Raw genomic sequence first — 72,089 nt, 5'->3', positions numbered from 1 at the left:
AAGACTTCTCTATCGCCCATCATTAACTTCAAGAGGATCCTGTATCCTGATTTTCAAGAGGATACAGGATCCTCTTGAAGTTAATGATGATGAAAATCATCTTGAACCTAATAACAAGGGAAATATGAAAATTCCGGAAACTAAACAGAACACAGAGAAGCTTAAGGAACCCAATGCAAGGCGAACTAGAAGCAATACAAAACGACAATCTCAATCAAAAGAGGTAAGCAAGAATAACTGACTCACTTTTATCAGTATCCATGCTTTATATTTTTATGACACAAGTGGAAGCAAACAGAGAATGCCAGTGGAAATCGGGAGTGCCATTCAATATTCTGGAAAAATGGAATTGTGAAGAAACCATGACACAAAATTCCACGCTGTTTCAGGTTAGTGTCTACACCCGTAGCCCCACCACGATCCCTGCGATAAAATGTAAAAATATCACCAGAACTATGTGTACTAAAGCATTTTTATGATTTTCATTCTCAGTAATTTCATACTACTTCCGCACCGTCAACAGAAACTTCTGAAATTTTATACAAAGGCAGATAGATGGGAAGAAATTAATCCAAATTTCCCATAATAAATGGACAGCAACCAATCAAGTGCACTACTACGGATGGTTGGGAGTTAGATGCCAAGCAACAACAAATTTGGTATTAACAGAAGGAGAAATATTTCTGTATGATGGACATAGATTTGTGTCGGATTTTGAAATCGCAGAAAATTGCGCTACACAAGACGGGAAATGCATCACCAACACTAGCACCCGTCGAACAAATAACAAGAAAATGTCTTATAGTGAGGTAGGAATCTTTAAAGCTCAAATGTATGAAAATCATGTTATTATAGACGAACTACAAACATCATTCGTCTTCAGTAAGGAAAACAAAACATTTAGAAGTGAAAATTGCAATTTCACCAATCCCAGTCTAATGAATGAATGGTGATATTATCACTGACATTGTGACGAAGATTGCTAATGCTAGAAGCAGGAGAAACATGAACTTGGCACTCGCCTCACCAATAGGTAAACTAATGATCATAGAAACATATCAAGAAGACAACAGTGATCTCGAAAATACGAAATTTCAATACTTATTTGATAGTTTGCAATAAGAGCAACTAGCAACTGCTAAAATAAAATAATTTCAACGGCAACTAAAATAAATGGAACAACAGACTTGTGAAAACCGGAACAATCTGTTATTAGTAATCGAGTGATTGTCATTGGATAATCCTACTCTCGCTGTGAATCTATTGTTGCAGAGAAATGACGTAATAGCTAAAAGAATAGACGAAAAATTATTAATTGCACCGCGTGAGTTCGATTAACTGAATTCGAAAATTGCTGAATTTAAAGGCAGATTAATAAGTAAATTTGAAATCGATAAAGTCAATGCAGTACTGGAAATACTAGCACAGAATCAACGAATGAATTCGAATTTCAACCCATAAAAAACAACGAATTTTTGGGACGAACTCATCTAACACCTTTGATAGATGTCATTGTCCAAATAATTTCGCATTTGTAACTAATCATGTCTAGATCATTTAAGCCATTATGCTAATTCCTTTTTCTCACACAATAAAAAACCCTTTGTTAGCAATCTTTGTTTCACATCATTTAAATATCCTCTGCCGGATATCTGGTCAGTTCAGTTCTGCATATAAACCAACCATCCTCCATTACAGTTATTCATTCTACATTTTGGGGTGGTTTTTGATATCATTTTAATGTCTTATAATTATATTATATCTTTCGTAACGCATTGTTATAATATTGATTTGTCGGTTTAATTACCTAAGTTTGAGGCAAAATAAAATATCTGGCAGTCAATACATTCCACGACACAAGCCAAACTGGAGCAACTTCTTTTGCACTGGAAACTGATTATGATTGGATTGATTCTCTTGATAATATCAATTGTACTTATTGCCTTTAAGTCTAATTTCACATTAATTTATTCTGTATTTAATCTCTTATGCTGTAGATGGAAATTTTACGAGCTCCTCCCAAACACTTGGGAAAGGACATACCAAACAAGCAAACTCCAATTTATTGCCAACCTCACGTACTACCAAATAACAACCTTTTCTGGTTGGGAGTGTCATAAAAAACGGCACAAATTATATTCAAATCCTAATATCCTTCACCAGATGTTTGATCAATCAGTTACCAAATAATTTCGCATCTGCATTTAATTTAAGTCAAGATCGTTAAGCCATTAAGTTTATTACTTTTTATTAAGTTTATTCTCTTTCTCACTACAAAGGACCAACTGTTAATCTCTGTTTTTCATAAATCAAATTTCTCCTCTAGATCCTAACTGTCATTCGAGTTGGTATATAAGTTAACAAACATCCCACCAGAAAAAGTGCGTTGGGCATTCCTTCTTTGGATTCATCCTTTTCAGTCATTCTTTGGTCATCCATTCTTTCTACGTTTGGAGTTAACCTTTGATAATACCATATTGTTTATAATCAGATTGTATCTTTTACTGTGCATCGCTTTGTTGGTTTAACCCAAATTTGAAATCAAATAAAATATCTGGCAGTCGATACATTCCGCGAAAAAGGAATTTTTTGGTGCCTGAAGTGAAGTCCAGTTGTGTCATAACAAATTGCGCTGCTCGTGATCCGATGAGTACGGCCATCAGTTCTAGATGCGGTATTGTCATTCCTTTGATAGGAGCAATGCGGGATTTAGCGAAGATAAGCGATGATTTTTTCCTTGCAATTCCTGACTCACTAGGTACACTGCTGATGAGTATGCTACGCTTAAAGCATCGGTGAACACATTCATTCCAATTAAACTTGTAAAGGTTGTGACAAGTCGCGGTAAGTCTTTTACAACCGTTGACCATTCTGTGATAAGAGAATTCCATTGTCTATGTTCTTGCTCATCTAATATTTGATCCCAAGAGTTATTCTTTTTCTACAGGTGTTGTAAGAATAATTTAGATCTTACCATTATTGGAGCTAGAAATCCTAGTGTGTCGTATTGTAATGCAACGAACTGTAAAATCGTTCTTTTCGTTAGTTCTTGTTCAGACCATGGTCTTAACGTTACCTGGATGACGTCTTGGTAGGGATTCCATGGAATGCCAAGGATTTTCATGTTTTTTCTGATTGCTCGATCTTGTTGAGGCAGGTTTGCACAGAAATTTTCATCGTTAGATAAAAATTCCCCTCGATTCATTGAAGCTTCATTGAAGATGGATTTGATTTCCACATATTTTCTAATGCATCCTGTGTTCCGTTTGATGACACAATAACGTTGTCCACATAAAGGTTTTTCTTTATTTCTGCGGCTAATTCACTAACGTGGTTTTCCAAATGATAATTCAGGGTAGCAGATAGTAAAAAGGGGGATGATATTACTCCAAACGGAATTCTTCTAAAACTGTAACATTTTCTCAATTGGATACCATTCCTTCCACTTCCTTTAAAGGAATTGAGTGCAATTTCTCTTGATATAGTTCTATTTGGAAAAATGCTTTTTGAATATCAGCTGTAATTACTTCTTTCATCATTCAAAAACGTAATAATACACCTACAAGATCTGGGAAATACACCTCCATATAATACTACGTTCATACTTTTCATTCCCTTTATGTGTGCTGAAGCATCATAACAATTCTTAACTTGGTGGTTGTCGTGAAACCTCAAACTTGGGTAATTAAACCTTTTATTTAACATGAAGCAAATAATAGCGCTTTATACATATCGTACGGATGCTACACCGTTTAACAAACGCGTAAACTATATAAAATGCAATAATATAAAAATGGTGAAATAATACAAAATTATAAAGTATTAGACGCATCCCAAAACCACCCAAAACATAAAGCAAATGATGGTTATAGAAGGATTGGTTGGTTTATATATAAGACTGATTTAACGAATGGAGATTAGATGGAAGAATTTCTCATGGATGAAAAAACAAGATTAGTTTTAGTGTGTGAAAGGAGGAAATAGATTAGAATGAGACATAGCTGAATTACAATGTAAAAATATTCAGAAATTGAATCATCAAGTGTGAGAAGAATTTTGCAAATGTAAGTTAGATTTAGGTTTGGATATAATAATTTAAATATTTCGTCTTTCACGACACTCCCGACCAGAAAAGGTGGTTAATGCGTGGGGTTCATAAGGAAGTGGGGCTTGTAAAATTTCCATGGGGATAATTTTGACCCTTTGACGAGTTTGATCTTTATGACATAAGAAATTAAATATAGAATAAATTAATGTAAAGTCAGATTTAAAGACAATAAGTACAATTGATATTACCACAATGATTATCCCAATTATAATTATTGTCCAGTGCGAAAGGAGTTTCTTCAAATTTTCTTGTAAAAACACCTTCCATTCTTCAATTGTTCCTTCAAGTTGTTCTGTTAATTCTTCTCCACGTTGGCCAAGTTCATTCCAAATTTCGGATGTTTCTTGTTGTTCGAAGACTGGATTTATCATTTGTTGATTTTGTGCTAATATCTCTAATCCTGCATTGATTCTATCGATTTCAAATTTACTTATCAATCCGCTTCTAAATCCAATAATTTTTATATTAAGTGAATCGGACTTGCACGGACGATGATTCTTTTAGCGATCACATCATCCCTTTGCAATAATAGATTCGCAGCGAGGGTAGGATTATCCAGCGATAACCATTCGATTAATAATAACAGATTATTTCGATTTTCACAAGTTCGCTGTTCTACTAGCTTTAATTGTTGCTGAAACTCTTGTTGCAAACTATCGAATAAGTATTGAAATTTTGTATTTTCGGGATCACTATCGTCTCCTCTTTGTGTTTCCATCATCATTAGCTTACCTCTAGGTGAAGCGAGTGCTAAATTTGTATTCCTTCTGTTTCTATTGTTAGCAATCCTCGTTACAATGTCAATAACAGTGTCACCATCCATTAAGTTGGGATTAGAAAACTTGCAGTTTTCGCTTCTAAATGTTTTGTTATCTTAACTGAAGACGAATGATGTTTGTAGTTCGTCTATGATAACATGATTTTCGTATAATTGAGCATTAAAATTTCCCACCTTACGATATCGACACTTCTTCGTTATTTGTTGAATATCCCATAGAACGATACTATTGTTTGTGATACATTTTCCGTCTTGTGTAATACAATTTTCCGCAGTTTCGAAATCCGATACAGACCCATTTCCATCGTAAAGGAATATTTCTCCTTCTGTTAATACTAAATTTGTAGTGGATTGGCATCTAACACCCAGCCATCCATAGTAGTAATGTACTTGGTTGGTTGTTGTCCACTTATTATGGAAAATTTGGGCTAATTTACTTCCATTGATCTGTCTTTGATCGTGTAAATCTCTACAGGTTTCTGATGATGGTGCGGTGGTAGTTGTTTGGTCCGAAATTACTGATAATGAAAACCACAGAAATGCTTTAGTACACACAGTTCGGGTAATATTATTACATTTGATCGCAGGGAGTGTGATAGGACTGCGAGTATAAACATTAACCTGCAGTAGACTGGAGTTCTGTGCCGTGATTTCTTCACAGTTCCATTTCTCTGGGATATTGAACGGTATTCCTGTTTTCCATTGGCATTCTTTTTTTGCCTTCACTGGTATCATTAAGGTATAAAGCATAGATACTGATAAAAGTGAGACTATTAAGTTACTCTTACTGACCTCCTTTAATCGAGATTGTCGTTTTGTATTGCTCCTAGTTCGCATCGCAATAGGTTCTTGGAGTTCCTCAGTGTTCTGTTCGGTTTCCGGAATTTTCATATTTTCTTTCTTATTAGGTTCAAGATGAATTTCTTCATCATTAACTTCGAGAGGATACAAGACATTTATTGGACGATCGAGAAGTTTCCCAGTGGGAGTTTCCACCTGAACGTTCCTAACTTTACCGTCTTTATCGATTTTGATGTTCTTGGAGAACCGAATATTTAACTGGGAAATCTGGAGAACCGAATATTTAACTAGCCTCAGAGAACGCACGCAAAGGGAAATTACCTCATCCAAAGGAGCACAAAAAAGAACTCCAAGAAAGGGAGAGATTGTACTCTTAAATGAAGCGGGAATTCCAAGGGGAATGTGGAAATTATTACGGATCAAGAACATCAAAATCGATAAAGACGGTAAAGTTAGGAACGTTCAGGTGGAAACTCCCACTGGGAAACTTCTCGATCGTCCAATAAATGTCTTGTATCCTCTCGAAGTTAATGATGAAGAAATTCATCTTGAACCTAATAAGAAAGAAAATATGAAAATTCCGGAAACCGAACAGAACACTGAGGAGCTCCAGGAACCTATTGTGATGCGAACTAGGAGCAATACAAAACGACAATCTCGATTAAAGGAGAACCAAACAACTACCACCGCACCATCATCAGAAACCTGTAGAGATTTACACGATCAAGGACAGATCAATGGAAATAAACAAGCCCCACTTTCTTATGAACCCCACGCATTACCTACCTTTTCTGGGCGGGAGTGTCGTGAAAGACGAAATATTTAAATTATTATATCCAAAACTAACAAATTCCTCTTATCTAATTCCTTTTCCTCGCACAACAAAAACCCTTTGTTAGCAAACCCTTTGTTAGCAAACCCTTCGTTAGCAAAACCCTTTATTAGCAGTCTTTGTTTCATATCATTTAAATGTCCTCCTCTGCCGAATATCTGGTCAGTTCAGTTCTGTATATAATCTTGTTAACAATCTTCTTTGTTCATCCATGAGAAATCCTCCCATCTAATCTCCATTCGTTAAATCAGTCTTATATATAACCCAACCAATCCTTCCATAACCATCATTTGCTTTATGTTTTGGGTGGTATTGGGATGCGTCTAATACTTTATAATTTTGTGTTATTTCACCATTTTTATATTATTGCATTTTTTATAGTTTACGCGTTTGTTAAACGGTGTAGCATCCGTACAATATGTATAAAGCGCTATTATAGCTTCATGTTAAATAAAGGTTTAATTACCCAAGTTTGAGGTTTCACGACAGTGTGGAATAAATTCCACTTGTTTATTTCGTCGTCATTGATTCCTTCAGATTGTGCTTGTCTAATTAACAGCCATTCTGACACTTTGTAATCTTCAGCTGTAAATCGATTTCTTTCGATTGAAACAGACTGTAGCCATGATAATCTGCCTTTAGTTGTTAATCGAATGAATTTAAGGATCCACGCTGTTGTTCGTAACAGTCTTAGCCATTTGCTAAAACGTTTGCTATCAATAAATTGAAAGTTATGATCCTTGCATATTCGCGAGACTACTGATATAGTGATTTCTTCTGGTTCGTCATTGTTGGCAAATTCGTATTCCCATTGTGGCCAACTGATTTCTCCTTTTACTAGCCACGACGGTCCATGCCACCATGGTGTAAAACTTCTAAGTTGTTTTGGATTAAGACCTCTAGTTGCCACGTCTACAGGGTTATCTTCTGATGGAATATGACGAAAAATAAAATTCGCTTTACGTATTTCCTCGGCTCGATTTTGAACAAATCTTGGTAATAGATTAGAATGGTTTTTTATCCAATGTAAAGCACATTTAGAATCCAACCATAAAATTATCCTTGTATTGACGATATCCAGCTGTGTTATGACAAATTGCGCTGCTCGCGTTCCGATTAGTATGGCCATTAGCTCTAGACGCGGTATTGTCATACCTTTAATAGGAGCAATGCGAGATTTTGCAAAAATGAGCGATGACTTTGTTTCTTTCATATCCTGACTCACTAAATACACTGCTGCTGAATATGCTACGCTTGAAGCATCAGTAAATACATGTATTCCAATTAAATCTGTAGAAGTTGTTACAAATCGCGGTAAGTCTTTTACGACCGTTGCCCATTCAGCAATAAGAAATTTCCATTGCTTATGGTCTTGCTCATCTAATATCTGATCCCACGAATTATTCTTTTTCCATAAATTTAGCAAAAATATTTTAAATCTTACCATTATTGGAACTAAAAATCCTATTGGATCATATTGTGATGCAACAAGCTGTAAGATCGTTCTTTTTGTTAATTCTCGGTCATTCCATGGATTTAATTTTATCTGAATGACGTCTTGACAGGGATTCTATGAGATGCCGAGGATTTTCGTATTTTTTCTTATTGCTCGATCTTGCTGCGGCAGTTCTGCATAAAATTCTTCGTCGTTAGATAAGAACTCCCTTAGATTCATTGAGGCTTCATTGAAGATGGATTTCATTTCCGCATATTTTTCTAATGCGTCCTACGTTCCGTTTGATGACACAATAACGTTGTCCACATAAAGGTTTTTCTTTATTTCTGCTGCTAATTCACTAACGTGGTTTTCCAAATGATAATTCAGGGTAGCAGATAGTAAAAAGGGGGATGATATTACTCCAAACGGGATTCTTCTAAAACGGTAACATTTTATATTCTCATTGGATACACTTCCTTCTACTTCCTTTAGCCAAAGGAAGCGAGTACAATTTCTCTCTGAAGGGTGTAACTGTATTTGTAAGAATGCCTTTTCAATGTCAGCTGTGATTACCCCTTTCATCATTCTAAAGCGTAATAATACTCCCACAAGATCTGGGAGGTTAATTGATCCACGATATAATACTTCATTTAAACTTTTCATTCCTTTTATGTGCGCTGAAGCATCATAAACAATCCTTAACTTAGTGGTAGTTTTACCTGGATTACGAACATCATGATGTGGCAGGTAATGAATAATTCCATCTTGATTCATTTGTGATTGTACTTCTTCGATTATGCCAGATTGTAGTTGATCTTGTATTGCTTTATCATATTCTTGTAATTCCTCTTTATGGGACTGAAGTCGTGCTATTAGCATTCGCAAACGGCTGACGCATAATCCATAATTATCGCTCAATTTGCCTTTACATGGTTTCCATGGCCAACGTACTTCGTATCTTCCATTTTGTTTAGTGATACTCTTCTTAAATTGTTCCAGTGCCTGTTCATCATCTTGTGTATCAGATCGATCTTGGATGCCAATACAGTCCAACTTCCAAAATTGGTCTATATCTGGAGCACGATTTTCTTGGAATATCTTCATTGCGAAGGTGTTACGAAGACATAATCCGTCAGTACAACCGCTTCCCGCTATGATGGGACCAACTTTGCTATGCAGTAGAGTGAATGCTGAGCGTTTTTCATGTGAATGAAGTCGAAAAAATAGTCAGCTCCTGTGACTATGTCAGGTTGTTTTCTGTAACTTCTAAGATTAGAAATTTCGTTTTTGTCTGCTATTTTAACCACTTGAAGATCATTGTTTGATAATCCATCTCAATGGCTTAGACAGTCGTTTATTTGAAGCCTTCCGTCTTTATTCCAATATGTGTTTGAGTTATGTGACATACTCTGGAGATCCTATTGCCAAAGGAGGATATTTTGTATTCTCCTTCATCAGTTTCTAGGAGATTTAGTCGATGAGCTAGCCTTTGTGAGATAAAGGTCGCATCTGCGCCGACGTCAAACAGTACTAAAGCTTGTACTTGATGTTCAGGTTTATCAGGATTAAAGACACTGATTTCTCTACATAAAAGCAGTACTCGTTTCTTTTCAACTTTCTTCGTTGAATTAACAGATATGTTTGCATTTTTGGCAACAATCTTCCCAGAATCACGAGTTTTAGTGGTACAAAGGGCGCTATTGTGGGATTTTTTGCAATAAAAACAACTTGCTCTTTTTATGCAGTTGAGTTCGTTGTGTCCAGATTTAAAACAATTAGAGCAAACATTGATTTCCTTCAATCGATCAATTCGCTGCTCCACTGTAGAATATATGTGACACTTGCTATCCCAGTGATTGTTATTGCAGAAGATACAGGGTCTCCTTTTCTTATTTGTCGACCAATTTGGGTTCTCTTGATTTAGCTGGTTCCTTTCGGCTGAAGCCGTTCCTCTTGTTTGCTTTGATTGTTTTACTGCAATCAATGCTGAATTTTCTGGAATGCTTGCGTTAGGATGACGTTTAATTAAATTTTTACGACTGACGTTATCCAAGTGTTGCTATTCCATTACCTAGTCGTTTCTATTAATTGTCTTCCTGAGAAGCTGTCGAAGTTTTGTTACGGACCACTGGCTATCTTCTTCTTTTTGTTGATAAACCTGGTTTAATATCCAGTTTCGCAATTTGGATTCTATTATCGTTTCGATGGTAGGTTGCTCTACGTTTTCGCCAATTGCTTCTAACTGCCTTAGAACTCTCTCCATTTCTTCGATTATTGTTTTCCAGTCTCGGTTGTTTCGTTTTGTAGATATGAGCTCATTGTACAGTAATTTTCTTATGGTGTGAACACGACCAAATTTTTCCACTAATAATTCTCTTATAATGTCATAATTTTCAGGTGTCCTACCATAGCATTTTACTAGCTTTAGGGCGCTTTCTTTTAGACAAGAAACTAAATAATTTAACTTTTGTATGTCGGGTATATTTTGAGAGTGTACGGAGGCTTCGAAACTACTGCTGAACTTTCTCCATATCTTAGGATCACCGCTGAATGTTGACAATGACAGTTGAAGCAAATTTACTACTGGACGACATTCAGTTAGACTGTGTTCCTTCGTGTTAAGCGTTTAAGAGCTAACTCAGTATCGTCCTTATACATTGATAAGGTTATAATAGTATCCGTACTTATGTTGATTAAATTTAAAATACCTCTGTCATTAGTTGCCATTTCTTCATATTTCCCTTCTTTCTTTCTTTGCAACATTGGGACTAGTTGAATGTGTTCCAACCATTTGTCGTTGATCTTCTCAAGAGTGCCAACGTATTTTTCGAGGCGCATCAACTTTTCTTTGATGATCCTTGCCCTTGCTTCGTATTGCTGGCACAATACTTCTACTGTCGCTTTTTGGTCTAACGGAGTTAGATCCATTTGTTGTATTTCATCGAGGAGTCCCTCGAGATTCGCTTTTACTGGTGTAGCTTGAACAATTATACTGGCCGACATACCTTACCTCACCTCGGGCACCAAAATTATTCTTTGTCGTGAAACCTCAAACTTGGGTAATTAAACCTTTATTTAACATGAAGCTATAATAGCGCTTTATACATATTGTACGGATGCTACACCGTTTAACAAACGCGTAAACTATAAAAAATGCAATAATATAAAAATGGTGAAATAACACAAAATTATAAAGTATTAGACGCATCCCAATACCACCCAAAACATAAAGCAAATGATGGTTATAGAAGGATTGGTTGGGTTATATATAAGACTGATTTAACGAATGGAGATTAGATGGGAGGATTTCTCATGGATGAACAAAGAAGATTGTTAACAGGATTAGTTTATATACAGAACTGAACTGACCAGATATTCGGCAGAGGAGGACATTTAAATGATATGAAACAAAGACTGCTAATAAAGGGTTTTGCTAACGAAGGGTTTGCTAACAAAGGGTTTGCTAACAAAGGGTTTTTGTTGTGCGAGGAAAAGGAATTAGATAAGAGGAATTTGTTAGTTTTGGATATAATAATTTAAATATTTCGTCTTTCACGACACTCCCGCCCAGAAAAGGTAGGTAATGCGTGGGGTTCATAAGAAAGTGGGGCTTGTTTATTTCCATTGATCTGTCCTTGATCGTGTAAATCTCTACAGGTTTCTGATGATGGTGCGGTGGTAGTTGTTTGGTTCTCCTTTAATCGAGATTGTCGTTTTGTATTGCTCCTAGTTCGCATCACAATAGGTTCCTGGAGCTCCTCAGTGTTCTGTTCGGTTTCCGGAATTTTCATATTTTCTTTCTTATTAGGTTCAAGATGAATTTCTTCATCATTAACTTCGAGAGGATACAAGACATTTATTGGACGATCGAGAAGTTTCCCAGTGGGAGTTTCCACCTGAACGTTCCTAACTTTACCGTCTTTATCGATTTTGATGTTCTTGATCCGTAATAATTTCCACATTCCCCTTGGAATTCCCGCTTCATTTAAGAGTACAATCTCTCCCTTTCTTGGAGTTCTTTTTTGTGCTCCTTTGGATGAGGTAATTTCCCTTTGCGTGCGTTCTCTGAGGCTAGTTAAATATTCGGTTCTCCAGATTTCCCAAAAAACATTGAGAGTTTTAAGGGTACTTTCCCAGTGTCTCACGAGTTTTTCTCTGGTATCTAGTCTATAAGGGGTGAATTCTTCCTGCTTGCTATAAACTTCATTTATAGGTAGATGGAGCGAAGCGTTAGGCAAAATAAAATCAGTTGGACGTATAATGACACAATCGTCAAAATTGGCGTAAGTTAGTGGTCGGGTATTAAGTATACCTTCAACTTCTGCAATTAATGTTACCAATTCCCTTTCCGCTAGAAATTTTCTGCCAATAGCTCTTCTTAGCGCATTTTTCGTTAACCCAATTAATCTCTCGTAGATTCCTCCTTGCCACGGAGCCTTTGGTATAATATTTTTCCAAGTCATTCCTCCCTTTGCTAAGAAGTTGGAGACTTTGACTTGTGTCATAAGAGATCTGAAAGCCTGGAATTGAGTGGCATTGTCACTCAGAATTAGCTCAGGACACCCTCGTCTCGCAACAAATCTTCGGATAGCATGCAAAAAGGTTTCTGCGGATTGGTCATCTGCTAATTCGAGATGCATGGCTCTTGTTGTAAAGCATGTAAATAATATTATCCACCTTTTTGTTGACACGCTATTGCCCTTGATTGAAAGAGGGCCAAAATAATCCACGCCAACACGTGCGAAGGCTCTAGATCGATTGACACGAGTTTCCGGGAGACTTGTCATTGGTGGTAATTTAAACGATCTGGAGTTCCAACGTTTACAGATTCGACATCTGTTTATTATTCGCTTTACTTCAGTCCTGCCTTTGGGAATCCAAAATCTACTCCTTAATTCTGAAAGTGTATGGGCGATACCTGAATGACATAGATTTTCATGTTCGTGTAGTATAAGGAGTTCTGTTATTGGGTTGTGTCGAGGGAGATAGATAGGATATTTGCTAGTTTCAGGCAGTTCCGAGTTCACGAGTCGACTAGTAGATCTCCATAATTTATCATCTTCGGTGTGGAATAAATTCCACTTGTTTATTTCGTCGTCATTGATTCCTTCAGATTGTGCTTGTCTAATTAACAGCCATTCTGACACTTTGTAATCTTCAGCTGTAAATCGATTTCTTTCGATTGAAACAGACTGTAGCCATGATAATCTGCCTTTAGTTGTTAATCGAATGAATTTAAGGATCCACGCTGTTGTTCGTAACAGTCTTAGCCATTTGCTAAAACGTTTGCTATCAATAAATTGAAAGTTATGATCCTTGCATATTCGCGAGACTACTGATATAGTGATTTCTTCTGGTTCGTCATTGTTGGCAAATTCGTATTCCCATTGTGGCCAACTGATTTCTCCTTTTACTAGCCACGACGGTCCATGCCACCATGGTGTAAAACTTCTAAGTTGTTTTGGATTAAGACCTCTAGTTGCCACGTCTACAGGGTTATCTTCTGATGGAATATGACGAAAAATAAAATTCGCTTTACGTATTTCCTCGGCTCGATTTTGAACAAATCTTGGTAATAGATTAGAATGGTTTTTTATCCAATGTAAAGCACATTTAGAATCCAACCATAAAATTATCCTTGTATTGACGATATCCAGCTGTGTTATGACAAATTGCGCTGCTCGCGTTCCGATTAGTATGGCCATTAGCTCTAGACGCGGTATTGTCATACCTTTAATAGGAGCAATGCGAGATTTTGCAAAAATGAGCGATGACTTTGTTTCTTTCATATCCTGACTCACTAAATACACTGCTGCTGAATATGCTACGCTTGAAGCATCAGTAAATACATGTATTCCAATTAAATCTGTAGAAGTTGTTACAAATCGCGGTAAGTCTTTTACGACCGTTGCCCATTCAGCAATAAGAAATTTCCATTGCTTATGGTCTTGCTCATCTAATATCTGATCCCACGAATTATTCTTTTTCCATAAATTTAGCAAAAATATTTTAAATCTTACCATTATTGGAACTAAAAATCCTATTGGATCATATTGTGATGCAACAAGCTGTAAGATCGTTCTTTTTGTTAATTCTCGGTCATTCCATGGATTTAATTTTATCTGAATGACGTCTTGACAGGGATTCTATGAGATGCCGAGGATTTTCGTATTTTTTCTTATTGCTCGATCTTGCTGCGGCAGTTCTGCATAAAATTCTTCGTCGTTAGATAAGAACTCCCTTAGATTCATTGAGGCTTCATTGAAGATGGATTTCATTTCCGCATATTTTTCTAATGCGTCCTACGTTCCGTTTGATGACACAATAACGTTGTCCACATAAAGGTTTTTCTTTATTTCTGCTGCTAATTCACTAACGTGGTTTTCCAAATGATAATTCAGGGTAGCAGATAGTAAAAAGGGGGATGATATTACTCCAAACGGGATTCTTCTAAAACGGTAACATTTTATATTCTCATTGGATACACTTCCTTCTACTTCCTTTAGCCAAAGGAAGCGAGTACAATTTCTCTCTGAAGGGTGTAACTGTATTTGTAAGAATGCCTTTTCAATGTCAGCTGTGATTACCCCTTTCATCATTCTAAAGCGTAATAATACTCCCACAAGATCTGGGAGGTTAATTGATCCACGATATAATACTTCATTTAAACTTTTCATTCCTTTTATGTGCGCTGAAGCATCATAAACAATCCTTAACTTAGTGGTAGTTTTACCTGGATTACGAACATCATGATGTGGCAGGTAATGAATAATTCCATCTTGATTCATTTGTGATTGTACTTCTTCGATTATGCCAGATTGTAGTTGATCTTGTATTGCTTTATCATATTCTTGTAATTCCTCTTTATGGGACTGAAGTCGTGCTATTAGCATTCGCAAACGGCTGACGCATAATCCATAATTATCGCTCAATTTGCCTTTACATGGTTTCCATGGCCAACGTACTTCGTATCTTCCATTTTGTTTAGTGATACTCTTCTTAAATTGTTCCAGTGCCTGTTCATCATCTTGTGTATCAGATCGATCTTGGATGCCAATACAGTCCAACTTCCAAAATTGGTCTATATCTGGAGCACGATTTTCTTGGAATATCTTCATTGCGAAGGTGTTACGAAGACATAATCCGTCAGTACAACCGCTTCCCGCTATGATGGGACCAACTTTGCTATGCAGTAGAGTGAATGCTGAGCGTTTTTCATGTGAATGAAGTCGAAAAAATAGTCAGCTCCTGTGACTATGTCAGGTTGTTTTCTGTAACTTCTAAGATTAGAAATTTCGTTTTTGTCTGCTATTTTAACCACTTGAAGATCATTGTTTGATAATCCATCTCAATGGCTTAGACAGTCGTTTATTTGAAGCCTTCCGTCTTTATTCCAATATGTGTTTGAGTTATGTGACATACTCTGGAGATCCTATTGCCAAAGGAGGATATTTTGTATTCTCCTTCATCAGTTTCTAGGAGATTTAGTCGATGAGCTAGCCTTTGTGAGATAAAGGTCGCATCTGCGCCGACGTCAAACAGTACTAAAGCTTGTACTTGATGTTCAGGTTTATCAGGATTAAAGACACTGATTTCTCTACATAAAAGCAGTACTCGTTTCTTTTCAACTTTCTTCGTTGAATTAACAGATATGTTTGCATTTTTGGCAACAATCTTCCCAGAATCACGAGTTTTAGTGGTACAAAGGGCGCTATTGTGGGATTTTTTGCAATAAAAACAACTTGCTCTTTTTATGCAGTTGAGTTCGTTGTGTCCAGATTTAAAACAATTAGAGCAAACATTGATTTCCTTCAATCGATCAATTCGCTGCTCCACTGTAGAATATATGTGACACTTGCTATCCCAGTGATTGTTATTGCAGAAGATACAGGGTCTCCTTTTCTTATTTGTCGACCAATTTGGGTTCTCTTGATTTAGCTGGTTCCTTTCGGCTGAAGCCGTTCCTCTTGTTTGCTTTGATTGTTTTACTGCAATCAATGCTGAATTTTCTGGAATGCTTGCGTTAGGATGACGTTTAATTAAATTTTTACGACTGACGTTATCCAAGTGTTGCTATTCCATTACCTAGTCGTTTCTATTAATTGTCTTCCTGAGAAGCTGTCGAAGTTTTGTTACGGACCACTGGCTATCTTCTTCTTTTTGTTGATAAACCTGGTTTAATATCCAGTTTCGCAATTTGGATTCTATTATCGTTTCGATGGTAGGTTGCTCTACGTTTTCGCCAATTGCTTCTAACTGCCTTAGAACTCTCTCCATTTCTTCGATTATTGTTTTCCAGTCTCGGTTGTTTCGTTTTGTAGATATGAGCTCATTGTACAGTAATTTTCTTATGGTGTGAACACGACCAAATTTTTCCACTAATAATTCTCTTATAATGTCATAATTTTCAGGTGTCCTACCATAGCATTTTACTAGCTTTAGGGCGCTTTCTTTTAGACAAGAAACTAAATAATTTAACTTTTGTATGTCGGGTATATTTTGAGAGTGTACGGAGGCTTCGAAACTACTGCTGAACTTTCTCCATATCTTAGGATCACCGCTGAATGTTGACAATGACAGTTGAAGCAAATTTACTACTGGACGACATTCAGTTAGACTGTGTTCCTTCGTGTTAAGCGTTTAAGAGCTAACTCAGTATCGTCCTTATACATTGATAAGGTTATAATAGTATCCGTACTTATGTTGATTAAATTTAAAATACCTCTGTCATTAGTTGCCATTTCTTCATATTTCCCTTCTTTCTTTCTTTGCAACATTGGGACTAGTTGAATGTGTTCCAACCATTTGTCGTTGATCTTCTCAAGAGTGCCAACGTATTTTTCGAGGCGCATCAACTTTTCTTTGATGATCCTTGCCCTTGCTTCGTATTGCTGGCACAATACTTCTACTGTCGCTTTTTGGTCTAACGGAGTTAGATCCATTTGTTGTATTTCATCGAGGAGTCCCTCGAGATTCGCTTTTACTGGTGTAGCTTGAACAATTATACTGGCCGACATACCTTACCTCACCTCGGGCACCAAAATTATTCTTTGTCGTGAAACCTCAAACTTGGGTAATTAAACCTTTATTTAACATGAAGCTATAATAGCGCTTTATACATATTGTACGGATGCTACACCGTTTAACAAACGCGTAAACTATAAAAAATGCAATAATATAAAAATGGTGAAATAACACAAAATTATAAAGTATTAGACGCATCCCAATACCACCCAAAACATAAAGCAAATGATGGTTATAGAAGGATTGGTTGGGTTATATATAAGACTGATTTAACGAATGGAGATTAGATGGGAGGATTTCTCATGGATGAACAAAGAAGATTGTTAACAGGATTAGTTTATATACAGAACTGAACTGACCAGATATTCGGCAGAGGAGGACATTTAAATGATATGAAACAAAGACTGCTAATAAAGGGTTTTGCTAACGAAGGGTTTGCTAACAAAGGGTTTGCTAACAAAGGGTTTTTGTTGTGCGAGGAAAAGGAATTAGATAAGAGGAATTTGTTAGTTTTGGATATAATAATTTAAATATTTCGTCTTTCACGACACTCCCGCCCAGAAAAGGTAGGTAATGCGTGGGGTTCATAAGAAAGTGGGGCTTGTTTATTTCCATTGATCTGTCCTTGATCGTGTAAATCTCTACAGGTTTCTGATGATGGTGCGGTGGTAGTTGTTTGGTTCTCCTTTAATCGAGATTGTCGTTTTGTATTGCTCCTAGTTCGCATCACAATAGGTTCCTGGAGCTCCTCAGTGTTCTGTTCGGTTTCCGGAATTTTCATATTTTCTTTCTTATTAGGTTCAAGATGAATTTCTTCATCATTAACTTCGAGAGGATACAAGACATTTATTGGACGATCGAGAAGTTTCCCAGTGGGAGTTTCCACCTGAACGTTCCTAACTTTACCGTCTTTATCGATTTTGATGTTCTTGATCCGTAATAATTTCCACATTCCCCTTGGAATTCCCGCTTCATTTAAGAGTACAATCTCTCCCTTTCTTGGAGTTCTTTTTTGTGCTCCTTTGGATGAGGTAATTTCCCTTTGCGTGCGTTCTCTGAGGCTAGTTAAATATTCGGTTCTCCAGATTTCCCAAAAAACATTGAGAGTTTTAAGGGTACTTTCCCAGTGTCTCACGAGTTTTTCTCTGGTATCTAGTCTATAAGGGGTGAATTCTTCCTGCTTGCTATAAACTTCATTTATAGGTAGATGGAGCGAAGCGTTAGGCAAAATAAAATCAGTTGGACGTATAATGACACAATCGTCAAAATTGGCGTAAGTTAGTGGTCGGGTATTAAGTATACCTTCAACTTCTGCAATTAATGTTACCAATTCCCTTTCCGCTAGAAATTTTCTGCCAATAGCTCTTCTTAGCGCATTTTTCGTTAACCCAATTAATCTCTCGTAGATTCCTCCTTGCCACGGAGCCTTTGGTATAATATTTTTCCAAGTCATTCCTCCCTTTGCTAAGAAGTTGGAGACTTTGACTTGTGTCATAAGAGATCTGAAAGCCTGGAATTGAGTGGCATTGTCACTCAGAATTAGCTCAGGACACCCTCGTCTCGCAACAAATCTTCGGATAGCATGCAAAAAGGTTTCTGCGGATTGGTCATCTGCTAATTCGAGATGCATGGCTCTTGTTGTAAAGCATGTAAATAATATTATCCACCTTTTTGTTGACACGCTATTGCCCTTGATTGAAAGAGGGCCAAAATAATCCACGCCAACACGTGCGAAGGCTCTAGATCGATTGACACGAGTTTCCGGGAGACTTGTCATTGGTGGTAATTTAAACGATCTGGAGTTCCAACGTTTACAGATTCGACATCTGTTTATTATTCGCTTTACTTCAGTCCTGCCTTTGGGAATCCAAAATCTACTCCTTAATTCTGAAAGTGTATGGGCGATACCTGAATGACATAGATTTTCATGTTCGTGTAGTATAAGGAGTTCTGTTATTGGGTTGTGTCGAGGGAGATAGATAGGATATTTGCTAGTTTCAGGCAGTTCCGAGTTCACGAGTCGACTAGTAGATCTCCATAATTTATCATCTTCGGTGTGGAATAAATTCCACTTGTTTATTTCGTCGTCATTGATTCCTTCAGATTGTGCTTGTCTAATTAACAGCCATTCTGACACTTTGTAATCTTCAGCTGTAAATCGATTTCTTTCGATTGAAACAGACTGTAGCCATGATAATCTGCCTTTAGTTGTTAATCGAATGAATTTAAGGATCCACGCTGTTGTTCGTAACAGTCTTAGCCATTTGCTAAAACGTTTGCTATCAATAAATTGAAAGTTATGATCCTTGCATATTCGCGAGACTACTGATATAGTGATTTCTTCTGGTTCGTCATTGTTGGCAAATTCGTATTCCCATTGTGGCCAACTGATTTCTCCTTTTACTAGCCACGACGGTCCATGCCACCATGGTGTAAAACTTCTAAGTTGTTTTGGATTAAGACCTCTAGTTGCCACGTCTACAGGGTTATCTTCTGATGGAATATGACGAAAAATAAAATTCGCTTTACGTATTTCCTCGGCTCGATTTTGAACAAATCTTGGTAATAGATTAGAATGGTTTTTTATCCAATGTAAAGCACATTTAGAATCCAACCATAAAATTATCCTTGTATTGACGATATCCAGCTGTGTTATGACAAATTGCGCTGCTCGCGTTCCGATTAGTATGGCCATTAGCTCTAGACGCGGTATTGTCATACCTTTAATAGGAGCAATGCGAGATTTTGCAAAAATGAGCGATGACTTTGTTTCTTTCATATCCTGACTCACTAAATACACTGCTGCTGAATATGCTACGCTTGAAGCATCAGTAAATACATGTATTCCAATTAAATCTGTAGAAGTTGTTACAAATCGCGGTAAGTCTTTTACGACCGTTGCCCATTCAGCAATAAGAAATTTCCATTGCTTATGGTCTTGCTCATCTAATATCTGATCCCACGAATTATTCTTTTTCCATAAATTTAGCAAAAATATTTTAAATCTTACCATTATTGGAACTAAAAATCCTATTGGATCATATTGTGATGCAACAAGCTGTAAGATCGTTCTTTTTGTTAATTCTCGGTCATTCCATGGATTTAATTTTATCTGAATGACGTCTTGACAGGGATTCTATGAGATGCCGAGGATTTTCGTATTTTTTCTTATTGCTCGATCTTGCTGCGGCAGTTCTGCATAAAATTCTTCGTCGTTAGATAAGAACTCCCTTAGATTCATTGAGGCTTCATTGAAGATGGATTTCATTTCCGCATATTTTTCTAATGCGTCCTACGTTCCGTTTGATGACACAATAACGTTGTCCACATAAAGGTTTTTCTTTATTTCTGCTGCTAATTCACTAACGTGGTTTTCCAAATGATAATTCAGGGTAGCAGATAGTAAAAAGGGGGATGATATTACTCCAAACGGGATTCTTCTAAAACGGTAACATTTTATATTCTCATTGGATACACTTCCTTCTACTTCCTTTAGCCAAAGGAAGCGAGTACAATTTCTCTCTGAAGGGTGTAACTGTATTTGTAAGAATGCCTTTTCAATGTCAGCTGTGATTACCCCTTTCATCATTCTAAAGCGTAATAATACTCCCACAAGATCTGGGAGGTTAATTGATCCACGATATAATACTTCATTTAAACTTTTCATTCCTTTTATGTGCGCTGAAGCATCATAAACAATCCTTAACTTAGTGGTAGTTTTACCTGGATTACGAACATCATGATGTGGCAGGTAATGAATAATTCCATCTTGATTCATTTGTGATTGTACTTCTTCGATTATGCCAGATTGTAGTTGATCTTGTATTGCTTTATCATATTCTTGTAATTCCTCTTTATGGGACTGAAGTCGTGCTATTAGCATTCGCAAACGGCTGACGCATAATCCATAATTATCGCTCAATTTGCCTTTACATGGTTTCCATGGCCAACGTACTTCGTATCTTCCATTTTGTTTAGTGATACTCTTCTTAAATTGTTCCAGTGCCTGTTCATCATCTTGTGTATCAGATCGATCTTGGATGCCAATACAGTCCAACTTCCAAAATTGGTCTATATCTGGAGCACGATTTTCTTGGAATATCTTCATTGCGAAGGTGTTACGAAGACATAATCCGTCAGTACAACCGCTTCCCGCTATGATGGGACCAACTTTGCTATGCAGTAGAGTGAATGCTGAGCGTTTTTCATGTGAATGAAGTCGAAAAAATAGTCAGCTCCTGTGACTATGTCAGGTTGTTTTCTGTAACTTCTAAGATTAGAAATTTCGTTTTTGTCTGCTATTTTAACCACTTGAAGATCATTGTTTGATAATCCATCTCAATGGCTTAGACAGTCGTTTATTTGAAGCCTTCCGTCTTTATTCCAATATGTGTTTGAGTTATGTGACATACTCTGGAGATCCTATTGCCAAAGGAGGATATTTTGTATTCTCCTTCATCAGTTTCTAGAAGACCAAGTCGATATGCTTTTTTTTGTGAAATAAAGATTGAATCAGCACTGATGTCAAGGAGTACTAGGGCCTGTACCTGACGTTCAGATTTATCAGGATTAAAGACGGTAGCTTCTTTACATAGAAGCAATACTCGTTTCGTTTCGATTTTCATGTTCAAATTGACAGATATATTTGCATTTCTGACAACCACAACTTTTATTCCTTTGTCAATTCCGGAATCTTTGGGCTGTTTGGACTTATGACTTTTAGCGGTGCAAACAGCGCTGTTATAAGATTCCTTACAATAAAAACAACTTGCTGGTTTTCTGCAATCGGATTCACTATGTCCAATCTTAAAATACTTAGAGCAAACATTGATTTCCTTCAACCGATCAATTCGTTGCTCCACTGTAGAATATATGTGACACTTACTATCCCGGTGATTGTTGTTGCAGAAAATACAGGGTTTCTTTTTTTATTTGTCAGCCAATTTGAACTTTCTTATTTTGGCTGTGATTGTTTCATTGTTATAAATGCTGAGCTTTCTGGAATGATTGAATTAGGTTGGCGTCTAATCAACTTTCTTTGATTTACGTTATCCGAATATTGCCATTCCAATACCTGATCGTTCCTGTTGATTGCTTTCTTAAAAAACTGTCGAAGTTTTATTGCGGACCACTGGTCATCTTCCTTTTATTGATAAATCTGGTTCGGCATCCAATTTGGTAATTTGAATTCTATTATATTTCAATGGTCGGTTGCTCTACGTTTTCGCCAATTGCTTCTAGCTGCCTTAACATTCTTTCCATTTCTTCGACTATTATTTTCCAATTTCGGTCGTTTCGTTTGTAGATATGAGCTCATTGTACAGTAATTTTCTTATGGTGTGAACACGACCAAATTTTTCCACTAATAATTCTCTTATAATGTCATAATTTTCAGGTGTCCTACCATAGCATTTTACTAGCTTTAGGGCGCTTTCTTTTAGACAAGAAACTAAATAATTTAACTTTTGTATGTCGGGTATATTTTGAGAGTGTACGGAGGCTTCGAAACTACTGCTGAACTTTCTCCATATCTTAGGATCACCGCTGAATGTTGACAATGACAGTTGAAGCAAATTTACTACTGGACGACATTCAGTTAGACTGTGTTCCTTCGTGTTAAGCGTTTAAGAGCTAACTCAGTATCGTCCTTATACATTGATAAGGTTATAATAGTATCCGTACTTATGTTGATTAAATTTAAAATACCTCTGTCATTAGTTGCCATTTCTTCATATTTCCCTTCTTTCTTTCTTTGCAACATTGGGGTTTTTAAATGTATTCCAATCATTTATCGTCGATTTTTTCAAGAGTGCAACGTACTTTTCGAGGCGCATTAATTTTTTCTTGATGATTTTTGCCTCGTTTCGTATTGCTGGCACAATACTTTTATTGTCGATTTTTGTTCTAAGGCGGTTAGATCCCTTTATCGTATTTCATCGAGAAGTTCCTCGAGATTTGCTTTTACCGATTTCGCTTTGACAATTATGCTGGCAGACATATCTCACAAATCCTTGTCGTGGAATTTAGTGATTGACAGATAATTTATTTTACCGAGCTCGAACTTGGGTAATTAAACCAAACAAATCAACATGTAACAACGTCCAACACATAGATATAATACAATTATAAAACACTAAAATTTTTTCAAAATACCTCTAAAAACCACCCAAAAACGTGGAATGAATAATGGTTAGTGAAGGTTGGTTAGTTTATATACAGAACTAATTTGACAACCGGAAATCCGGAAGAAAGTATTCCCATGAATGTAAAACAGAGATTTGTAACAAGATTGGTTTTTGTTGTATGAGATAAAAGGAAGTAATTAGCACGAAAGATCTGGACATAAATTAATTACAAATGCAAAATTATTTGGTGATTGACTCATCACGAATGATAAAAATTGTTAAGATTTGAATGTAACTTAAATGTTGTGTTTTTTAGAAAGATCGCTTTCCCTTTTTTGTTTACCTTTCATTTCTTTCAATTTATTAATGTTGTATAATTGACTGATAACATTATTTCCATACCTTTTCTTTTTTAAATTTCGATATTCAATTTCTTATGTATTTGATAAAAGTAACGGACATTATAGATACCTATGTAATTTACTATTCATTGGTGTTCTGTGTATGAACTTTAATTATTTTTTATTTTGAAATGAAATTCAATATTTTTAATATATATGTACGTGTGTCTGTGTATGTATGTATAATATATTTGTATGCGTATATTTATATAAAAGTTAAATTCATTTGTAAATAAAATTCTAAAAATCCTTAATTTCTTATTAGAGATATTAATTAAACAAAGTGATATGACTTCAATATAATCTTTTGTATTCAATGAAACAATTTTGTGTGAAATTTCCTTAACGAAATCTTTCATTATTTTTGTCTTTTCTTTCTCTTTTTTTTTTTTTTAATTTCTATTATTAAACAATAATTTATTAAAGTATTTTCTGGAAAATCATTTTTTCTTTCTTTTTTGTGCATAAGTTATCATCCGTAAGCTTTGTTTTCATCATCTTTAGATCGTTGACTAGAATTTTTCAACTACAATAATAATGGAATCAACGCAATATTATTATTAATCGATATCGAAATAAATTTAAAAAAAAGTAAGATAGAAAGATATGCAGATGATGATGAAATTAAGTTTAAATAGAGATATTATTGATCATTAGCTAAAAAAGCAGCTATATTTCATAAAACCAAAAAGAAGACAATAAAAAGAAAGAGAAAAAAATTTATTTGTACAGCTGGCATTTTATGCCGCAGTATATTTTGTCAAAATTATAATTTAGTAAACTTAAATTATTAGTGCTAGCTAGCACGACGACAATTTTAAGCCACTTTTTTTTTTTTTTTTTTTTTTTTTTTTGTATTCTGGGACAAGCATTCTGTTCATATCAATAATGTCATCACCATCAGTCACATTATCATCATTAGCAACAATTGATGTATCACAAGAAATTGACGAAAAAGTGGAGTTACCACCAAGTGAACCAATTTCACCGCAATACGTGATACCGATTACACCAATCAGTACATCACCAGCATTAATACCATCATTTATTTCATATGGTATTAGTCATGAAACAAATTTTGATCATAATGATGCGAAATATCAGTGCTGCTATGGTTATATGCATATTATGGTCAGTTTAAATTTTTATTTAAATTTCAGTTAAAATTTAAATTTTGCGAATAAATAATAAAATGCGTGAAAAAGAAGCACGTGAGAGTATTATATGCGCTAGATTTTGCTTATTTAAACTGTTGTCCTTAAACATTCATATCGTTTTCGCTATTAGTATGATAAAAGATTTTATTTATATCATTTGACATAAATGACATAAATCAGACAATAATATTTTTCAACTTTATTATTTCAAAATTTTTAACATTAAAATCATAATTTAGTAAAAAAAAAAAAAAAAAAAAATTGACTAGCCTAATATAATTGTTATTATAAATAATACAAATACTTAAATTTGCATTTAAGTAAATTTAACGCCCTAATGTTTTAAATGAAAATTTTGAGTGATAAATTATTTTAATCTGTCAACTTTTTATTTTTGTTCAATATTCATTAAAACGATTAGAATTTATGATTAAAATTAATCTATCATAGTTATTTAATCATAGTTTTATAGTTAGCTGCACGAATTATTTCTATTGCTTATTTCTGCGGAGCGGTATTTGTCGTTTTTCTTACCGTATGCTCACAAGGTGCAACTTTAGCATTTTATTCGATTGCATCACTTGCTTTTGCATTTGCTATCTTTGGTACTTTAGCATATGGCATTTTTAAGGAGAAACAAATATTCATTCTACCATATATAATTTTTCAAGTATGTTAACAAATTTTTAATTAAAATTTAAAATTTTTGCCTATTTATTAATTTTTGATAACATACTGGTTACAAAATTAGTAAATGTCAGCTTAATTTAATAATTTATGATATCATACATTAAGTACGAAATTAATAAACTAGTTTAATTTGATAATTATGATATCATTTTTGGTATAAATTAATAAATGTCAGTTTTTTATTAATTTATTTTAGTTTATGATGTCATAATAAGTATAAAATTAGTAAACATAATCATTTGACTATCTGTTTTTCGAATTATTCTCTTCTGTTTACCATTTGAACTATTTGAATTATGATAGCGTGTAATGTTAAAAGATATATGTTATTCATTAACTAAGTTTTAAATGATAATCTAATGAAATCATGGAATTATCAGTTAGTTGTTCGAGTTATTTCCATTACTTATTTCCGCTGTGCGATTTTTGCTGTGTGTTTGTAAGTAAAAGTAGCAAGTATAGGTATTTTATTAGTAAGTAAAAAAACAATAAAAGTTGTTTGCTATGAAATGTTTTTGACATATGTGTATTAGGTTAATAATATTTGAATTTCAATACCATTTGGTATTGTTTTTTAGATTACATCAGTTTTATGTACAATATTCATAATTGCAATCTTTGTTATTGGTTCTATATTTTCTAATAAAATGATCAATGCCCTTGCTGCTGACATCGGTGGAATGCGAATCAATGATAACAGAATCACTAAATCTGGTACTTTTCTTTTTTTTTTTTTACAAAATTTCCTAAATAAATTTTACAAGTATTTTATCAAATTTATCGTTCAACTGCGGTGTTTTCTCTTTTTTTTTTTCAAATTTTTATACGATTCAAAAATTTCTCTTTTTTTTTGTATTTTTATATAATTTAAATTATAGCTAACTTTTTATTCTTTGAATTAAATGTGTTTTTTAATATCAAAAAAAAAGAAACAATGTGTTGTATGAAATCATTTTTGATAAATTCTTCTATAAAAAAAAAAAAAAAAAAAAATAAATAAAACAAAAAAATTTTTGAATTTTTGTAACAAATAAACTTCTACTGATAATGATTAATATCTTCATTGCTTGAGATTTTGAATAGTTCTTTGTCAAATTATTCTTCCAATTAATTATATTAAAAAGTTTGAACTTATTAAAACTATCCTCATAAATTTTTTAGAGAATTACTAACTGATAAAAGTATGATTCACGTGTGACATTGAAAACTCAGCTGTTTATTTTGAATAATTGTTTGTCAAATTACTCTTCCGTTCAAATTGCATATAATGTAATTTGAATGCTTTTAATTTAAACATAACTATAATAAAAAGTTTGAACTTATTAAAAGTTGTCCTCATGCAAGTTTTTAGTGAAATACTAACTGATAAAAAATTTGTTTTTCAGATATGCAAATGTTTGGTTTACTATTTGTGATAGCATTATTAATACTACTATTCATTCAACTGTGGTTTATGGATGTTATTTGTCGCTTTCGAAATTTCATTCTTGATCGAGAAAATTCATTTTCATTAAATTTAACCTCTGTACTAAATAATAATGATGCTTTTTTTAATGACTTATCGTCACTTCATTATAAGGAGTAATTTATAATAATTTTGCTACAAATAATTATTATCATAATTACTAAAATAATCATTATCATAATGTAATCATAATTGTAAATCATAATATTGTTGGCTACTGAAAAACGAAACAAAATTTTGAGAATAGAACAAAAGGACTGAAGTGTGAAATTTTGAAAATCATTTCTGTAATTTTTTCCTTAATTTAAGTATAAATTTATCTGTTTGAAAAGCAAAATAAATTTAATTTGCTTTCATATTTCCATTGCTTCATTCAAATAAATTTGTTTGTTAACAAATAAATTTTCAAACTTTTCAGTTTATATTCATATAAAAGAAGTAAATAACTAAGAGTATTGTAATATGTACGTGTTAACTACGTAAATTACTTGAAAAAATCAAATTATACTTTTTTTAGCAATGTATTAAATCAATCGCTATTTAATATTTATGCATAGTATAATGCAAACGTTTCATTCAAAAACAAAAATAACTTTGAAAACGGTGTTCAAAACAAGAATGATTCATCTTATTGTTTGAACAACTTCTCTTATTTGTACAGCTTAATCGTTCGTGTTATATTCTTTTTTTTTTTTTTTCCTTTTTACATTATCGATAAGTTTTTATCCTATCATTTATTACTGTAGGCATATGTCAACAATAATTTTTTTTTTTTTTTGCAAATTATTTTAAGACTTTTTTTAAAATCTTATTCCCAAAAAATTCCAGGAATTTTGATTATTTAAAAATTTAGCTATTACTATTGTTTTAATAAAATACCAATTGATTAAATGGCGCCAAAAATTAAAAGATAAATCAAATGATATCCGATATGCTTATACTAATAAAACTACTCGAAAACATTTAAAATATCGAGTTTTATATGGATTTTATTCATTTCACTATAATTTTAAATACCTAAATGTCTTTTTAATATATCACAAAATCAATTTGTAAATGTAAATGTGTATTGCACATTATATAATTGTAATGTATAATAGCTTATTAATTAAGTGAAATTGGTTTAACATTTTATTTCTCTGTTAGTTTATAATCTCACTTCGTTTTTTTTTTCTGTTCTTCAAAAAAAAAAATATTTTAAAAAAAGTAACATATCACCTAAATGTATTAATTTGTAACAGAAACAATCATTTATTGTAAAGTTTGATGAGTAATCATTTCAAATATTTTAAATTATTGCCTGAAATAAATTTGTAAATTTATTTTGACAACAGCGAAACGTGTGGCTGAACCATAATTAGTCAGTCCTAATTCTCAATATTTATAATTAGACGGAATTTTGGCAAATGGTACAATCTAAATTTGTAAACATAGTTCACTATTGATTTAGTATAATCATAATTTAAATGAATATGATTCAGTTATATTTTAAACTGATTAAACAGCTCAAAATCAATTAAATATCATAAATGAATGAACAATATACAAAAACTAGCATAATTAAGAACATTTGATCATATCATATGTTTTTTTATTTTATTTATTTATTTATTCTTTTTTTTTTGGAAATATGTTTAAACGAAAATTGTAATAACACGTGCGTTACGTATTATTTTGAAAGTTGATTGAAAGTAAAAGGTCGCTCCTACATTTACACTTTCAAACATTAACCGCATATAATTAAATTTATTATTTAATGGAAATTATCATAACTGCTATACTCTAAATAATTACCAATTTCATGGGGACAATCTGATGTGACAAATATTTTATCAATTGTCAACACATTTATCAAATTCACTGGTAGCGTGATTATCGTTTGTTTTTCATTTTCCGTTCAAATGCATTATTTTATTTTATGAGCACTAATTCTATGAATAATTAAGACTAAAACTGGTGTCTTATCTTAGCTTCTAATACTTTGAAATAGTTGATTAACATTTTAAGGCACTCTATCTTTGTTATTTATTATCATGAATGTTAATAAATAATAAGTAAAAAATAAAAAAACCAACCTTAAATCGCACAAATTTATCAATCATTTTAAATTTCTATTAAAAATCAAAATTACAAAAGAAATTATTTATTTAATAGATTATCTCTTTTAGAATTTAGATAGATGGCTAACGAAAAAAGATGTTATCAGGTAAAACAATTATCAGTCAATGTTTATTGTATTCGTGAAGATGATTATTGCAATCATAAACCTTTGATGTATTTAATTATTGGTTATGAGAAAAAGGTAATCTTAAAAAATGATCTCTAATTCTTTTTAACTACTGAAAAAAAGAGATGCAATTTATATTTTTACTCTTATTTTGTGATTGTTTGAAATATATCATTCGAATATTTATTATTCTGACTAATATTCTGCAAGACAAAAAGAATATAATAAAAGTACTATAAAAGTATCATTAAGTATGAAATTAGTCAAAAAAAAAATCGATCAGCTGATTTATATTTATAATAAAATTATTACAATTTCAGGAAAAAAAAGGAGGAAAAATTTTTTCTCTATTTTAAGTTCTTTCCCTTTTTTTTCTTTTTTTTTAAAATTTTCTCAAATTCTCTTTCTTACTAAGTTAAATTATGCATTATATAATTTTAGCATTACTTTTGGATACTGGTTGTAGAACAGGCAATTTATATAATTACATAATGAATCATTTTAACTTAGTAAAAGTAAGAAGATACTAATAGTAGTGAACAGTCATAATCATCCTGAACAGGTAACACTTATAAATTAATTACAACATAGTAATATCATTCTTTTTCAAATTTTATTATCAGTTATCAAAGATTAAAGATGAATATAAAGTTATCAATATTACACTTTTATCACTATGTCTTTTTTTCAAAAGTTTTCTCAATTTATCTAAAATACATATTGTGTTGTTAATTATTTCTAATTAATGCGCCCATTTTATTTCATTTCATTCTGTAGTTTTTTTAACACTAATTAATACAAATTATGAGATAGACAGGTAATAATTGGCAATTTTCTTCTCTTGGTCCTAACGGTCTTACGGTAAATGTTGAAGCATTGTGTGCATCCGATCGTAATCCATACTACACCGAACTTCGTGATAGTGAATACGACTAGCAGGTACGACCTCTCTTTTGACCTATTAAAAAGTTGTACTGTTTTAAAAACCAAACTTACTGGTTAAGTTTTTAAATGATACTGTTTCAAAATGAAATGAACTAAATTAGATTTTTAATTGACAAAAATTTTTGTGTCTTTTGATAAATTAGCAAATTTATTCAATGTTTATTTGTTTAGCAAAACATGTGATTTGTCAAATGCTTTCCATTACATTTTTTGTTATTTATTTCAAAAGAAAAAAAGAAATAATCACTGATATTTTATTTATTGTTTCAAAAAAAAGCAATTATTTAGGTAAAACCGTATAAGGTGACAAAATGGTTATCTGATAGTGCAATAATAGAGCTTGGTGATAGTGATCATGATAAATTAGGAGTGCTTCATACACCTGGGCACACACCGGATTCACTATCTCTGTGGTTATTTATATTTTAACATTTCAAAATTAATTGTATTGAAAGATATTTAAAATTCAAATTCAATGTCATTCATTTGCTATCTGACAGCACTTTAATAAAAGAGTAATACAATTCTTAACATTAAAAATTATTTACTTTGTTATTTAATTGCTACGCGATCGTTTCTCTCATATAAATATTTTTGTCTTTTCCTTATTTGTTATTTTTTTCTTCCAAAGATATTTTCAAATTAAAATTATGATTTGTTTTAGGTACAATGCAGCAAAACGGTTATTTATTGCGATTTGTTTCATCAATATAATGAAGTTATACTAACGTTTGTATTCGTTGACATTTTATGTTATTTTAATTGAAGTTATCTGCATATTTTTAAATCGATTAATATTTTTTAATATTGCTAGAAAAACTTATTAGACTTTGTTTAACTTTATTTATCTTTTTGTTTTTTTATTTGAAGAAAAGGAATGATTTAAATTTTGAAATTATTAATAATTATTCTCCAATTTTACAGTAATATAATACCAAAACATTTAAAATTACTGATGATTATTTTTACATTTTACAATAACATATAAGATATTGTACTACAATTTAATACATTTAAGTAATACATATTATTTATTAACAGTTCTAGTATGTAAATAATAAGTAATATATATTACCTATTATTTACTTGATATTCAGTGCTTCTTAAGGCGATAACTAGCTGATAAAATGATTTTAAATATAAGTGTTAAACTAGTTTTACCTAGCAAAAAAACTGCTCATTACAGTTATGTAATATATTTAATATACAATAATAAATTAATTTGTGGTGGATTAGAAAGTAAATTATAGAAAATTCTGTTGTTTCGTTCTTTTTTTCTCATTTAACTTTGACAAACTTTACTCAAAACTTTTAGATTGTTTGCTATGCCAAAACTATTTTGTTGCACATGTGAAATTTTCTAACTAATTATAGTTTAAAATGGAGCAGTATCAAGGATCAGATGTATTCAGTAAATCGAATTGTTTCCATGGTGAAAAAATTTAAAACTGATCGATGTCGAGTATATGGATCTTTTTTTTTATTTACCTACTTATTTATCATTGCTAAGTGTAAATCAACAATTTGTATGTGACAGATTAAATAAGCTATGAGATGAGAAAATAAAGGAATTTGTCTCTCAAAATGCATAAATGGTTCATAATAAATCTATTATTTGAATTTGTTATTTAAATTCTATGCTATTTAGTAATACTGTATTTCAATCTTTACATCCCACTTCACTTACACTATTAACGTACATGATTTCGAAATATCTTAGTTTTTAAATTAAACAAAGCCTATAATGTTCATTGCGATAGTCAAAGGAGTAAACTATCACTTTCATTATCGACGGATGATAATTCATTTTGATGTTTTTAGACTATTAAAGTACTATATTGAAATTTGAATAAATTTATTATTCAAATGTCAACCTTCTATTTTTAGCTACGATACAGTTCAGCAATTGGTGACAGCGATAGTTCATGTTCATCGAATATACGACATTTTCAACGTTTCCTGATTTCGATTTATCTGATACATGTCATATAACTCCGATCATTGATGGGAAATTTTTTCAAAATACAATTTGTTACTGTAGCAGAGGAAACGGTTGTTAAATAAACCTTATGAAAAAGCTTATTTCTTAAGCTCCTTTTCGAATTTTTAAATTTATCGAATGGTCTTACTGAGGAAGAAAAATACATATTTGGTTGCTACTAAATTTAAATCAAGTGAATAAAATTTGCAGAAATGATAGTGATTTTATCGAAACGAATTATAGAAGAGATCAACGACGCTCGAAAGAAGAAGTTACCAGACTGAATCTGAAGTATGTAAAGATATCACCTTAGAATTAATAATATTTAATTTTCGCATTGCACTAGCTCATTTAAGCATATCATTATCATTATCATTATTATCATTATTATTATTATTATTATTATTATTATTATTATTATTATTATTATTATTATTATTATTATTATTATTATTATTATTATTATTATTATTATTATTATTATTATTATTATTATTATTATTATTATTATTATTATTATTATTATTATTATTATTATTATTATTATTATTATTATTATTATTATTATTATTATTATTATTATTATTATTATTATTATTATTATTATTATTATTATTATTATTATTATTATTATTATTATTATTATTATTATTATTATTATTATTATTATTATTATTATTATTATTATTATTATTATTATTATTATTATTATTATTATTATTATTATTATTATTATTATTATTATTATTATTATTATTATTATTATTATTATTATTATTATTATTATTATTATTATTATTATTATTATTATTATTATTATTATTATTATTATTATTATTATTATTATTATTATTATTATTATTATTATTATTATTATTATTACTGTTATTATTATTATTATTATTATTATTATTATTATTATTATTATTATTATTATTATTATTATTATTATTATTATTACTGTTATTATTATTATTATTATTATTATTATTACTGTTATTATTATTATTATTATTATTATTATTATTATTATTATTATTATTATTATTATTATTATTATTATTATTATTACTGTTATTATTATTATTATTATTACTGTTATTATTATTATTATAGTTAAATGTATATTTTATAAGTTGATTTTATAAGTGAAAATGTATATATTATTATTTAAGTATTGAATTAACCTTTTCCGCGGATACATTTCTGATCTGAGAAGGAGCTTGCATGCTAATTGTAAGCTACGCTGACGATGACATATGTCTTCGGGTAAGGTCTCTCAAGTCAGATCTTTGTTGAAGAGTCAGACAAAGTGAGTGTGCATGGGTAGAAGTTAGGGTAACCATTCTGAGAGAAAGGCAACTCTCACTTCAAACTCGGGCAGATAAAGCTCGTTTCGTTTATGAGAAGGATACTGCTAACAAACGACTTGAAAATTTCGCTGTCATCGTCCAAACTCGCTAGATGGAAGTAGTTCTGTGCACGCTAGATTCATCTAAAGAAACTTTTGCACAGGCTCAAAGGATATGCGCAATTCCATAAAACCCTGCATAGTGAGAAAGGAAGCAGCAGGTGCAACGTGTACTAGGAGCCACAAACCTAACGCTGCACGTAGGTAGTTCAAAACTTTGTTGCTCGAGACTGACGTAGTTGATGACAATCCTGTTTGGTAGCATCCTGAATGATCAAGCAACCTTTTTCAATCATAGCATTGCTTATTCCGTTACGAGAGAGATCTGACTCATCTGGTTGTCCGACCAACAGATATTTTGCTGCAGTCAAGCTCGAACAAAGAAACAAAGGCATACATCTGCCTCCAAAAGTGTGTTCAGATTGACTCTTGCATGTTTGAACACCCGAACATTGCGTGGACTTCTAACTGTCCACGGACTGTCACGACTTAATATCGACACAGTAATCTGCGTGAATAAGGCACTTTTAAAGAAATGGCGAGGTTGTACATTTTTCTTGTCAGGTAAACCGAAAACCGAATGTTCTTACCTGGCTCAACTGTCTCCAAACTGTCAACTTGCCAATAGGTTATTTCGATCGAATTACCCTCATTAGACGCTTCAACTTTTCAAACTGTTTCCATAGGAAAAATCAAATTTTATACGGACCTTCGCGGACTTATCCATAGGTTCTTGCAAACGATCCTTGAATAGGAGAGAGCTATAAGCATAGGAGAGAAGTTTGAACTGGAAAGAAGTATTAGGCAATGACAATGTTGTAAATTGCAATTATAGCGGATGTCTCCTACTTGAGTTTTGGGTAAAATGTCAACTATGGTCATATAAAAAAAAGCCTAAGACAATTTTAGACAGCTCATTGACTGCTTCTGAATAGGCCGCAGAAACATTCGCGATATTCTGCACAAAATATTAAACAAATAACCGTCTCATGCGATGCTAACTTATCCGAGAAGAGCAGCTTCTCGTCTTGCAAGTAGCAAATTTCAACAGAAATTTTAAAACATCGAGAATAGGTGGTAGATTAATGATTCCCATCATAGAAATCTAAAAATTTGTTCGATGAGAACAATCTACGGATTCAGAAGAGTAGCTTCTCATCTTGCAAGTAGTCTTGCAAATAGCAAATTTCAACAGAAATTTTAAAACATCGAGAATAGGTGGTAGATTAATGAAGTCAAGCAGAGCAGACCCAATCATATGCAAATTTTTGCTACCACAAGGAACTTCGAAAGCTTTGAAAATAGTGCATGAACCAATATATCACATTCACAGTCCCTTTCTCAGTTCAGATGGCCGTTCGCTCTTCCCACAGAGAAACTTTCATTTTGAAGGAATAGTCTGAACGCTTTTGATATCTTTTCACCGTTTAGTTAAGGAATGTTGAGCAATTAGTGAGAACTGAACTGGACGTAAACTCAATTTGGAAGAGACTCTCAAGTTCGAATGTAGCAAGGATGTGATGTAATTCCATTTGAAGTCTCCAAGCATAAAGGCTAAATATTCCAAGTTAAATTTTATATCGTGAATTGTTGAGAAGATATGCAATCACTATGATATCATGATCAATCGCCACCATTATCCTATATAAGAAAGGAGAAAAATTCAACCGTTCAATAAAATTCAATAAAAGCACGAGTATTTGTAAATAAACAAACAGTGGCTATTGCAGAAGTACTTCTGTTTGAGAACCAAACTAATTTCAGAGATCTGTAAACATTGTATTTGCTCTCAGACAATTGCAACAAAAGTGTAGGAGCAGTACAAATGCTCTGTATAACGTTGTTGACCCAGGTCAAATTGGGAAATTCACTCTCTGAATCTCTCCCGATAATTAGTGACGAAACAAAGCTGTGTTCTTGCACCTAACCTATTAACATTATCCTAAATTCGATGTTTACCGATGAAAGTTTATTCAACGTCAGACAATTGAAAGCACATACCAAAAGTGCTCATCATCTTACTCAGGGACTATTCTTTGATGTTGCTCTTGTAGCCCATATTAAAGCGTCCCTGTAACGCATAATTTCCTGCTTTGCAGAGATTTGCAAAGCTTTTTGAACTGGATATAGCTTGAGAAAGTTCTCCACCACAGGTAGATTATCATCCTAATTTCGCTACCATAGACTCATCCAAGCTTACATCATTCCAACAATTTACTCAAGTAGGAAACACATTTCCTCAGAATTCACAATTAAAAAAAAATTGAAAGTATGCTGCATGCCTTTGCCAGCTATGGTCGATTTACTAGCATGCAAAAATAATTCCATAAAAATAAGTAAAGCAACAAATATTTGAAGTAAATTACAGGGACTAGTGTTTACAATCACAAAGATTAGTGTTTACAGACCTTTATACTGCCTACTGTTCTGTACGGATCTGAATTATAGGTGACTACTGAACGGTTCATTCAGCGGAAGCGGTGAAAAATAAGTTAATAGTATTAATGGATCATAGGACTGTGTCAATTATTTATATAACTTATCTATATAACAGGTATGCCACCTTTTTCAACTTTTCAAGAAAAATTTCTCATCATCTGTAGCATCCTACATCATCTATTGCATTACCAATGACAGTGTCACCGTCCTCGTACAAGCATTGAGGCCATACTCTTTGGAACGATGCACTGGGCTGATTATGTCCTCAGAATGAAAGATTATTGTAATATTATCCTCTATGAAGTGACAACGCTCGCCACCGGTTGACCTAGGATACATCGACTAAAGTCAGTTGGCCACTAATCGAGAGACATGGAGAGATATCATCCATAGCATTGTCACTAATTTTGAAAATAATGTGTGTCGTGGAGAAAAGACAACATATTAGCAACCATACCTTGTCAGCATCACCCAGTGTTGCCCATGTTTTGCAACATTTCAAACCGCCAACGCATTTGTAGCAAACGTGGACAGATTTCTTCACTAATCTTCGTTTGGCCATGAGAGAGAGAGATTGAATTAAGTAAAACAAATGTAAAAACTATATCATTAAGTGTAAAATAATAAAAAAAATTTATGAATATTATAATCTAATCCTAATCATTCCTAATCATAAAATTCCAAATGTAAAATTCTCTTGGAACTATCTGCAATAAATTTCTCGCATTATATTTCTGATTGTTAATATATTTAAAAACATTATTAGATTAATTGTGTATATTATTATTCAAATAAAAATGCACCAAATGTGCATATGTGTATTTGTCTACGTTTATGTGTTCGTGTGTGTGTGTGTGTGTGTGTGTGTGTGTGTGTGTGTGTGTGTGTGTGTGTGTGTGTGTGTGTGTGTGTGTGTGTGTGTGTGTGTGTGTGTGTGTGTGTGTGTGTGTGTGTGTGTGTGTGTGTGTGTGTGTGTGTGTGTGTGTGTGTGTGTGTGTGTGTGTGTGTGTGTGTGTGTGTGTGTATGTGTGTGTGTGTGTGTGTGTGTGTGTGTGTGTGTGTGTGTGTGTGTGTGTGTGTGTGTGTGTGTGTGTGTGCGTATATGTGTATGTCTGTAGTATGTCTGTGTAAGTTATGTGTCGTTTTTGGATTCAGCAAACAATTATATTTTTCATTCACAAAATATCTTTGTGTTTTCTTCAAAAATATAGGAATTTTTCATTCCAATATCACAAATTTAAAGAAGTACCCTTAAAATTGAACAGCTATACGCTTCATTTTATTCTTGTCGCATCTTAGCATTATTTTAGTCTTTCTCCTAAAGTACCATTCAATTTCATCATTCCTTTGAGTGTTTTACAATTACAACAATTTTTCCTCACTTATATTTTTTATTGGTTAATATTTGTAATTGCTAATATTGTAGTGCTAAAATTTTTTTCACAAAATTTTATAGTACAAAATTCTTTCCTTCCTTTTTTATTAATTAAACTGAAAATGATTTTTCAGATTTTTTTTCTTATTTTCATACGAATATAAATTAAATTGTTTAGCAGAAAATTTAAATAAAAAAATTCTAAGCTGAAAGTTGGATAAATTAAATTTAATTAAGTTATTGGGTTTGATATATTAAAATCGCTTATCAAATTGGATGCTCGAGAGTTTTTCGATAGTAGTTGCAGCAAAAATTAAGGCTAGACGCTATGAATGATATCATATCATTTTGGACATTGCATTTTTTCTACTAAATTTAGCTACAATTAAATTCTATTATGTGTTTAAATTAAAATGAATTATGCTTAAGTGAAGGAAATTTTAATATTTCTGCTTTAAACGCACTGATATTTTATTCGAATTTATCGAATAAATTAAATTCAAAAACTTTTCTTGTTGAATCAAACTTCATAGTTTAATCAAATTTAGGTTCAAATAATGGCAACATTATTACACTAATGTAAGTTGAAATCAAAAACAGTCTTAAATGAATTGAAACAAATCCTATAAAACTTTTAATTCTCCTCAATAACTTGTTTGATTTATTAGCTAAGTCTGTATTGTTTTAATTCATTACTTATGTATCAGTTATCAATTTTATTAAACTTTTTGTATGCATACAAATATATAATTTTTAATTTTTTTCCTCTTATTTCATTAAAGAGCTAAATTCAAAAAAAAAATTCTAATATTTATAGTTTGTGCCCTCTTTTTTTTGTTCAAATTGTACTAATTTGTAAATATGATAATATTCGTATGCTATATTTGTATATCATGATCGTTTCAAAGCATTTTTAAAATAAATAAATAATGGTTTGAAATACACGAATGAATTCATCAAACATTCATTCACACTGGCGCATTTAGACTTCTACCATTATTAGTTTAGGTTCCATCTTTTGATTTTTAACAATCATTTGTTATAATCAGTAGTAAATTTGTTTTTGTTTTTTGTTTCTTTAACAAACAAAATGAATAAAATGACGATGATATCACGGATTTCTTTCCTTTTTTTTCTTTCTCTTAAAGAATGCATTGACTGATAAATACAATTTATTAGATGATGAGATGATTTTGTTTTACTAAGATTATCAGATCGTGTGTAATAAACTGGATCAACTATCATCTCCCTCTTTCTTCCTATTTCTCTCCCTCTTCCTCTCTCTCACTCTCTCTTAACAATATTCAAGTTAGGAACCTTTGTGTAATTTCTTGATTTGTTCATAACGCATTTAAATAAATTTAATCAGTTGGCTGATAAATTCCTATCATTCCGTTACTACTGAGAGATATAGGTAAGCATGCATAAACAGAAAAAAAAATTTATGTTTACGGTTAGAAATATAGAACTAAAGTACTCATATATATTACCAATTTTAATTTTTTTTTTTTTTTTGTCAGCTTTAAATAAGTAAACCAGTAATTATACTATGGAATGTAGATTTAAAAAAAAAATCAATAGGTGATGCTTGATATTGGATTCTCTAATTCAATGGAAGTTTCTAATTCAATCAGAATGAAATCTGGAAGAGAATCAAAAAGAAAAAAAAAGTTTGTCGATAAACTTTAATCGTTATAAATGTAAAATTGATCAGTTCAAAAATTTTCACTTAAATAATTTCCTTATCAGACGTGAACTCTTTACAACTCTTGCATGAAGTTTATGATGTTAAATTATTGCATCATTTTATTTATGACTGTAAGAAACGTGAAAAGTAGTGAAAGTGAAGAGAGGGGGAGAGAGAAAAAGAGGGAGAAACAGAAAACGAAAGATGAAGAATAATGAAAATTAAGTCCCCTTAGTTTTATAAAAAATTGAAATAAAAAAGTTTCAAAAATTTTTTTAATTGTAATTCACTTCTATTAAAAATTTATCTATTAATTTAAATTATTATTTCTACACAAAAAAAAAAAAAAAAAACGAAGGAAAAAACTGATTATAAAATTGTCTTTTGAAATATTTTCAATCATTTAGCGACAAATAAAATTGAATGAGATGAGATGGAAAAAAAAATGAATTAATTTAATCTTATAAATTGTAAATGATTAAAACTTCTTCATTTTCTTTCTTTTTTTCTTTTTGAAAATTATAACATAGAAATAAAAAATGATAAAAAGGAAGGAAATTTTTGAGAGAAGAAAAAGAATAAAGTATTTTTCATTTTCAATAACTGACGAATCACTTTCATCTTTAGGAAAGAAAAAAAAAGGACGGAAGCTTCTTTCTTTCCATCGAAGAATGAAAGATGGAAAGAGGGAAGTGTGTATCTTACATGATGAAGCAGCTGTTCCGATGTATCTATGTATGTGTCTGTGTATGTATGTGTGTGTGTGTGTCTGTCTGTGTGTGTGTGTGTCTGTGCGGCTTTGTCCGATAGTTTGATCCTCAACCCATTTGGATTATTAGTTCGATCCATCGAGCTCTTTCCCAGTTTATACCAAATTCATATAAAAATTACTCCCATCGATCTATCGATTTTTTTTCATTCTGTCCTAAATTTTTAAATAATAACTATTCAGTTTAAATTACTTTCTATCATTTGATCTAACTTTTTTTTTTCAATTCTATTCAAAATCCATAAATATCTTACAATATTTAAATATTTTACATTTCAATCTGATTTTCTTGTTTCTCCTATTGACCTTCTTGGTTACATTTTGGATAATTATTTAATTAGCGTATTCCTGTTCTTATTCGATCTTTTAACTTTCATTATTTTATCATAAATTCGATGACATACTTAAAACTATTTCTTCTTGTCACTATTACTATTATTACTTTTACTCCTATTATTTCTACCAGAACCATTACCTTACAGCCATTATGATTGGATAGTTATTCGCTTCTCATTCACTTATAACAAAATAATATTTCAATAGATGATGAGGCAAATTTTCCAGCTTTAACTATAGCAAAATTTTTTTTTTTTTTTTGAGTACATGTACTTTGTGTTAAAATTTGAACAAGTTATCCGATATTTTTAGCATTTAATTAATAATACCTTTTTGTTTATTATTATCATTATTATGTGCTAAACTATAAATAGATTTACTTATCAGTAGTTTAGCAAACTTGTTAGACTTAAAAATCTTATTTGAATATTTAGTGGTGAATAGTATAAATGGTTGCAAAAAATTTTTCTCTCCAATCAAATTGATTGGAAAACAATGAATTTATTTAATAATTTTTACTTAAAATTGCCATTTTAAAATAATTTATCAATTTAATGATCAACTAACTGATGCTAAAAATATTTTCGCCAATTTAAAATTAATTTCTAATAACTTTGGAAGGAATTCTTTTAAAGGAATACTTAGAAATCTTCTCGAGATATTTCTTACGCTATTATAAAAACAAATATATACTTGTATGCCTATATATAATTTTCACATACATATATGACTGTTAAAAAATATAATTTTATAAATTATAGTAATGCTTGAAGTACGTGTATCTCTCTCTTTCTCTCTATTAGTGTAGACAACTGCGCGTATGTGTCGATGGATAAATGATTCCTCAGTTTGTAGCTCTTCGATTTTAAAGTTGATCGAGATCCTTCTTCAACTTGCAATAGTAATACTCTAACTCAATCCAATCATCCCTGCAATCACTCTCCTCCTCCTTTTCCTTCCTCTTTTCCTCCTTCTCCTTCTCCTTCACCTTTTTCTTATCTTACTCTTCTTACTTTCCCATTTTGTAAACAAATATCATTTGAAAGTTACAGAGAAAATGAAATGCTTACTTGTTCATTTCGAAGGCAGAAGCTAGTTAACTAATCACTGCTCAGCTCTTCCTATACCATCTTATCTTCTTGCTTACTTTCAAAATATCGCCGTACCCTACAATTTGCTGTAACATCAATGACAACTACCACATCCACTCTTCATTCATTTTTATTCAGCAAATTTTAACTATCATTTCTTATCAGCACCAGTTATCAGGTGGAATTATTTAATATCACATGATATTTATCAATTATCCTCTCTATAAGTAAACGTATATATATATATAAACGTACCTTACAACGATTCAGTTTATCACTTGTGATACTTTTATAATCCTCAACTAGCATTTTCTTTATTAACTTTCAAATTTATCTTCATTTTAACAAATTTTCCCTCATTGTTTAGTGGCAGTACAAACATTTGAATTGTTTACATTATTTAGCTTAAAATTTTCTCCTTTAATTCTCCTCTTAGAATGACTATCTTCTCCTCTTTCCCATTCTTGGATTAATGATTTTCTTCTGTTATAACTTTTATGAATTATTAATTTAAAGTTATCTTTTACAATGATTATATTTCACAATTTTGCTTTAAATATGAGATTTTTTCCTGAAAAACTAGATTTGCAAAAAAAAAAATTTTTTTTTGTTCAAGTTATCCTTCTCTGTTAAATGAAGTGGAAGTTAGCAAATTGATTGTTTTAATCAATAATTGATGGAACTTTTACCATAAGTTTTGCAAAACAATAGGACAAGTTTTTCTTTTAAAGTTCAATTTTTTTTTGTTTATTCTATAATTTATTAACAAAACTTTCTTAACAAACTTAAATTTCTATTGTTATTTGCATTTAACTTTTATTATCAATATATGAAATCTTTAATTTCTTTTTTCCTTTATTATATTCGTAAATTTGTCGAAAAGTGAATTAAATCTATGGCAATCAATTTGAATCCGAATATGATATGATAGTATTCATTTTTTGAAAATTTAAGTGCTGTTGAATGGTCTAGTCTTCAATCATTTAATTCTAAACTTCTCATATTTCATATTCAGTTTTTTTTTTTTTTGAAAAGAAGGATATTAGAAATGAGATTTACTGCAAAAAAGTATGCCAACAAATTTCAGATTACTTTAGATCAAGATCTTATTGCTAAGATTGCTGTTTGTAAAAATGTGAAGTTCTTTATTATGTTCATAAAGTAAAAATTTTCCTTAGTTCATTGAAAATTTTAATTCGATTTTTAGCAAACAGATGTGCAAATTTTCAAAAATTCATTCATGTGAAATTTTAAAAGGTCAGTTAAATGGTTAATTCTGCAATTTTTTTTTTTTTTCTGGCCGAAGTGAATGCTTTGAACTAGAAAATGTAATATGAAATATTCGTTGCAATAAAAGAAGACGTCCTGAAAATTGTTAATGATTAATTAGTAGATAAGTTATAATTAATATAATTTATTTCTCTAAGGTAGTGATAATTAAAATTAAATTTAAACATTAGAAAATTCTTAATAATTGTGATATAATTAATTTTGTCATTTCCTTATTGCTTCTGTATAAAAATTACTCACAATTTCTATTTCAGTATTAATTGCTATCTGTTATTATACTACACATACAATAGCAATAGCAATAACAATAATAAGGATAAATAATTCCACTTAAAATCTTAAAATATTCGTAAATTAGTAGCGTTTTTTTTTTTTTTTTTTTTCAAATCTAATTTTTGTTAATTAATTGAAAACTAGAAAGTGACAAAAAATGAACATATCAATATAATGGAAAGAAAAGTGATAAAGATAGATGTATAATGGATTCATTTGAATAGAACGATGGCAAAGTTGTCAAACTGCTTCCATTTTAACCAATCAAGATGAGACAACAAAAGCAAACCAACCAAACAAACGTTTCGAGGTTTTGGCTATTGATGATGTTATTTGTGCTGTTATTGTTATTGCTGGCGCTGTTGACGCTGTTTGATATTTATTAGAGTATATTTATTTGCTTGTTGGATAATCTTTAATTGAAGAACAACTTCAACACAGAAAACCTGCTTATATTCCCCATAATTAATTCTCGTCAGTCTTCTTTCTCTTCTACTTCTATATCTTCTTCATTTACTACTACTATTACTACTTCTCCTTCAATATCATTCATTATCATTACTAAAATTATCAATTCAATATCATTCACTATCATTACTAATATCATCAACAATAATTCTCTTTCCATTTCCTTCATCAAATTAGTCAATTTATTCTTATTTTTGAGCTATTAGTTAATATGTTATAATTATTAATTACAATATGAAATGAATTATATTGTATTTATGCTTTTATGTTTTTTATTACTTCAAATATTTCCAAATTATTCACTTAGTTATTTGATACAAAGATGGGAAAATTTGGTATCAGTTAAATAGTTAAATAAAAGTAATCAAAATTGATAAGTAAATAAGTAAGTAGTTGAATAGCAATATCAATATTTATTTATTTCTTAAGCTTAGTAATTAATAAATGATAAGAAGTTAATCATTAATAACAGTTTTTTTGATCGGTTGCTAGAGATCTTTATTTTTTATTTTTTTTGGTAGAAATAAATTGAAATAATATAATGGTCTTATGATTGCTGATGTCATTTTAATTTATTTTTTTTAATTATATAATTGAAAATGAAACACTTCCGAGCAACCAGTTATATTGCAATTATATTAGTAACGAGTAATAGTGATGATGCATAGATGGCGTATTGCGTAAATATCATAATAAAATATAAAACATAACTCAATCATTTCCCTTTTATATTTTCCTCCTATTTTTATTTTATATGTAAATATAAGGAATATAAGTAGTTAACTAGTTTCTAATGAAAAATAGTGACGATGTTAATAATGATAAGAAAAAGAATAAATATGATGATATAATGATGATTGTGGAGATGAGAGATGATGATAACGATGTTGATTGTGATGATAGAGATGATAGATGATGACGACAGTGATGGTGATGATGATAATAATAATAGATGATGATAGTGATGATGGAGATGATAGATGATGATGTCAATAATTTTACATGGAAGTTATTCATTCAGTTAGAAAATATTAACTTCTTTAAACAAATTTTTCAAGTTTTAATATTTGTTAGTCTGAAATGTCAACATTTTTGTTCATTCATTTAATTTCAGATGATTTATGTGTAGAAATAATAATATTATAATATTATTATGACGCAATAATTTATACTATAATATAATATTTAAATGTTGGAATGCCATTTATCGTATCATTCAGTAAATTCAATAAACTATTCCCATTCATTGCATATTTGTTTATTTATTTCCTCTTATTAATTCTAATATCATTAAAATAAGAACTTCAAGTTAATAGAGATTTATTTATTATATATTCGTATTTACTTGCTTGTTGACTGGATTGAGGACGAGACTTGTCATTAAGCCAAGAGGAATTTGAAAGGGCTAAAATGGGAATAGGATCATTTTCATATGAAGACAAGTAATTTGAATCCATTCCTTCATTTTTATTACAATTTAGTAACGGATCGTTATGTGTTCAAAAACTAAAAATTAAAATTTAAAAGATGAGAATAAATCCTTTTAAAGTTAATGTCTCCATTTTCATATTATTATTATTTATTATTATTATTATTCAAAAATTTAACTTCTTCAATTAAAGGAGTGCTTATTTTCAAAAACACTTTATAAATCTTAAATGATTTCACAAATCAATAATTTTTCAGCTATAATTTTTCATTTTTATTCAAACTTAACTTCAAAGAAATGAAGTTCAAAACTGATGAAGGATGAGACGGTGAGGAGTAATAAGAAAAGGAAGGAGGAAAAAAAGGTATAATTTCTGAAATGTTTTCCATTTCTATTACTGTTATTATTATTATCATTATAATTTTTCAAAGTTTTGTTTTAAAAGTTAAAATATCAAGGAAAGAAAAAAGTGAAAAATAAGTAAAGGAAATCTCTTCTGAATTTATTTCATTGCTTTTTATTATTTCATATATATATATATATGTCTTTTTAAAAGACTAAACTGCTATGTTATTTCTGTTGGGAGGGAATAAATTTTAAAAATTTACGAATTTTAAATTGATTAAAATTTTTCTCCAAATTATTGGTAAGAAAATCTTATTACTAAGCATTTATTTTAATATATTTTATAACAAACAATAAAGAAAAGACAGAATCAAAATGTTACTAAAAAATATATTTTTTTTTAATTAGTTTTGTTTGTTTGTGAAATAATTCAAAATAATTTAAATGAAACACGTTATTATTATTATTGTTATTATTATTATTAATATTATTATTGTTATTATTATTATTTATTATTATTATTATTTATATTATTGCCATTTATGTTATTATTATTTTTTGTTTTAGTTCATTTCATATTAATTGATTTTATCATATTTCTTTTGTAATATTCAAAAAAAAAAAAAAAATTAAGGAAATAGAAAGATGCATGTTAGCGCTTATTTTCATCGTCGTCTTTTTTTACTGATAGAGTAGCACATGTTGTCATTATTTCATGGGGTATTTCTTTCAAAGATATTTTCATGTCATCTTGACCTTTTACCATTCCATTCTATCATCCTGACCTTTACTTGTCCTCAATTACAGTTGTAAAAGACAATAATTTGAATGCCTTTTAATATATCAATGTATGTTACCAACTATTTCTGTGCGTTTGTATGTATGTATGTTAGTATGTGACAGATTTATTACGGAAGTCAGATTTCACCTATTTTCACTTTCACGCAAGAATTTGTATTAATTTATTTATTTAACATTATCATTATTTTTAAATGAAATATTTCTTCTGTCTTTCTTCTTTGCTTCTTTCTTTCCTATCGAATTTATTACAGAAATGCTTTCAAATAAAATTTTAAAACGAAAAAAAAATTTATGAAAAAATGCATAATTTTCAAAATGTTACAATATTTCAAAAAGTTAGTGAATTTTCTTCTTTTCTGCTGTCATTTAAGATGCATCTAATAAAAATTAGTACACATTCTAATTAATACTACGGAATATTTTTTAAATGACTGCAAATTTTTATGTGGAAATAGTTTGATTTCAAAAAATAAGTGCTAACTAAGAAAAATTTATTTATATTTGCTTGGAAAAAAAAGACGGCTCTAAATATTAAATCTTCAAGTTCGACAGTAATATAATATGAAATTCGCATAATTTTTTTATTTTTGGCAAAAAAAAAAAACTTTGCAAAAGAAAAAAGAGAAAGAAAGAGAAAAAGAAAAAGCAAAAAGTAACAATGAAAATGAAGAGAATTGAAACAGAAGGGAATTGGTTAGAATGAAATAAATCAAATATATTTTAATCCAACAAGCGATTTGAATGTCTCTTGCAGCATTAAATGCAAACTCAATTTGCTTTCTTATGCTCTCTTTTTGCCTCTTGTCACTCCATCTCTCCTCAGCCTTTCTTGTCCTTATGTCACCATGTCATCACCTATCTAGTTACTTCCTATTTCTTGTCCTCATCGTATTATAATCTTTCTAGTTAGCTCGTATTATCTTTTTAAATCTTTAATTTTAATATTTATTTATTTTTTTGTTCTTATGTCACCTCTTTGACCATCTATTTATCAAAATCTCCACGTTTCTTGCCAATTAATTTAGCTTCTTTGACTTCTTTTCTTCATTTATTTTCTTACTTACATTGTTATTAACAAAAAAAAAAATAAAAATAAAAAAAATGAAAAAGTGAATTGAATATTTTTGTTGCAAAAAAAAAAAACTAGGGAAAATTTAAATTGAACATACATGTACGTGTATGCCGTCTTTAATGCACTAAAGTTATAGAATATGCCTAGCGTGTTTATGCGTGTGTGGCGGTTGTGTATGTGAATATGCGTGTATGTGTTTATATGTACGTATATATATATATATATATATATATATTTATATGCGTACACATATGTTGGTGTATGTATGTGTGTGTGCATGTACGTATGTGTATGCATGTGTGCATATAAAGGTAAGTGTCGAACAGTTTTTGTCAAAAATATAAAATATTATAAATGACGACAGCACTGCATGCATTCAACATTTTCAATATGACATCAGCTAAAATTTCATAGGCATCCGTTTGGCCCCATCAAGCTTGGCTCTTTTGTTTGAACATTTCTAATTCCAAACTTACATTTCTTCTCTTTTCACAAAAACTTTCCCATTCTTTAATTTACAATATCTAAACTAAAATTTTTGTTTCATTATCAAATATTTTTCTTTCTTTATTAGACTAAAAAAAAAATTAAAAAAATATGAAAGTGAAAAGTGCTAATTTTCAAAAATGTTAGAAAATAAAAAAAGAAACGAAAAAAAAGCGAGAGAAAGAAAGATGAAAAACTGGTTCATCTCATGTCTAATTTCATTTATTGACAATCATTGCTTCCGTTTATTGACTATTTTTAATGGAAGTAAAAAAAAGGTTTTGAAATCATAGATAAGAGAAAAGAGAAAAGGCATTATGACTTAATTATCCAATTAAATTTTCGTTTTCTTTTCTGCTAACTTTTTGATTTTTTTTGTTAATTTTCCTTTTTTTTTTTCTTTTTTTTTTGAATAGCTTGATGGTATTGAAAATGTTTCCATAATATGTATGAAAGTACAAGAAAGTTTTAAAAATGAAAATGAAGCAGTTTAAGAAATGAATACTGATTAAATTATATAACGTTTACCGATGAATAATTTGATTAGTTTTCTGCTTCTTTTTTTAAAAATTATTTTAAAATTTATAACTTTTACATTGTTCAATATTGTCGTTATAAATGATATTTTTTCGACTTTCTTTCCTTTTTATTTTATGCTCAATTTTTTTTTTCGCCAACATTTTTTTTAATTTGATATCGTAATGGAAATCTAGTATTTACATAAATGAAGATGTGAGAGAGATTGTGTGAAAGCAAGGGAAAAACAAAGAAAAAATGAAAGAACATAATTAAAAAATTATTTTAAAAATAAAAATTTCAGGAGTGATTTCGTCTTCTTCGTGTGCTATTCTTTTTTGTGTCGTTTGTGTGTCGCTTGCGGTGCCGTGTTATTTTTTTATTTTCTTAGTTAAAAGGTAAGTTTATATTAATCAATTTATTTTTATCTACATTAATTAATAAATTAATTTTAATTTAACAGCAATTTTTTAATGACAATTGCAAAGAATTTATTATATATTCATAATTTCTCTTTTTTTTTAAAAAAATTGTTTCATTTAATTTAGTAGAATTATAGTTTGAAACTCTCTTTCAGATTCTAATTTAAGAATGTAAACTGAAAATGTATATTTCAGGTACTTGTGCAACGTTCACAGCTTAGCTTTCCTCTTTTTTTCCCCTATCGCACGTTTCTCATCCAACAGAATCTCTGCTTGCAAGTATGTTTTTTATTTTTTTGTTAATTTTACTTAACTCACTAATTTGCTTAGCTTTATTCAATTTGCATGTTTTTATTCAACTGAATGAAATAAAAATTAGGAAATTTGTTGTTTTAATAAAATCAAGAAATTCAAGTTTAATTATAAGAAGTTTAATCGAAATGATTGATAACAGATGATTTAATTTGTTTTCATTTTATAAAAACTTGTTTGTTTTACACATCTTAATCTTATTTTGCACATTTTAGTAATGTTAAAATTAATTTTATTAATTGAAGTATCATTAAGTTTATTTAGGAACTATCACGTGAAATACTAACTAAATCATATATTATCATAGAATGATACCCTCTATTTATGGACAATTGTCAAATACTGGGACGATTGCTGATCCATTAGTGCAAGCTGCTGCAGCAGCATTAGCAGCTCAATCTGCTGCTGCTACTGCTAGTGCTACTGATACTCTCACTACGACAGGTTTAATTATTAATTTGATAAATATTAAAATTTAATTAAATAAATCTTTTAGTTTATCAAAAAAAAAAAAAAGGGGAAATAAAAAATATACATAGCAATAATTGCGTCTTTATCTTTTTTTTCTTTTTTTCCATTTAGACAAAATTTTTTTTCCAGATGTGTATTCAGACTTTTTCTTTTTTCTTTTTTTTTCTTGCAGGCATCATATGATATATCAATAAATTAATTTGCTAAACTATTATGAAATGCATAATTATATTTTCAGAAAGAAATAATTAATTAAATAAATTACGTTATGATATTTTTTAGGCATACGTGATACGACGTTTACGAAAATTTTCGTTGGTGGTTTACCATATCATACATCAGACAAAACATTGCATGAATATTTTGAACAATTTGGTGAAATTGAAGAAGCTGTAGTTATTACCGATCGACAGACTCAAAAAAGTCGTGGATATGGTTTTGTAGGTTTTATGACAATTTTATTTCTTATTTCTACCACTTTTTCTATCAATTTTTTGTTTTAATTTTTTTGTCTTGTTTTTTTTTTTTTTTTATTTTTAAGCTAATATTTATATGAAAATTTCGAAAATAAAAGGAGAAAAGAAAATGAAATTTTTACAACTGTGGGATTTTCAAAATTGAAATGAAAACTATTAATAGTATATTATTAATTAAGAAGCGACTTATGTTAATATCTACCTATAAATTGCTTTAGTTATTAAAAGTATGTTTTGTTTTGTTTTTTTGTTGTTGAAATTGTAAAATTTAACTTGAAAACTTTACAGGTGACAATGAAAGATCGGGTTGCAGCAGAACGTGCATGTAAAGATCCTAATCCAATTATTGATGGCCGTAAAGCAAATGTTAATTTGGCTTATTTGGGTGCTAAACCACGCGGTAATATTCAACTTGCAGGTTAATTCTTTTGAAAATAAAATTAAAATACAATTTATTATCATTTATATATTAGTGGTTTAAGTTAAAAATGGTTCGAAGTTAGCAAAGTTATTGCTAGGAAATAACATAATAAAGCTAAGTAATAGATATTTTATTGATTATCTGATATTTTAACTGTGATACTAGAATAATATTGGAAATGACCGATTATTTTTATAACTTTTCTTGATTGAAAAATGGCTTACTATTATTAATTAGTATTACATGGTGCCAAACTGATTCACTGTTTAATAAATGTTTTCAACAATTTGAAAATTCTAATTATGCATCTGGATTAACTAATATTGGATGTATGCTTTTCTATCTTACTATATATCATAGCTAATTTATCTAATTACTGGCTGCAAGAGATATTTTATTTAGTACTATTAAAAATTAAATTTTGAAAATAAATTAACTTTTAATGAAAAAAAAATTTTTAATTTTTTAAAGCACATTAAGATGAAAATTGAAGATTTCAAAGATGAACAAATATGTTTGTTGTGCTTTTTGCTGCATGTTTTTGTTTTTGGTTTTTTTTTTTTTTTTATTTCTTGCATTTATTCTATTCAATTTTTCTTTTTTTAAGGTTTAATCTAATCAAATTTCTAGTGAAATTTGTGAGAAAAATATTGTTTCTGTTTTCAGCGCTTTCTAACGGATTACAGCAAATTCCGCTGCAAACACAACTGCAGGCTTTATTTCCCGGTCGTATTGCCGGGTAATTTTTTTCCTTTTTCTGTTCTTTTCACTTTTTCTTCAAATCCATTTTACATGATACATTCATTTTTAAATTTTAATGAAAAAATTTTTTTATAAACAAATTCTCAAAAGCTTGTTATGAGTGTGTGCGTGTGTGTGCGCGTGTGTGTCATTACCATTCAAAATTTTCTTTTTATTTGATATTTCTTATATATTTACTACTAATGTATTTATTTTAAATTTATTATTTTAATTTAAAAGAAAAGAAGCAAGAACAAATTGCTAATGTAAATTTTTAAGCCTAACAATTTACATATATCATGATATTGATATTATAATTCCTTTGAATTTTATGATAATTTTAATCTTCAAAAACTTTTAGTCTCCCACAACTTCTTTATCCAACAGCAGCAGCCGCTGCTGCCGCTGCAGCCGCAAGTAATCCATTAATGAACACGTTAAATGGTTTGCAAAATACCACATCATTGGCTGGTGCAGGTCAAGTGAATACTTCACAAACTCAGCAACAGTATATCGATTATGCAACACTTGCAGCAGTTGCAGCTGCAGGTGGTGCTACTACAGCTACTGCTCAAAATCCATTCTCACTTCATCCAGCAGGTAAATTAATTAGATTTGAACTATTTTTCCTCTTATTAAAATAAAATGTAAAGGATAAAGAGAAGGATGTTGAAATGAAAATGAAAAGTAAGTCAATTTCAATTTAAATTTTATCAAATTTGTGTCTAGTTTTCTTCTTTTTTCACTTTAAAATATCACTAAAAATTGAGAGTTGATTGTTAAAAGTTAAAAAAAAAAAAAAAAAAAGAAAAGGAAAGTTCAAATTAACATTATGCATTAAAAAATAAATGCATGGATGAATCATTTAGTGACTCATAATTTAAAAGATAAATAATAACTCATGATTATTTATCCTTGATAATATCATTCATTTCATATCTATATTTATTCCTTTTTTAGTGTCAGCAGCAGGTACGGTAGGCCTAGAACAGTATGCATATATGCCATATGGCCTAATACCAGCCAACAATTATGCAGCTCAGCTAACAGCTGCACAATCACAATTAGCTGCCGTTACACAACAACAAGCTGCATTGGAACATCAGCGTGTATGAAATGAATTAATAATATCAGTTAAAATTTAATTCATTCAAATATCTTTCACCAAAACAAAATTGGCTAATTGCGTAACAAATGAGCGATCCAAGTGTTACTAAACAAATCATATTCTTTTTTTTAACGAATACATCAAGATAATAGCAGTTAGCATAAAATTGCTTAACAATCAATCTACTTCTCTTTTTAGCTCTTAATATTATCAAAAATTACTTGTATGAATTAGTTCGAATAACTTATGCAAAATAATGCACACATTATGAATATTATCATGCTTATCGCAACCTCTTTTTTTAATTGATTAATCAGTTGATTGATTAACTACTGATTGATTGAGTTATCCAAAATATACACTTGAATAAATAGAATATTACGTATTTGTCCAACATATATTTTTATTTCTTTATTTTTAGACTTACATAGATTAGCTACGTAACTTTCACGTCATTACCTAACTGGTTTATTCCTAAATGTTATTTTAATCATTGATATTACAATTATCTATTATCAATCAGCCATTTTTAATAGCATAATTTAATGCAGTTACTATGATATTATTTTATAAGTATTATATTTACCATTCTTTGAAATATTTCAACAAAAAAAAAAAGTAATTAAGATAAAAAATAGGAAAAAAAATTGAAAAAAAACAAAAAAGACGAAGAAAAAGAATAAGTTAAATAATATTATTTACTTAAGTATCTCTTATGTTATTATTACCATTATCATTATTACCCATTACCGTTATTATTATTTTTATCCATTGTCATGATCATTATTAATCATGATCACTATGAATCATTACTAATTAAAAATCAGGAAAAATCCTAATTAATGCTAGCTTAGAGTTTAGGTAGCAATAATTCATATTTCCTATTTCAGTGTTTATATTTTAATTAATTGAATCTGATCTGATCCATCCTGTTCTTATCTTGTAAGGCTTTATTTGAATAAGGTTTAGTTAGGTCAAGAAATTATTTATTAGAAATTTCAGAAAATATATGATATGCTAATATGGAACTTTTTTCCGTTATTATTCTCTAATTTAGATTTCATTTTCAAACTATATATATATGTATACACACACTAAAAGTGATGATAATATATGCTAGTCTGATAAATGCTCTAATTTTAATTTTATCGGATTAAGTTCAGCTCGTTTTTCATATCCTTATTAAATTTCTGGTGCCAAAAAATGATTCATAATTTTGCAAAAATTTCTATAATTTTGAGAAGGTTTCCCATCTTTAACATAAGAAAAAAATATTTTTTATCTTAAAATAATTAAATTAGGCTAGACTAGATTAGATGAATAGGTTATAGAGATTTTGCAACATCAGTGCATTTGAACTTTAGCTGTAATAATCATAATTAAAAATTAAAAAAATACTGTCATGCTGAACCTAGCTCATAAATTTGATTTCATTTCATTTTAACGATACTATTTTTTGTGTTCCTTTGTATAATTTTGTTATTATCATTTATAACGACAATTTAATCTTTTACTGAAGTAATTGAATGCAAAAAAAAAAAAAACTCCTTCATGTTTTATTCAATAATTACAGTTAATAAAAGATTCACTTCGAAATAAAACATAGTGCTTTAATAGTATGGTAAATAGCATATTTACATTTGGATATAATTAAATCTAACCATTAAAAAATAGAGAAATGATTGTGTTCTAATGAAAATAAGTAAAAGTAATAAAAGACTTATTTCCTATATTTCATTGTAACTGATTTCTTATATCGTAAAAAGACAATTTTCATAAGAATTGTTGAATAATAGTTTTTGTATTTAATTAATTAAACATAACAGTTCAGATTCGGGTAAAAAAAAATAATAATAATAATAAAATAATAAAAAAAATGAAAGACAAAAGTTGCTATATCTAACTGTAATCATCATTTACTAACATTTTAAGAAGATAATTAGCATAGGGATGATGATAAAACAACGACTGATAAAGAGTAATTAGATTCAAAGTTATGCAAACAATTGAAATTAATATTAGATATAGATACATTTGTAACAAATAATTAGTATGCTGCACAGTATTATCCTTTCTTTCTTCCTATTTGTATTTGAATTTAATTTAAATTTAATGCTTTTTATCTTCATGTATATTTTAATTTTAAGTGCATGTAATCTTTAATTTAATTGTGCCCTTTTTCCTTTCCCTAAATATTATTACTATTATTATTATTATGCTCGAAGAAGAAAGCCAATTCTTGGTGCTAATAACTATCGGAAAGTATTACTCATGCAAAATGTTATTTCTTTTAAAACTTTACCATTTAAAATGTAAACAATCTAAAAGAATGATAATATATAAATATGCAACAATTTTGGAAAGCTTATGAATATATTTAAAGTGAAAAAATGAATGAAACTACGTCATTACTACATTTCTTAATTACAAACAGTATTATTTATGCATCTGGTCTCCTCTTGGAAATTCTCAACCAAAATATCGATTTTGCAGATCCTCTTCCACTGTACTCAACTTTTCTGCAGCCATGTGAAATAATTTGATTCCATTAAATATATCGTTCGTTATGCATTAGCGTTTCAGTATTTTCTGATGATGTCATTTGCTGAATATTTTTACACTTACTAACCAAACAAGTTCATTTTCAACTTTAAATTTCGAACTAATTTTAATCAGACTGGGGTTTAATTGCTATCTGCACTGGGATCTGTATATAGTTGAACTATAGTGAAGTGACGAACTAGCATTGAAATGACCACTTCCTCATTACATTATATTTAGCTGGAAATTGTCACTCTTATCATTTTAATAAATAATACATGATGCACTATGATTGTCACAAACATGTTTCAATTAATTGCTATATCATGGTGTAAGAATTATTATTATTAAAGATTATATTCCACTTGTTTCCTTCCCAAAAATTTTCACTTTTTTTTTCATCAGTCAAATTAATGAGCAATAATAATCTGGATAAACGAACCTGCTTGTATTGTTTTCATGTTTCTTCTCCTTTATTTTTTTTTTCTTGGGCAATTAATCTAAAAACTTGGTACAGACACGACAAGAAATCACTGATCAATGTGAACAACAAAAGACCTCAAAAATCAATCAGATTTATCATTAACTTTTGTAAAAAAGTTAATTGCTGTTGCGTAAAATACTTGACCTCACTGTATTTAAGATATTTTCCCAATGTTTAATAAAAAATGGTAAATTATTTTATACAAATATTTACAATTCTGAAATAAATGAAATATAGAAGTAAACATATGAGTATGGTACACTACAAGTGACAATATCATCGAATTTCATATACAACATGCATATCATGAAGTATACAAGACATACATGTACCATATCGCAATCTCTTATCTTGCATAGCTTCAAATATGTCTTTCAGTAGGTTCTTTAGCTTGTTGCTGATTTCAACAAGCACAATTAATTTTAGAAATATCACAACCAGAAAAGAGCAAAAATACAATTTATACATTATAAAAAAAGAAAAATGAATTAAGCAAGCATTTAAATCAAAATTATTTATTATACAAAAAGGAAAAGATTCAAGAAATTTTAATTAATAAAAAGTTAGAAGAAATTTGGCCCCTAATAAACTCTGATTGTAAGCTCCCTGTCATTATGCAACTACAAAAAGGAAGAAGAAATACCTCTGAAATAAAGAAAAAAAAACATTTTAAGAAAATCAAAAAAGAAAAAATCATAAAATGTCATCATATATATATATATATAGCAGTAATGATGACACAAAAATGAATGAGAAAAAAAAGGAGCAGAAAGACAATAAAGAAATTCAGGTTGTCAAAATGGTGAGCAATAATGGAAAATGTCAGCAACTTTTTTGAAAGAACAAATTTCTCATGATTTTTATCTAACTACTGATCTAAATTTTTAAAAGATTTTTTGGAATAATTTCCAAATTCAGTATGAATGCAGTTCGAAAATATGCCATGTATTATTTTATAGGATGATTTTTTTCTTTTTTAAATTCACTAAATGCAAAATATAGAGAAAAAATTCGAAAAATTTTTAGAATATACAAATAAATGAGCTATCAAATGAAGAATGATTACCATTATTCTCAGTTCAGCGCTTTAGCTTCAATAAATGCTTATTGATTATACTACTATATATTATAGATAAGGACTGGCATGCTACCTCCAAAAAAAAAATTCTGAAACTATAAATAATTTTTCATCCTTATTCTATCGTGTTTTGAAGCAATAAGCATTCATTAATATATGGGGCAAGAAAAATTTTTCATTTTTTTTTTTGGGAGGAAATTTTCAAATATTTTTTTTTTTTTTTTTTTAAGTAATAAACCTGAAACCGTGACATAATAATTAATTTAAATTACCAATTCAAAAATATACCAAATATTTGTCGTACCGTTGAAATGAAAAATGAAATATGTTGAGTGCGTTGCTTTGGAAAGTTCATTAGAGGCGACAGGATGGAAAACTAAAGCACCAGCTATTTAAGAATTCAAGATTTACTCAAAAACTTAGTCAATGAACTACTAGGCACAGATCAACAAATCTCAACTTCTTCCTTGACCATTTCTGGTGTCGGAATTAAGTAAACCTCTTTTTCTAATAATTGGAAACATGTAAAAAAATAAATTTATTAGAAAGAGATTTACGTAACCCAGAAATGAGCTCTAATTAGCTAAGTCTCGATCATTTAAGCTAACAAGAAATGATAACCGCTAAAAACAATATCATTCTGACTAGTTTCAATCATGCTCTTGCTGAACACTGTTTGCATCTTCAAATTTGCCCATTAAAGCTTGCTCGCTAACACTCATATCATGTTCTGTCGAGCCATTAACAGTTGAAATTAAATTAGCAGGCACTGGAGTTGCACTGTAATAGATGAATTCAATAATAGAGAGAGTCTCTTTAATGTATCTTCAGTGAGAGTCAAAAGAAAATCAAGCAATTACAGAAACATTGAAATGTACCCTTAAACCTTGCTATACCAATTAGCAACACCTTCATATTCAATTAACAGCACAAGAATTGAAACACAAGAAGTGATTTGGAATTTCTTTTTTTTTTTTTTGGTTCCTTCTTTTATATAAATATTTTTTCTCCATGGTTTTTTTGGAGTTCGTAATGCTTTTAGTGTTTTTTTCCGTTGTTTTGATATTCGTTATTTTTCATAATTTACTTTAGAATTTTTGACTATCACAATCTACTTTAGAGTTTTTGATGACAATTTGATTATTTCACCAAAGAATTTGTAAGACAACATCAACCACCACAAAAAGTTTAAATGTCATACCCGTGTCTGACACATATTGACACATTTGCAATAGGTTCATTAGTACAAAATTCTTCACCTACGACCTGAAAAATATTCACCCACTAACAAATCTATTTCTGCGCTATGTTCAATTAAAGTGTTGTAGTACACTGACAGTTTATAATAAAAACAATAATGCATGTAAAAAAAAAAAAAAAAAAAAACTAAATTTTTTTAGAAAGCAATGGTAGATTATATTCTTTTTAAATGCTTTCAAGCCTTGGAAGAACAAAATACTTACATTTTGTTGATTATCAGTGGCATTTTGGTGATTATCGACCTCTAATTCAGAATCGGTACAAGTTGGTCTGTTAGAGGTTGCCGTTAGACAGCGATTTCTTTCATTTTCAGCAATATCTTCCGAAGGAAAAATACCTACAGCTTCAGGATCACGTCGATCAGTAACAGAAGAGCCTTCTGCTATCTATAAGTTCATTTTTTATTTTAAACAGTAACAATAAAAACGTCTTCGACTGATTATATAAATGAAAAAAAAAAAAAAAAAAATAGCAAAAATTTTAAAATGAAAACCTACATTAAATATTTCATTGCCTTCATCAAACGCATTATTGTCAACCACAAAAGGTCTTTGTAAGCTCGGCCCAGATGCGCATTCCTGAAACAAATATAAAAAAGGTCAATAATAAAGAGTGCAACCTTCTTGCCAAACGTATCAATTACTTCAGTGATCAATATTTATAGAAAGGAAAAATCTCCAAACGGATACACTACTGCACTATCACATCTCACTGCACCATATATGCCACAAAAGTGAACGTATGGTAACATATAATAGTCCTTTTTAGGTCCTTCATAAATTAAATAGTAAGCTTACCGACTCTCTCGTAGCACTTCGCCATGGAACACGTATCGATCTACTGACAATTTGCTGATAGTATGGACGTAATGTTCGGCGTAAAGTTTCGGAAACTGCTTCAATTCGACTTGATATTGGATTGGTACCACCATTTTCACGAATTTCACCACCAGCGGTAGTTACATAACCCGTTTCAGGTGCTGGTAAAGCAGTATTACCAGGAGATGTTACAATCACACGTAGAGGTGGCCTATGTCCACCTGAAATTATATTCCAGTAGTGTAGAAGCAAAATTTTGAAAAAAACGTTGAAATACAAGCTTTTTTTTTCTTTCAGGAGACAAATTTACCATATATTAGATTCACCTAACTTAGCAGATTATTATTACCTTGCATATTTCTTTGCATTCTCTGAGTTCTCTCAGTGGGTACTGAGGGACTTCCAGATGCGAACTGTAAAAGAAAAGTTAGACTTGCTATACACAAGCAAAATTAAAATTAAATTATTAAAATTATTTAGAAAATTTGTTTGAAATTCAGTAAAAGCAAATTATCTATAACTCTGGCAAACAAGCAAACACAAATACAAAAACGTACCGCTTCAGCATTACGAAGCAATGGAGCATTTTCACGATAAACCGTTGTAGAACCAGATGCTAATGTAGAATCACGTCCATCATCAGAGTCTGATGAATCAGATTCTCCAGACGACAAAACTTTCCGTTTGCATATAGGACAAACTTTTCGAACTTTTGTCAGCCAAGGATCGATGCATTTACAATGGTAAGCTGAATAAAGGTATCATTAATAATTTTCATTGAGATCATTGATGTTTACTACCGAAATATCACAGATAAGAAAAACTACTGAATTTGCGGATTCATGAGATTTAACTTATAAAAATTTAATGCTTTACCATGATTACATGGCAAAACACGTAACTTTTCACCATCGAGAAAGTCATCAATGCATATTGCGCATGACTCCTCTGCATCACCTGAAAAAGAAAACTTCAATTAATAAATATCTCGCTCAAAAATTCACTAGGTGTAATCCAAATGCAATATACAACTGGATTCATCAAATGAAGATTATGGTTCCGGTAATTTACTGACTTGTTTCAATCTATATACTAGACAGATGTTTTTATATTAAGCAAATGAATAAAAGGACGGTAATGAAAGAGAGATGGAGAACAATACATTTTAGGGAAAAGAAGTTTTCAGGTTTTCGAATGCCAGCAAAGACTATAAGGATTAAGAATTGAAAACGTCAGGAAAAGAAACTAAAAGCAGTATGTAAATAGAAGAAATTCGGGGAAATTAAACATTTATAAATAACACAATTCTCATAAACTTTTCCGTTAATTCACTATTGCGAAGCCCACAAACCTTTCCTAAATCTTTTGACTGGTAACTTCTTCAGATTTCGCTTTGATAATCTCTTCTTTGCTAAATGCCGACGTTCGCGACATACTCGCACTGCCTAAAACAATCAATATTTTTAAGCAAAATTAGGTTTTTTCTATATTCATATTGATGTTTATTATTCAGAAGTTTTTGATGCCAGAAATCGCAACTTCTTTCATTGCTAAATACCGAAATTTAACTTTTGAAATCTCTAAAAATTCAGGAACTTGCAATATTGACATCACATTCGATCAAAAACAATACACAAAAATTTGAAGCGATTAAAGAAAATCCAAAACAATTTTTAAATGACTATTTACCAATGATATGCAAAGAACAACGAAACAAAATGCAACGACGGCGATCAAAGGGATAAGGTATTTGACAAGGTCATAATATCCGGGAATAGCGCGTATCGCCACTACATATCTGGAAATCGCATACAAACAGGAGTATAATTTAATCAATACAGATGTACTTTGAAGTAAACAATAATTATCGATATGCAAAAAAAGTAATAGCAAATAAATCCTCATATACGAACTCTTCAGTACTTCGAACTCTGTCGAACCTAGAGAAATGGAATAAGGATTAAGCTACTATCTTCAGTGAGAAATAGAAGTTGATAAAAGAAAGACACAGTATTAAAAACCTACAAAAGGAAAGGAGAGTTGAATAAACAAACGAGAACAAAACTAACCCTTTCTCAGCCGAAAAACGATCCATCATATTTGTCATGCATGCATGGCTTACCATTACGACTGGAATCACCACTCGATCTGCATATTTGCTGCCAGCCATTGGTACCGGTGAATGGCCATCATCGTTAAATATAATCAGCGCATTGTATGGATCCGGATATCCCCTTTGTGCATGATATGCCTAAATTATGCATTAAGACAATTACTTTTCTAATTAGTCAAATGCAAAAAAGAACAGCTAGTAATTGCATAAGATTCATCAGTTTAATATAACACAGCATAAGACAAAAAATGATAAGACAACAGAGATCATTATTTACAATTTAATTTAAGTACTAATAGTTCAAAACCAAATGCTTTATGATTGCTAATGCATAGGGAATACTATCAAAGTATTAAAAATAGCTACAAATACACGAAAAAACTACAGATCAGAAATGTATCTTCGTGATAATAATAACATAATATTTACCTTTTCTGAAAAGCTACAATTACCACGAGGTACCACTGCGTAATAATTGATACATCCGGTTCGATTGTTCTGCAAATGCTTCTCTTTCCAATATTTATCACTTACAAGTAGTAAATTTTGTTCTAACCATATTCCAACGATTCCTTATTTGTTCAGTCCCAACGCACCACGACATTTTCAATTTTCTGGGACTAGGCGGGATGACTGCTTCTTTGAGAAAAACCCTAGAGCGGATTTAGAAAATCTCTTACGAAAAACCTAACCTCAACGAGTAACAGTCATTCAACCACCTAATTCTGAAATTGAGTTAATGTGATGTTCTCAGGCCTATTGTCCGAAGCGAGGAAAAAACACTCATGGAGTTGGAGAACAATTCGCATTTTTATTATGACCTTTGTATATTTTATATACAATATGGAAAACCAACGGTGAAGTGACTTTTTAAAAGTATAAAATACACTTACAAAAGTATCCTGACAAGAATCTTCGGGAGTTGTAAAATATGCACAACCGGTCTCATTAGCACTGAAACTTAATACTGGAATTTCACCCCCAAAATCCGCACCTGTTGCATCGCACTGCAACACAGCTTGAAACCCACCTGGTCTCGGCTCCCACTGCAAATTATTTCACTGAATATTAAAAAGAAATCAACAGAAAATATTTCTTAAACTCCGTTATTCACTTCAAAAATTGCTAAATCATCATTTGATGTAGCAGTTCCAGCTAAAATGATATACCAACTCTATAATTAAAATAAAAAATCAATCATGAGTTGCACTACTAAACAGAAATATGTTACTTAAAGCCTAATTTTCAACAATCGCATGATCACATATCTTCTTCTAGAAAACGTGAGAAACATTCAACTAAATTTTTCTCTCTAATCTGTTATCTTCAAATGTTGTACGTGTCTAAATTACCAATATGTAGTAGTTTCATACCAATTTGCTTGAAAAATGTAAGAGAATCTTTCCAGTAAACAACAACATCCCTAGATTTATGATACGTTATATAATTTGGTTTGTGTGAAATTTTGAAACTTTTAATAAAATTTCGCTTTTTTGAAAAACATACCACTTCAATGATATATTGTTCATAAGTTGATATGACGAAAACAGAAAGTACGAATAACATGAAGATTTCACAGTTAACGCAAATATTTTGCATATGCATTTCTGCTTGATAACGACTTCAGCGGCATTCAACAGTACTATTCACTGTAAACAAAAGGTTTGTTTTAATTTCATTGAAACACTGGAGAGTCCAATTCTATCTTGAAACAAAATGAAATGATTCAAAAAGTTTGAAATATATCTTAATAAAAAATTGTCCTGAAAAAAAATTTTTAAAAAAAATGATCTTTTTGAATTGTATACACAAAAAGTGACAAAACATGATAAAGAAATTGGCACAACTTAATTTTTAATAAATTTTTGCATAGAAAGATAAAATATAACAATGATAACGACAAATTCGTGCAAATTATTTTCTTCAAATTATAATTAATTCATCAATGATATGAACATATTGCCATATACTGTCATATGAGAGACTATGTTGTTCAGTGACCTACATCACATGATAAGCAATATATTCCTTCTACACACTATTATACCTGTTTTCTGTTTTCATTATTATTACTTTTGTTATTATTTATTCAATCCGAATAAACAATTTACTTTCAATCATTCAACTATATTTCGTCAGATAAAACAAACAACAAAAAAGTACTCATTATTTATCCTTATTCAAAAATTTGATCTATTAATTAATTGATATGTCTTTAATAATATTTAAATATATATATTCATATAAGAAGACAATTAGAAGAAAATATTACCAATTACATTTATGCGCCTACTATAATACTCTCATAAAAGTTAATAATTTTGTGTTTTAATTTCAAAAAAAAAAAAAAATAATAATAATATACTTTTGCTAAAATAAAGACTGAGTCAAACAATTTGAAAATAATTTAGCGCATTTCTGGAAAAATATTAACTTTGTCGGTAAACAAAATTCTTCCAAAAATTAAATAAATGAAGAAAACGAAATGATACTAGAAACGAAATAATTTTAAAAAAAAAAATGAAATAAATCGTTTAACCAAAGTAAAAGTACACACCCCAACAACCTGTTTCCTTCTTATTACCACATTGTAGAATACAAAATATATACGCTTCTTTGATGAGGGCCATCATGCAATTTTTAATGAAACAAGAATTTCCTTAAAATATTAAACTTTATTTACATGGATTATTTCTATGAATTTTTTAAATTCTTTATGTATTTGCCATATGTTATAACACGCCACGTGTCATGACATAGTAATTAATTAATTAATTAATTAATACACTTCCTCTCCTCAATAATTTCCGGGACACATATTATGCTATGTTTTGTCCATGACGTTTTTGTGCTATTATTTTTCTACATTGTTTACGTTCTACTCATAATTTAAATCCGAAATTGAAAAGATAATTCATTACAAGACTGAAAAGAAAGGAAAAAAATCACTAGAGTGATAAGAAGAGCTCCAATATGCAGTACAAATCTATATTTTATTGAAAATTTTGGGTGGTGATGTAATTTTCAAAATTTATTTCAATTTATTAAGTATGCATGGGAAATATACAGCGTTGTAATAAATGAAGATTGGACATCCTCTAATTGAACATACAAATTAGGAGTAAACGTACAGTTGATAAAAAAGTATGTTACATCGGTCTGAAAAAGTTCGAATCAGTTGTAAAACCAATGACCATAAAAATAATTTTTAATGATTGTATATGTTGACAAATTTGAAAACTGATGATTTCTATAAAAAAAAAAAAAAAAATTAGGTGAGAGGTTTTAATAATACATTATTTGCTGACAAATCGTATGAAAAAAATCGTACAAAGTCAGTCTGTAAATGTAAAATAATTCAAAAAATTTGAGTGTTAAGTAAAAATTGAAACAAGCTTTTATACGCTGTATACAAAAGAAGACTAACAATTTTTCTGGGATCTAACAGCATCCCTAGAATTTTGCTGCTTGAAGAACTTCTGAAACGCTATCCATTATAGGTTTACTCTCACTTTTCATACTGTAATCGAATGGCAATAAAATAATGAAGACATTTATTATATATTAACGCGATTAATAGTTACAGCAACTGCTCGTTGAGTACGTTGCTGTTTTGTACGTTCTTTGAATTCCCTTTGTGTTCGATCGAATCGACTATTAGAACGATTCTTCGTTGCTCCACGAAACTGACCTTCAACATTACTCTTTGGGCGTACAACGTAATCCTTCTGAGACGGTCGTGGTACACGTGCACGTACTATGAAACCTTTATCACCTGGACGAGGTTCTGATATCTCCTTTTCGGCATCTGAACTTTCTGATCCTGCACTAAAAATGTTTCCAAATAATATCAATTACATGGAAGTATCTAAAACGTTTGCATCGAGTACAGCATAACAATCCTTGTGATTTCAAGTAAAATGGGATTTTCAGTTTTAACAAACAAATACTGACTAATTCTAGAAAATTTAATCAACTGCATGATAATCAATACCAATATTCGATTTTATTATGAAATAGTAATGCCAAACTACATAAGTTCATTTATGCAGCAATTAAAATCCAAACACTTACTCCAAGCGTCGCCGTTTAGCTTCTGATAACTGCGCATAATCACGCTGTATACGCTCATCTTTTGTCATTGAACGAAAATCAGTGTCGAGCTGAAAATAGAAAAAATAAATTTAAGAATAATATCTCAATATATTTTCTCTTAGATCACAAAAAAATAGTAACATCACACAAAAATAGTATTATGACCTTGCTAGACACTGAATTTTATTTCAACGCAATTTCTACCTTGAAATCCAACCACAGTCTAACAAAATCAACTAAAAAACTGATAATCCCGCTAATGAATTACAATTATATTAACCAAGAACAGTCCTTTAATTCATACAATGTGTCTTTCATAGTCATGCCATCTTGAGAATCATCAAACCATTCTCAACTTATCTAGCATGTAAATTGAACGGAAAGATTTTGAACCAATTTTTGAAAAAAAAGGGAACCTAATTGTTAAAGTAATTCATAAGTTTACCCGAGGGAAAACAAAAAAAGAGAGACCTGGAAAATAGGTCTAGCCCAGTCACTAATCAGCCGTGCAGCAAGAGCTTTATTCTCTTTAGTTTCGCGTGGATGTTTGTATAGCAGCATTACAGCACGTCCTAGTCCAGATTGCTTCAGCGTTCCTGGTTCCAGCCGACTAAAATCTTGCAGAATTTTTAACAAATCTGTCCGAATTTCCAATGCAGGTAATGATTTATCTGGTAACGGCGCCAACCACTCTGATATTACATTCATCATGCCATTATCTACAAAAATATTGGGAATTTTTTAAATATATAAAATATTTTCCAGTAGATTATCAACATTCGAAGTGACAAAAAAAAAAAAAAAAAAAAAAAAACAAAACAGAGTCACAAAAACTTTCAAAGCACTTAATTTGGATCAGCACAAAAAGTACAAAAAGTATTTCGATTTAATCAACAATATTCATTTACCAATTATAGCCTCCATTAAATCGTGCTTTATTAACATTGCTTTTACATGTGGTAGCATTTTACGCTTCTGCAGAGCAGGTCGACGCTCTATGTTGGAATGACGGTCGTCCTAAAATATCTTATACAGCTATTATTACAAATTTATAATCTATAAATATTACAATCAATTTTGCAATACAGCATGTGGATGTATGCTAGAAGATAGCTGTGTTATATTTTGGAAAAATAATGAACATTTGAACTTTTACATGAAAAATTTTTGGACTTTCATACATATTAATATGAAAGTTATCAAGCAGAAGCAAAAATGCAAGATTATATATACCAACTGCTATGTATATGAACTAGGCATTACTTTATCTTGATGCATTTAAGAAGTAAAAGTGGTGAACATTACCTTTGCTGCAGATTTCATAGCATCAATAAGCATTTTAATTTGATCATCATACGCTCCACCAACATCAATGGAACCATCTCGTCGGCGTCTTCTTGGTCTTCGTCGTTCTGCCTTCTTTTCACGCATCATTGTATCAAAGTCCCAAACTCGCCTACAAAACCAACCTTATAAAACACCCACTTTTTTTTTTTCAATTACATTTATTTGGGCGTTGCTAATTAAATATTTTCACTAAAAGTTTTACCCATCATCTTCGTCATTTTCATCACGAACATATCGGGGCTCGTCATCATCTCCTTCTAGACCATTCCTTTCAGCCTGATATTAAGGTAAAAATATTAAAAGCAATAAAAAATAGTGTTTTACCACACTTACTGTACCGAAGAAACTTGGACATCAGGACCGAATAAATCGAAATACTCGCCATTATAAAAACTTTTTCTCCATATTTGAAGCTCACGTCTTTTCAAAAGATCAAATAGAAGCTGAAGATCTTATGTGCTGCAAAAAGTCACTTCAAAAGGTACAAGTTGTCTACCTGATACTGTGCTTGAACATCTTCACCTTCCTTTTCATCATCACTATCTTCACCAAATATATTGGTCATCAGTTCACCAACACCAACTTCAGCATGCTCTTCATCACCTTCCGATTCTGAATCATCTCTGGAAAAAAAGACAGACTGCAACCGAACCAGGAACTAATGTAATTCGGGATATAAAATTCGAAATTCAATCAAAAACCACCTGCTTTTCTTGGGCAAATACCATACTGACAATGAATATAGAAACGTCAAACACAAGTCATAAAAGTCATTTTCATAAATAACATTCTTGTGATAATGAACTGTTAGTAATGAAATCACCTTGATTTCTCTGCTGCCGGTGCAGCATCTATATTATCTTCTTCATCGCTGGACAACATGATCCGTCGTGGTTTCGATGAACCGTCGTGTTTATCTGCAACGTTTTTTACTCTTGACCATGTTTTATTTATAAAAAAGAAAAAAACAAAGAAATTTAGCGAATTGTAAAAGCAAAAATACTATTTGGGAAATGGAGCAGCAATAACTGTCCCTAAACAGAAGAAATTATGTCCTTTTATCACCAACCTTCATCCCCATCAGAATCGTTATCAACTCTTTCGTGATTTGTATCTACTTTTTCCATCTCGTCACCCATATTTATTTGATCATAGTCAATCTTTTCTTTCGTTTCAGAATGCTGTTCCAAATTTTCATCCTGATTAACAACGCCTTCCTCCTTTAATTCTCCCTCAGTTCTGAACAAAACCCACTATGTTCATCAAATTATAAAATCAAAATTTTTGTAAAAACTTGTAGAACTTGTCTTACAATAATAAAACCATCAAAGTTTATAAGCCTTTTTTTTTCTAGCAACTTCGATCAATTTTTTAACCCGTATAACAATTCTTTAAATCATGAAGTAAAACACATATCTTATTGTGCCTGCGCTCACATCTCGCATTGAAAGACCAAAAATGTTTGCGCTCCTTGTAAAAAAATTACAGTCAAAAATTACGGTGTTAGGCATTTCACTGGAAAAACAAACTCGCGTGATGAAAAGTGCGAATGGGACGAAGAGTTATCCTTCTCATCATCATCTTCGACGACATTTTTTGAATCGTCAACATCACTACTTGTTTCAGCAACCGGCTGAGATGTAAAAAGTTTATAAAGTCTGCTATAAAGAAAATAACTTAAAGTTTTTATTCGTAATTTCGAATTCTATCTAACCTAGCTACTCCACATCTCATTTCCCCTAATCATCCTTTCCCAAATAGTTAGTCTACAATTTGAGAATAAATTTTAATGAAGATAAAATTAAAACCTACATAAATGGACTGAACTAGATTCAAAGGAGTAATGCCATCACCTTCCTGACTGATTTCGAAACTTCCAGACCCGTTATCGGCAACGTCACCTTCGTCCAATTCTGTCATCTGCAGAATATTTAAAAACATGATATTTATGATATGGTAAAACATGATATGAGGAAAACATATCTACTACTAACTTAAAACAAACACTCCTATTCACATACAAGCTGAAATCGCGATTACTTTTCCGCAATTATGCGGTATGCAGAATACGTGAAATACTTGACAAACATTAATCCTCACTAAGCATTAATCATTAATTGAAAACCTGGTAAATATTTTATGCTAAATAATGCCCAATTAATTCAGAATATTTGTTTGTATAACTAATTACTTTAAAAAGTAGTAAACTCTAAACGTAAAAATCCGAGAATTCCCGGAAAAACGTTAGGACTATCCAACAGCATTTACAAGCAGAACATTTAATGGCTTTTCCACCGACATTAATATCGGTATCGATATGAAATTCCATGATCTCGAATTGAGTTTATATTTACGGTATCAAACAATTCTTCTAATTTACATTAGAGAAAAAGTTTCCAATTAAATTTAAAAATTAGAATTAAATTACGCAGCAACATAATCAAAATATTGTATTTGAAATTCTGGAATTTATTTTAGATGAACATTGATGTTATCATCGTGACATTATCATATAATTTGCCACTTGTAATCTTATCACTATAATCTTCGCAATTTTATCATTACAGTTTTATCACATGAACTACAATTTGTTAGTACTGAAGAAATGGAATAAGAAATACTTTTCGAAATTTCGAGTAAATTGATAGTAATAGAATTGTAATAAAATTTTGCTCCCAGATAACCAACAGTATTTAAATCATTGATAATCTCATTCCATTAATACAAGGTGAAATAATATTACCAATTTTTGTTTTCCAAATATGACTTACTCAGAAATTATTGTTTTTATTTTTTTTTTAAGCAACAAATATTACTAAACTGATTAACAATCTTCTATCATGCATAATGGCAAAATTTATTGTTAGGCATATTAAATATGAAATATGTTCAACTAATTTTTCAAATATTCATGCAAAACTTTTTAATGCATAAAAAAGAAATAGCTCAAATTTTAATAAAGCAATAAAAGCGAAATGTGCTAATTTTCGAAATGTTTGATATGTATAGGAAAAAAGAAATGTGAGCAGAAAAAGAGGAAAAGGAAAAAATATTTTACTAATAATTTTGCATTAATGAAATGTGTGTCATTGTTGTAATATAATGGGATATCACGAGTGCAAAAGAAAGAAACAGAAATCCTATGCGTGTCCTGAGTACTATATTTCTTGTGAATGTGATCTTATAGCTGGACCGTACCCTCTCACTTGTTAAAGCGCAAAGCGCTTGATCCTACTCATCAAATTCATTTTACAAAATCCTTTGGGTCAAATCGGTTGTTGAGATGTTGTCGTTAAAATTGTCTTCTTGCATTTGCTGTTGTATTAACCATTTTATCCGAATAATTTAATTATGCGGAAGACACCCAGAAGAAAAGAACCAAAGAGGTACAAATAACCTCAGTCTTTGTTGTTATCAGAAAGAGGTTGACGACAATAGATAAATTATCATTATATATCATTTATTATATTCATTATTACTGCATATCATTTATCGCTTGATAAAGCTTTTAATACAAACTGATAAATTGAATTTAATCAGCAGTAAAAGCATAGCATGAAACATTAAATTTAACTGTTTGGCAGTATAGGGTAGCATGTGTAATAAACGTAAATGAGTTATTGGAGCAAATCACGTTGAAGTCACGTTTTAATTTCAGTTCGGCATATTTCTGAATTAAGTGTTTCGAGATTGCCAAGTTAGTTGATAAATTCTGAAAAAAATCGAGAAAAAAAAACAGCAAAATATTAGAATATTTGACATATACTTTTGCTTTCCAGAACATTATTTTATTTTCGCTACTATTAGTCAGCTTTCTAAGGAACCATTGCAGGAACATCACATGAAAGTGACTGGATTTTAAAAGAAGGGAAACAAAGAAAAGAAATAAAGTATTGATTACTAAATTGATGATATTACTAGGAGAATTTTATAGCCTACATGTCATATCTGTCCTAATATAAAATTTAAATTTGATTTATCCATAACTGAAATAGTACCTGATCCATAATTTCCATCAGATCATGACTGTTGCAAGTGTCACTCATAACAATTTTCGTTTCTTCGCGTTTATTCCTTCTATTTAATCGTTCTGATTTTCGGGAAAGCCTTTTATTAGTTCTAAAATATGTTCCAGCCATGCTTCTATTTGGTGATTTTGAAGGTTTTGATTGTTGATTGCATTTTGTGCACACTTCCGAATCAGTTTTCTTCAATAAAAATCATTAATATTGATAATAATAGTAGCTGATAAAAATCATAGTTTTAATAATAATGATAATTTTAGCAAATATAATTTACAATTTGCAAAAATGGGATAAGTAATTTGGTGATAGTAAATGTGATTATATTGCCATACATCAGGTAAATCTGGTGAATATTAATATGAAAATTAAGATGAATAAGGGTGGAGAATAGGTTCATTGGTTGGATTATGTAATGATTTGGCGAAGTTTCTATCCGCTAAATAAAACATTTTTCCGGTTTAAAAGTCGCTGTTCTAAATACACTATTTTTACTAATATTAACATTACTTAGATTATTCGTTTAATTGTTACAATACGTTTAATTATTACTATTAACTTATTAAATGCATTATCACCGATTCGTTTTGTGCATAAGAACCAAATAATAAGCTTTGAAGGCCTCAGCTATCGTGTATCTACTAGGCCATGGAGATTATAGCTTCTATTTATTAGTACAAATTCTGCTGTTTCAATACATAAATGCTTTACAAGATCTACTCAATAGTTCAACTGAATACTATGAGAAGAGTTAAAATATCTATGAACTACTGATCGCCCATTCGTTCCTAGTATCAAATCTAAGAATTACAGCAAACTTCCAAAAAGTCATTCCATAGAAACATATATCAATAGAAAAAATGAAACTAGTGCGTGTAATAAATTTTGGAATTTTTATTTCTTAGATTTGGTATTAGGAATGTTTAGGTGATCTGAGAACCTTAAAAAATGTAATGATCAAATTAGAAAGGAAATTGCTTTTAAAATACAATATCATCGTGACTCATTGTTGATAACTCTAAAGCTTGAAGAGATGAGATTTCGAAATGGTGCCGAGATGAAACCCGAATTCGAATTGATTGATTAATGATCTTTAATTGGATCATCTTACATTAAAGTTTAAATTCCATAGCAAATTTAATTTAGTAAAAGGATATGCTAATGTACTTACGCAATCAGATGGTGATGGGGGAGGGAGAGATGGGCATTCTGGCACATACGGATAAGGTTTTGGTGGCGGTGAATAAGTTACCGGAGGTTGTGAAGGTGGGGGTGGTGTACAATATGTTGGTGGACAAGGAGGTGGGAGTGGTGGAGGTGGACATGGCTGAGGTGGTGGTGGTGGTGGACATGGCGGTGGAGATGGTGGAGGTGGACAAGGTTTTGGTGGTGGTGGAGGTGGGCAAGGTATTGGTGGTGGGGGTTTTGGGCATGGAGGTGGAAGTGGCGGGGGAGGACAAGATTGTGGCGGACAAGGCGGTGGAGCTGGTGGTGGTGGACAAGGTTTTGGCGGTAATGGAGGTGGGCAAGGTATTGGCGGTGGTGGGGGTGGACATGGAGGCGGCTTTGGACATGGAACCGGAGGTGGTGGTGGTGGACATGGCTGTGGTGGGCAAGGAGTCGGTGGTGGCAGAGAAGGACAAGGTTGTGGTGGACAAGGAGGTGAAGGTGGTGGTGGTGGACACGGTCGCTGCGGTGGCTGTGGTCGAGGATATGGCTGGTATAGTGGTCGAGGATATGGCTGGTGTGACCGTCCATGATGACCACAACCAGCAAATGTAATATTCACAATGCTATGTGACAAAATAATAGCTAACAACCGGAAGTATGCCATCATCCTGAAATTATTTAAATTAATAAATTAAATATTTCTGTGACATTCATGTATTCATTGTAACGAAAAATAACCTTACAAATTTTTAATTCCATTCCGTTAAAAGCAACTAATTAAAATATATTAATTACTGAGAAACATACACACAGATACTTGATACTTCAAATAAACTGTTCTATTTCATATTTCAATCATTTTATATTAAACAAAAAAAGTTGAAAAAATAGAAAGGAAAAGGAAAAATGCTGAAAATGCTATTTAATTACAATCAAATAAATTCATTTAAATCATTTTAACTTTTTCTTTTCTTTTACTACTTCGAAGAAATTCATACTTTTAAAAGTAATAAAACTACCAAATGATTTGCAATAATTCTTCTGTAATTTGTTTTTTCTAAAAAAAGAATTTCAAATTTTAAATGCAAAGAAAAGAGACAAGAAAGAAAAGTGAAAAAATATGATTAAATGAAATGAAATGCAAAATGCAAACTGTACTGTGTATTTCAAGCTCATTACAACAAGAACAAAACGAAGAAAGTAATTGCAATAATCGGTCAGTTCCAGCGTTACGTTCGGTATACGCTCCCAGCGGAAGAAGTAATATTAATGATTCAAAGACAAATTAAATTAATAATAAAAATGCCAATCATTTTTCAATTAATGTAAATATTTGACAAATAATGCATAATAGTTGTTGCATTATTAAGTGTTAAGTAGTAATAAATGTAAATTAGATAAGTTCAAACTTTCTTATCATATCATACAAATAAGAATTTATTGAAATTTC

The 72,089-nt window shown here is 30.5% G+C and overlaps 6 protein-coding genes across 10 annotated transcripts; 3 read left to right on the top strand and 3 right to left on the bottom strand.

Annotated features, from left to right (window-relative positions):
• Positions 1–24,395: 24,395 nt before the first annotated feature.
• On the top strand, positions 24,396–26,939 carry Bm2669 (Uncharacterized protein; the record flags this gene model as incomplete). Its single annotated transcript, XM_043074966.1, has 4 exons — positions 24,396–24,638; positions 25,137–25,334; positions 25,933–26,068; positions 26,740–26,939. 4 exons carry the CDS (start codon positions 24,396–24,398, stop codon positions 26,937–26,939), a joined length of 777 nt encoding a protein of 258 aa, XP_042930900.1.
• A 2,059-nt stretch (positions 26,940–28,998) lies between these two features.
• Positions 28,999–30,796, top strand: Bm1928 (Uncharacterized protein; the record flags this gene model as incomplete). Its single annotated transcript, XM_001892818.2, has 5 exons — positions 28,999–29,121; positions 29,860–29,981; positions 30,318–30,401; positions 30,667–30,720; positions 30,760–30,796. The coding sequence occupies 5 exons, from the start codon at positions 28,999–29,001 to the stop codon at positions 30,794–30,796; spliced, it is 420 nt and encodes a 139-aa protein (XP_001892853.2).
• An 11,498-nt stretch (positions 30,797–42,294) lies between these two features.
• Positions 42,295–51,718, top strand: Bma-sup-12 (Uncharacterized protein; the record flags this gene model as incomplete). Of its 2 annotated transcripts, XM_043074964.1 has the most annotated exons (9): positions 42,295–42,337; positions 48,065–48,158; positions 48,378–48,461; positions 48,802–48,938; positions 49,248–49,405; positions 49,730–49,859; positions 50,529–50,601; positions 50,965–51,203; positions 51,564–51,718. In XM_043074964.1, 9 exons carry the CDS (start codon positions 42,295–42,297, stop codon positions 51,716–51,718), a joined length of 1,113 nt encoding a protein of 370 aa, XP_042930898.1. The 2 variants fall into 2 exon arrangements, with proteins under 2 accessions (XP_042930898.1, XP_042930899.1); XM_043074965.1 differs by lacking the exons at positions 42,295–42,337; positions 48,065–48,158; positions 48,378–48,461 and having other exon boundaries at positions 48,803–48,938.
• A 4,746-nt stretch (positions 51,719–56,464) lies between these two features.
• Positions 56,465–61,610, bottom strand: Bm2294 (RING finger domain containing protein; the record flags this gene model as incomplete). The annotated part of the gene is made up of 14 exons (XM_001894077.2): positions 56,465–56,594; positions 57,016–57,080; positions 57,278–57,460; positions 57,572–57,652; positions 57,872–58,113; positions 58,242–58,305; positions 58,450–58,640; positions 58,769–58,849; positions 59,244–59,337; positions 59,582–59,690; positions 59,962–60,143; positions 60,435–60,503; positions 60,899–61,051; positions 61,512–61,610. The coding sequence occupies 14 exons, from the start codon at positions 61,608–61,610 to the stop codon at positions 56,465–56,467; spliced, it is 1,743 nt and encodes a 580-aa protein (XP_001894112.2).
• Positions 61,611–63,562: 1,952 nt separating this feature from the next.
• Positions 63,563–67,367, bottom strand: Bm3332 (the record flags this gene model as incomplete). 4 transcript variants are annotated; one of them, XM_043074961.1, is made up of 11 exons in its annotated part: positions 63,563–63,833; positions 64,080–64,168; positions 64,572–64,819; positions 65,009–65,117; positions 65,406–65,556; positions 65,650–65,723; positions 65,944–66,070; positions 66,271–66,364; positions 66,517–66,686; positions 66,947–67,080; positions 67,260–67,367. In XM_043074961.1, 11 exons carry the CDS (start codon positions 67,365–67,367, stop codon positions 63,563–63,565), a joined length of 1,575 nt encoding a protein of 524 aa, XP_042930895.1. The 4 variants fall into 4 exon arrangements, with proteins under 4 accessions (XP_042930895.1, XP_001894111.1, XP_042930896.1 ...); XM_001894076.1 differs by having other exon boundaries at positions 66,977–67,080; XM_043074962.1 differs by lacking the exons at positions 66,947–67,080; positions 67,260–67,367 and having other exon boundaries at positions 66,517–66,586.
• A 1,612-nt stretch (positions 67,368–68,979) lies between these two features.
• On the bottom strand, positions 68,980–71,306 carry Bm8519 (pherophorin-dz1 protein, putative; the record flags this gene model as incomplete). Its single annotated transcript, XM_001894075.2, has 3 exons — positions 68,980–69,159; positions 69,446–69,655; positions 70,641–71,306. 3 exons carry the CDS (start codon positions 71,304–71,306, stop codon positions 68,980–68,982), a joined length of 1,056 nt encoding a protein of 351 aa, XP_001894110.1.
• Between the last annotated feature and the right edge of the window lie 783 nt (positions 71,307–72,089).

The sequence above is a fragment of the Brugia malayi genome (genome assembly GCF_000002995.4).
Source record: "Brugia malayi strain FR3 genome assembly, contig: Bm_v4_ChrX_scaffold_001, whole genome shotgun sequence".
NCBI classification, from domain to species: Eukaryota; Metazoa; Nematoda; class Chromadorea; order Rhabditida; family Onchocercidae; genus Brugia; species Brugia malayi.
This window is presented reverse-complemented; position numbering and strand designations above follow the sequence as displayed.